Source organism: Salvia hispanica, chromosome 5 (assembly GCF_023119035.1).
Source record: "Salvia hispanica cultivar TCC Black 2014 chromosome 5, UniMelb_Shisp_WGS_1.0, whole genome shotgun sequence".
Taxonomy (NCBI): Eukaryota; Viridiplantae; Streptophyta; class Magnoliopsida; order Lamiales; family Lamiaceae; genus Salvia; species Salvia hispanica.
The window spans coordinates 12627445-12699483 of record NC_062969.1 but is presented as its reverse complement, the minus strand read 5'-3'; the positions used below and the strand labels follow the sequence as shown (position 1 = coordinate 12699483).

Below are 72039 nucleotides of genomic sequence, written 5' to 3'. Positions count from 1 at the left end.
TTCTGATTCTCTAGTTTTTCTTAGATATTCTTTTTAGGGTTCTTACATGTTTAGGTATTAATATAATTTTAATTATTTTATACCATTGTAATAAGTTATATTAATATTTAATATTAATAAATTTAATATATATATATATATTAAAATTAATGTTATAAATTAATAATTAATCAAGAAAATTTTTAATTTATTTTTAAATTATGTATTATACACTTAATAATAATAATAATAATAATATAACCATAATTGTAATAGTATGAGTAATTCATTTTATCATTATGTTACTCCTACTATTATGTTATTATCATATTATTATTAATAAAAAATGTTAAGATAAGTTTGATGTTATAATTTTAACAATACATAATAATATAAAATAAAAAAATATGACCATTTATTTATTATTAGTGTTATTTTGGAATAAGTAATTTTAAAATTGTGAAACGTACTTTGAGTATATTAAACACAAAATTTTCCATTTATACAGAAATCATTTCTTGGTCCCTTATGCATTTAACTTCCAATCCTTCCACGTGATGTTCAAACGTTCTTGCTAGACATGCTCTTTGTGAAAGAATATGTCAGGTTGTCTTATGACACAATATTAACTACTTGAATATCTCCTCCATCCACAATATCCATTATTATACGGTATTTTTTAGGGTTATTATATAAAAAATATTTTGAGTGTTCACGGTGCTTTCATAAAGACTTAAAAGGAATGTATACTGGAAATCCTAAATTCACTTCTCATCCAAAAGGAGATAAAATAACATTACCATAATAGTTTGTTTGATAATTATCATATATGTTAGAACATACATGAAACAAACAAGTCTAAAATTTCTACATTATAGACTAAGTAGCAGAGCATGCTCTCACAGTAGGTAACTCGGTCAGTCCCTTGCAGAAGAAAACATTTTCACAGCCTGAATAAACCTTGATTATCTATCACGAAAGATTACAATTAATGTTCTTCTGAAAATTTTTCTTACCTAAGACAACTAACTAACGATATTGGTGTGTTACAACAATGAACATGATCTTGGAAGTATAAGGACCAATTAAAACAAAAATTCATAAAAAAACTTATCCAAACATAACAATCGATATACAATACCTTTAAATATAATTTTCCTTTACAAAACATTTGTACTAACTCGTACTACATTCTTGATCGAAATTTGTTACACTAGTCCTAATTTATGCTTAACAAAATTGTTTTTTATATTTGAAGGTATCGTTCAGTTATCATGATTAATTAATATATATTATAATTCATTTAAAATTAAATTATGAGATTATTTTAATTGAATAGAATGACTATAACTGATTATCACAAAAATTAATATTCATTTAGAATTAGATTATAAGATTTAATCTTATAAATCAAATATAATACATATTTAATTATAAAATATAATTTATAAACCAAGTATCCCAAAAAGCTTACAGATATTAGATTTAAATTATAGGAGCAAATAGTGTAGCTTTAAGAATTAAAAACAAAAAAACAAAATCATGGCCCGCTAGCAGTCCAACTCCATTTATGTATTCCCCCGATCCTAATTAAATTGAGTTAAAACTTTTAACCACGAAAATTTAAAAATTATGTTGAAAATTAAGAAAATGGAATAAAATAGGAGAGAGATAGAGAGAAGTAGTAAAGGATAAAAAAATGTAAGAGTGGTTGGATATTTTATTTTTTATAAAAAAAGAAAAAAAATGACTCAACATAGTTAGGACAAAGAAAAAAGAATACGACTCAATTTAGTTGAGATGAAGGAAGTATTATATTGATACCAATTTAAACTGGAAACACACTCAAATATTACATCTGTATCATATCATGCTCGAGTTAATCGAATATTAATAGAGCTATTACTAAATGAAAATGTTTTAATGTAATAAGCCTAATCTAATCTAACAAGCCCCATAATTTTTCATAATCACACTAGCTAGTTAATGTTATAAGGATCGTCGACAAATTACAGGGATAAATATGGCTAATTTAACCTGTATAACCTAATCAATATTTTAACTCTCAGACTAATTAATCAACTAACATAAATTGGAACGAGCTAATTAATGGTTTCAAGCAACGAATTTAATTTATTTAATAACAGAATCAACATATATAATCTGCAACACAATCACATGCTTCAAGCTAACTAATTATTTCATGACCTAATTAGCCTACATAGCCTCAAAATTTAACCTTGTTAGTTAACATATTATAGAGCTAATTAACATAAGATGCAAAAACTCACTTAAATCATGGAACACCGGCTACTACTATTTTTTTTATTATGCATTAGAACTTCTTATAAAGATCTTCTTTCCATTAATTAGCATTTCATATACGTCATTAATTTTGAATTTCTTTTTATCAATATAAAAATATTATATATTAATACATTAATATCTTAACTTTGGAGTAATAATCTTAATAATTAATTATTAATTAAAATATATAAAATAAATTTATAAACAATTATAAGTTCAAATTAGATAAGTTAAAACTATACCAAAAATATGATAAATTCAAAATACCCACAACTAAATGGAGTATAGTAAAAATTAAATGGCCAAAAACAAATTGACCCAAAATAGGACGAAGGATGACACGTGCATCAATTTCATACTAACATTATAAACAAGACAGAAGTATAATTTATATAAAAGTGAAATAAAAATATTATCATCCAAATTAAAACAAATACTAGTAATAGATTTGGCCCCGGTTTAAATGATTAGTTTCATTACATTATTCTTCTGATCATAAAAATCAAACACAACCTAGCTAGTTATTGATCTATATATAGCACTTCTAAAATGTTTTGTGCGGGTGTACTCTTAAATAGCAAGTGCAAAAGCTGCTTTAGTTATGTAAGGAACTTGAGTTCCACATTTTTAAGACTTAATTGAGTTTGAGTTTGAGTGTGCGTGAGTTTTAACATATCAAAAAAAGCTCGATATGGTACATGTTTTGTCAATCTTAATTTATACTAGTACTCTTGTAGACATAGTTTTTATATAGTACTGTTATTGACTATTTCGTACGAGTAGTATAATTAACACTCTGTACTTCATAGTCTATTAGCCGATATCACATTCTAATAGTCTACGATCAATCAACAACCCATGCATTATCTATCCATTATCCACAACAAATATTAAAAGGAGAGATTGGGAAGGGATTAGACAAAAAATGAGAGAGACGAAAAACAAGAAAAGATGAAGACTGTTGTTGTTGTGCTCCGCATCCAATTGACGGCAACACAACATCTCTGACGCCAACGTGTTATGTAATTATTTGCTACCCCAAATAAAAAATTCTCGATACGCTAGTGCATATAATAATTGGTTCCGAGTCATGCTAGACCTATGTCTGAGATGCAAAGAATACATCCGCCCATGTAAAATGAGACCTAAGTTCTGGTAAAGGAGACCAAAATAAACTTGCATACATCTCCTCTTTATGTCGAACTGTTAGTTTGATTATCTCACACCTACTCACAACGAGCAATACTCAAAGAAAAGACGATGGTAATTCTGTAATTATTTGTACATTGACGGCATTTATGTGATTGCTTGAACTAAAAGGCCGAGGCGCATTAATTAAAAATATTGACTTTCTAACATATGTGGAGTACAAATTAAAGTGGATGTCATTTTTGTACTAATGGAAATATGGAATAAAATATGTTAAATAGTAAAGGAATAAATGAGTAAAAAACAAAATGCTAATTTGATTAAGATGTATACTATTCTTGCAAAACATTTACAATAAAGATACGTTGACTAAAATTGGAATATATTCTAAATTTATTCGTTTTGGATAGCTAGAATATTGCAGAAGATTGAATGTTAAAATGTAAATAAGTAATTGATAAGGAACTATCTTATTTTGGTATTATTATGGAGAGACCAAGACCAAGCCAAGTGCAGGTGCAGATGCATGTATCTGAGAAAGGTTGGGGAAACAATATAGTAGTACAACACACTCATAATGTTTCTAAGTCCTTTGATTCTTATCCTTACTGGATTTTTTGTACAGTCAAAGAGCACTTCTCCAGTAATCTTTTTGGGGTATTTGCTTTATACTTCTACTACTACTTAATTAATCTCAAATGTCCTAAATTTTCATTTTGGTTTGGTATCTTCAATCTTCTCAATGATTACACAAACTACGAATAATTAGTAGTATGATATTAACCACTACTTAATTAATCTCAAAGTCTACCCAGACTTTGTTTGTGGAATCTCCAGAATACCTAATTATACCAATGAAAGCATATTCCAACGACGGGCGGAAATTCCATTTTTTTCGTGCATGATTTCATTGGACACTGTCCATGAAATTAACTTTAAAAGTTTCAATCGATTTGAACTCAAGTGTTGCACTAGTCGCACAAGGAGAAGTTTTCACCGTCGATTTTGCACGAAGAGCTCTTCTTGTTTGAATTGAATCCTTATATAACTATGTACTACCTTTCATTAATTTCCTCCTATATGCATTTTAGTGCATAGTTTTCACGTTTTATCAAAATAATTTTCTTTCACGAAAACTAACCCCCAAATATGCATATACCTATGTAGTACTAGTAGTATATAGTAAGTGTGATTTTGATAACTAAGTACATGACGAGTTTGACGATCATTGTCGATGCAGAAATGAAAGCACTAAATAATCAAGTAGTACTAGTACTTAATTATATCGTGTGTGTCTTTCTTTTCTTTACTTTTCTTTGCTTTTAGGGTTATCTTTATTGTTGCGCAACTTCTTAGTAAGTAGGTACACTCGTTATGATCAACAACTTTATTTCAATATTGTTCATAGTTATCTGATAGAATTGTGAAAGCAACATTAGCACCATATATCATATATGTGGCCCTTATAAAAATGGCAGTCATTAATGAATTTTTGTGGCCTCTCTCTCTCTCTAGGGCTTGAAAGAAATGGAGGACAGTGAGACATCACTGCAATTGCGGCATGTATATATGGAAATAAAAACTAGTGGGCACTGCTGCAGATAATTACAGAGGGGACTATCCCCATTCACTAACCACAAAAGCCTACTAACCTTTGTATATGCAAATTCATAGCTCAACTACCTAGGGTTTCACTAGTCTATTTTCATTTGTGTCTATTTATCAACAGAAATAAGGAAGGGATTAAGAAGCTCAAATATACACATATGCTACATCAATTGATCTGATGAATCAATATGACAGACACACAGCAATATTGTACACTTACTACTACACTGTCACTGTGTATTAGGTATTCCTACTAGATAGAGGGTTGATCAATGGATGGAGGTTTGTAGAGAGAGAATAGATAGGCAGAAGATGAATTCTCTTTTGGGTGAAAGCGACATGGAGTGGAGTCATTTATTTCCAGTGAATAGGGGGAATGGTGTAGAGGTATAGGGAGGGCCTTGTCTAGTTTTATTCATATAATTGTCCTTTGCCCTACCCCACTTCCAAATTCAAACCGTTTAATTGGCTTTTGCTACCTGCTCTAACCCTAGCCATTCTAGAGAGACATACATCAAAAATACTGCAATAGTTCAATTCAGATTTGTGAACTATTTTGATCTGTTCAGTTTATATCCTATATAGTACTACGAATTTCTTTATTTTTTTTTACTATTCTATGAAATTTTTCTCAAACTTATAAAAATAAACAAAATTAAAATTATAAACTGTTATATAGGAGTATATAAAAAAAATGCTGAGTTCGTGGAGATTATAAGCTATCAAAATAAATCTGAGTGAGACAGCTAGAAAAGGAAAAAATAAGTGGGGGAGAGAAATGTGGGAATTTTGGGGCCGGAAATTCACGTGCTAAGAGCTATCCATCACGTGAAGTCGCACTTGAACTTAATCTCCTGTCTGTTAGGCTGATTCTTTTCTTCTTTTTAGTATAGTTTATACTGTATGTATGTACGTATGAGTGTGTGTTTGCCTCTCACTTTCACCATCCAAAACACGCTAGACTGCCATTTTCGGTAGATAAGAGATGAGACCACTTTTGTATACATTGAATTTCCATTTCTTTTCACTTGCTTCTTATCTATCTTCTGCAAGAACAATTTCAGCCTCACAAAGAGAAAAATATCACATGTACTATTTAGAGTAGGTTAGAGTGAAATCACGCATGAATGCATGACTAAGACCAAGACCAAACGTGGTCCATTAAATTAAAAATGAATGGAGTACACTTTGTTGTTTCCATATATGAGCGTGTTAAGGGATAATTTCTGTTGAGTACAAATCCATTCCACATTGGGAGTCTGAGAGAAGTTGAAAGGTGTATATAAATCATGTCCAACCCCAAATTAGTTTGAGACCTTTTGGGAGTGACCCAAAAATAAATCCGCACGGACTTGACCCAAAACGGACAAAATCAAACGTTTCCGCATATAATTTATGTAGGGAATTTAAATCCTATTATAGTATACCACCGATCTTCAAACCCATTCCCAAACTCGAGATCTGACATTCGTGTGGAAAAATGATAAATACTACTCTCTCCGTCCCTGAGAATTTGTCACTTATTCCTTTTCATTCGTCCCTAAAAATATGTCACCTTTCACTTTTACCATTTTTTGTAGTGGACCCCACATTCCACTGACTCTTCTTACTCACATTTTATTATAAAACTAATATATAAAAATAGGACTCACATCTACTAACTTTTTCAACTCAATTTCTATTACTTTTCTTAAAACCCGTACCAGGTCAAATGGTGCCAAATTATTAGGGACAAAGAGAGTAGTTAAACTGAAAAAAAGTAAATTAAGAGAGAAAATAATGTACTATAAAATAGTATTCTCTATAATATTCTCTCTCTTACGCTACTCTCTCTCCACTTTAACTATTTAATACTATCAAACAATTATAAAAAAAAGTAATGCCTCAAGTAACGTGCGACGGAAAGAGTACTAGATCAAGAAGGAGAAACACAGAAATCTGATTGCAGAGATGTGTGATTTACCGTCCCTGGTATGGAGAGAGACACAATCTGACTTTGGCAGTTAGGGTTTTTGTCATCTCCTCTAATCTTCCATTTCATAGAGTTTTGATAATGGGTTAGGTTAGGGATCGATCCGGAATGGATCACCTCATGCATTGTATACTACTCCTTCCGTCCCAATAAATATGAAACGTTTGCTTTTTGGCACAGGATTTTATGTAGTGCTGTTTTATGAGTTAAAGAAGAGAGAGTAAAGTAAGAGAGAGATAAAAGTAGAGATGAAGTTATTTCTATTTTAAGAAACATTTCATTTTTAATGGAACAACCCAAAAAGGGAAACGTTTCATTTCTAGTGAGACAAATGGAGTAATTACATAATACACCATTAAAAAATTGACAAATGAATCTTATATGGAAAGAAAAGATGTTTCCAATATAACCTCTCCACTTAAGTAAAGAAATTAAACTACACTAAATATCAAAAACGTATTTATTGAAATCAATTTCAGTTAATTATGCTCAATTTTAATAAAAAAAAACAAAGTAATTTCAATCAATTTTATTGTCTTGATATTGTGTTTTTTCTGGAACTCAAACATGATCGTTTGATACAAGCATATTATATGCAAAAGTTATGTTTATAATAAATAAATTATGAACCTTTAAAATTTTGTATCATTAAATATGTTCTTACTTTTTTAGTACTACTATTTCCTTTCTTGTTATTTGAAGTTTTTCCAATAATTTTTTCTTTTTATGATATTTTGATTTTGATTTTTATATTCCTGCTATGTATTTGTACTTATTTCATGATACAATTACTAATATATGGACTAATGTTGCTAATACTAAGTGCGATGTTTTTTAGTATAAAATACATACAAAATTATGAGGAGATAACTTCTGAAAAGAAACAAGATTAGTTATTAAAATATGTTGAGAATTAGTGAAACTAAAAGATGTGTAGAAACGAAGTGCAAGAAAAATTATTTGAAATAACTTTTCTTTCTATAAAATGTGATCCAACATTACTTTTCTATTTATTTATTAAAATTAGGCATAATTAATTGAAATTGATTTGAATATATACATTTTTTATATTTAGTGTAGTTTAAATTTCTTTACTTAACTGGAAAGGTTATATTGGAAACAACTTTTCTTTCTATAAAATAAGATCCACTTGTCAATTTTTAATAATAGTGTATTATGAAATGTAGTATACAATGCATGATGTGATCCCTTCCGGGATCTATAGAGGTTGGACTATGCCTAACCTATTTGACTTTCACTAATTAAATTCAAACTCTTAATTTAATCAAAATCCAATGGAATTTTTTCTTATACCACTGTAGAAGATAATATTGATTTCCGTTCAATACCAAATTACGAGTAGTTCGAGTATACTTTTGAATTAATATATTTCACATGTTTAAGACATATAATCTCTATTAATTAATTCAAGTCTGCCATGATCCATGGAGTGATACTTATTTAACATCTTATTGAGAGTTGTTCAGTTCAAAAATAAAAATTATTTCATCTGTTTTTCATAGTTGAGTCATTTTTTTCGTTTCATAAAGTTTCTTTATAGTTGAGCCGTTTGTATGTGAGATCATAATTAACTCTTTTTTTTTCCTGCTTCATTCTCTCCTTATTACGTTATACTTTCTATATTTTTCTTCATCCATCCTATAAAATGTCATCAGTTCACCTGGCGCAGGTTTTAAGAAATGTAAAAAAAAGTGAGTAAAAAAAGATAGTGGAATATGGGGTCGATTACCAAAAATAGATGTGATAAGTATTGGCGGACAGACCAAAAGGAAAACTAGTGACAAGTAATGACGGACGAAGGGAGTATTAGCTTTCCTACTTTATTCTCTCTACTTTTTTCTGTGTTGCTTTATCTACTTTATTTCTTTCTACTTAACACACTAAACATCCATTTCTTAAATTTTATGTCAAAAAAGTGCCTCAACTACGAAGAAACAAAGGGAATATTAATTTAGGAATAAATATCAATCGGCCGGGTTTCCTCTTGGGGATAATATCAAGCCGGACTCTGACACGATTCAGTACAATACCATACTAGCACACCTGGTTTTAATTAGTACTACCACCCGAATATCAGGTTTTCTAGGTTGCCAAAAACTCGCTCCTATTGATAAGTCAAAGTAGTGTATAATTAACAATGTATGATGAACGTTATATACAATATAAATATCGAGACCCTGTATTTCTATAAATAACAACAAAGACTTGTATCAAATCTAAATCCCTTCAGTGCTATACACACCAATGTTGTTATCTTCCTTAGGTAAGGAAAACTTTCAGTCACGCTGCAACCTTTCTACATAGGTAGAGAAAGTCTATTAAGATTATGAAACTGTTTTATTTCTGTAAGGAGCCGACTAAATAACCTTCTGACTACTGTAATGACATATTTCACAACCTAGTCTATTATGCAGAAGACTTAGACCGCTTTTACTTACATACAGTATTGTTTATAAAATGAATATTTCCTCCGTTCGCGAATAGGAGTCCTGTTTTTTTCATTTTAGTCCGTCCGCGAATAGGAGTCGGTTCATTAGTACTAAAAATGGTAATGAGGTCTCACATTTCATTTAAAACTAATATATACAAGTGGGTCTCATATTCCACTAACTTTTTTCGACCCACTTTTCTTAACATTTTTTAAAACCGTGCTGCCAATAAATGAGACTTTTAATGACGAACGGAGGGAGTATATATTGTAAAGTAAAACACAGTGTGATAAAAATAATTTCCTATTTAGAATAAAAATCGATGTATTGAATTTTACATGTACAAAGCAGTTCAAAAGTTGTTTTACAATATATAAACCCTCATACAAATAATTCATCTTTAGTTCGCAAAATTGTTTATAATCCTATAAGACAGCAATATATATGGGAAAATAACCTATTTAAATCATGAAGTTTAGTCAAAATCTTATTTATCCTATGATCTTTGAAATTGAAATATAAAAATATGAAGTTTCAACTTTTCTTAATTGTCACATAAATGCACAAATTGACGTCCTTTGAAATAACAATATTACAACAAAATAAGAAAATAAAGAAACATTCTCTCCGTCCGTGAATAGGAGCCTCATTTTTCTATTTTAGTCCGTCTACGAATAGGAGTCCTAGTTCATAATTACTATAAACAGTAAAGAGGCCTCATTCCATTAACTCATTCTGCTCACATATCATTTAAAACTAATACAAATGAGACTCATATTTCACTTTCTTTTACTTACTTTTCTTAACATTTCTTAAAATCCATGTCGAAATGAAATGAGACTCCTATTTGCAGGGAGTATGAAAGAAAATAAATACATATTTTAATGAAACACATCGTTTTAAACATCCACTATTTTGCTCATGAACGTGACAATTGAAAAAAATTGAAAATTTATAATTTAATATTCTAACTTTAATGGTAATGGACAAACCAAAATTTGAAAAAACTTCATAGTTTAAATTACTATTAACCCTATCTATATCTTGTAAGAGAGCACCATACAGAGGATTAGGGGCGTATCTAATGATTAAGATCAAAATATTTCCTCATACATACGTTCGCTTCAAAATTAGTCTAGCCTAAAATGATTAAGAAAATTTAACAAATTTTATTCTATCTATGAGGCGCAGGGAAACACGAAGAAATCAACTTGAGTGCCTCAATATTTTTGTTTTGAATTTTATGCATTGAAATCATGTCGTATATTAAATTTTAGGTGAATGTTAAAATATTTTACTATATATGCCTAAAATGGTTAAATTTCGGGCCATTCTCATTATCAATTTCTGATTAACAATATATGTCAGACACTTTCCTTTACAACCTAAATTTAGATTATTTTCTAAACAAATTAAGCACATATAGTGGTGTTTCCAATTTTGTTATTGTGTTTTCACAGTATGTGTGTTTATTTGGTTATCATGGAGTTTAGTACTTTCGCAACTTACATTTCTTGTTGTACAATGTCCCATCTCGAATAAAGGATCATCAGAAATAAATTAAATTTATCAACTTTTGTGAAATTCAAATGAGGCAAATATAAAGATATGAAAAGATATGACAACATATTATAGGTGCAATGGAAGCTCGCAATGGGTGCACACTACCTTGACCTATGGTCGGTGCACCACCGTGCCCTACGGTGGTTGCTCATAGTCGCTATACCAACATGGTCCGTGGATGTGACATGAAACCCTTTATATTCATTCTTTTATTTGCTACATTTTGCTAATATCAGATAGCATTGCGGTGTATCATGATAATAGTGAACGGTGTTATTACCGTATAACTACGTATGAGTATCGTAACCACGAAGACTAGTATTTAGCTTGTAAGTACTGCAATTTAGACCTCTTGCACTATCTAATTATTGCAACATAGACCTCTTGCAACTCAGGACGATGATTTATCTTTCATTGCAATAATGTGTTTTGTCCCCATTGTGTTGTGAATTCAACACCCAAAAAAAAGAAAATGGTATTTTTAATTAATCTAAATTTAAATCTTGTAAGCCTTATATTAAAAATGAAATCTTGCTATCCGACTTACAATAGATTCACCGTTTTGCAACGGGAACTCAATGTTCTTTGAAGAACCGACCTAATTCTTTCCAATAATATTGCAAAATTGAGATGAACACTGTATGAATGTGTGTAAATCAAAAAAATGTACTACTATGATTTACATTTTACATCATTATAGAATACTTGGAAAAAATTGCGGCTTCCCTTTGACAAATATGATTACCTGCATCGTCAAGTTGATGGTATCTCCGTTGCAAATCGGCAGCAAAAAATGCTAGGATTCGGAGAATGAAATTGAAATTGATAGAGAAATTGTGATAGATAGAGAATGAGAGGATGTTCCCTTAGCAATGGAATACGATAGCTAGATTGTGAGTATATATCATTTTGTTGCTAGATTATAGGGATTTCTAAAATTAAATGTAACACATGTTTTGTTTTCTGACTAAAATTACCTTTTCTAATAGAGATCGTAAAACATGGTACGGGTATAGATCAATCTCATCCGTCAGAATCTTAATCCAACAGATAAGATTTAGTGTTATGTTATGCATTTTTGTAGACATGTTAAATTAGCACAAGATAATTAATTAAGATGGGCTTTAAGATAACAATATGCTATTTCACTCTTTTGGGTTGTTAAATAATGCACCATTTTGAACTAATTCATTTTGGTCCTCAACGGGCCGAGATGGGCTTTGATGGCCTAACACGGCCTTATTCTATCTACCAAACAGCCAAATAATTCATATACTAAATCATATATCTTGATCTTATCTAGTCTACCAAACAAGCACTAAGAGCATCCGCAGTGGGGCGGACGATGGGTTAACCATCGTCTGCGCCCGATAGATCGTCTGCGGACGAAGCGCGGACGATGCTCATCGTCCGTCGCATCGTCCGCCACTGTGGCATCGCGGACGATGCGAACGCGTTTTCTTTTCTTTTTTTTGAATTTTTTCCAAATTTTTTTTCTTATTTAAACACCACAATTCCAACCCATTTCACCCACTCCAATTTCACATCTCTTCAATTATTCTCTCTCGTCTCCTCAAAAATGAATCGCGGCGACTATGATTTGAGTACATCAGATGGCTGCAGACGGGCCTTGACTCGAGTCTTGTTCGATGCCGTTAATAGCCGCGGCGGAATGCTTGTCACAAATGCAGCGGGAGCAGGCAGCGGCGGTGGCGCGGGTCCCTCGCCCGATACGACATCAGACGTATGTCCCGCGCGAGCACGGCGTAGCCCACGAACGTATGTTCGCACAGATTATTTTGCTGAGAATCCAAGGTGGGGCCCGAATGTTTTTCATCGCCGTTTTAGAATGAGCCGAGATCTTTTTCCCCGCATTGTGCACACGTTGGAGGGACGTGATGAGTACTTCCAGTATCGGGAAGACGGGATCGGCAGACCCGGACTTATGCCGTTGCAGAAGTGCACGGTTGAGACCCGCCAGTTGGCCTACGGCACAACAACGGATATGTTCGACGAGTACCTTCACGTCGGGGAGACAACTGGCCCCGAATGTCTCAAGACTTTTTGTAAGTTAGTTGTGGAGGCTTTTGGCGACACATATTTGCGACGCCCGACTGCTGATGATTGCCAGAGGCCGATGAGGATGAACGAGACGGTGCACGGCTTCCCCGGGATGCTAGGGAGCATCGACTGTATGCACCGGGCAGGGAAGAACCGCCCGACGGCGTGGAGAGACCAATTTACTAGCGGCTACAAGGGCAGCCACCCTACGATGATCCCGGGAAGCCGTCGCCGACCAACGCCTCGGATCTCGGCATGCCTACTTTGGTGTAGCCGGGTCGAACAACGACATCAACGTCCTCAACTTGTCCACCCTCTTTGCGGATCAGTGCATGGGTCGCGGACCGGCCATCGAGTTCACTGCCAACGGCCGCAGACATCATATGAGGTACTACTTGGCCGATGGCATATACCCAAGGTGACCTATTTTTTTTAAGACGATCAGCTGCCCAATTGGTGAGAGGAGAGTCTTGTTTGCGGCAAAGCAGGAGTCCGCGCGGAAGGATGTGGAGCGGGCTTTTGGGGTGCTCCAATCGCGGTGGGCAATCGTGAAAGGTCCGACGCGTTTCTGGTACAAGGAAGTCATCGCCGACGTCATGTGTGCGTGCATCATCATGCATAACATGATAGTCGAACAAGAAGTTGGACGTGTCACCGATTGGGTGGATGATGAAGCCGGACCTAGCTCCAGCACGGCGACCCCGCCTGTCACTCGAGGATTACCGATGGGCTTCGGTGAGGTTCTACAGCGACAGAGCTCAATGCGCAGCCAACAAGACCATACTCAGCTCATGACCGACATGATTGAAGAAGTTTGGAACCGCAACCGCCGTTGAGAATTAGTAGTTTTTTATTTTGTATTGTAATGTTTTAATTTTAATGAAATGAAGTTTTTTTTCCAAATTTTGAAGTATTTAAATATTCAAATAATAGATAAAATGCTTAGGGCGTCGCTTAGGGCGGGCTATAGTCCGCCCCACTACAGGTAGAATGCGCTGAGGATAAAATGCTGACGTGACGGTGCATAAGGCGTTGCTTAGGGCGGGCTATAGTCCGCCTCATTGTGGATGCTCTAAGGGAATATTTGTTCCCTAATGCACCTATATATACAGGCTTATTGAAGCTTATCCGATATACGAAAGAGAAACCAACCAAATTCCAATAATATTTCGCCAAAAATCAAATGGGTTTAGGAATAATAATTCATTATGTATTTAAGTTGATTTTTTTTAATTATCTTACTACATCTTTTAATGTGAGATGACGACTAACATCTTTTAATGTGACCGAATCCGATTGAGTACATTGTGCTGTGTGTACGAGCCCACACAAGAGTGCGACTCATAAGTTAAGTCATAACCAGATATACTATGGTTATCTTGACACTGGAGAATTTTTGACCTCACATCGGAAATGATGCTTTTGAATGTGCAGAAGTACTATTTAACAAATAAATTAGGAAGTAGTGGGTTAAATCTGAATTAAGATTTAATTAGACAGATATAACGAAGTGTGTCAAACTTATTCATGATGCTACAACTTTTCCGAATATGTCATGCGCTTAATAATTGACCTAATAAACATAAGCACCACCCAAAACTAAGAGAGAGGAAATGAACACCACCAAATTCAAGCAGCTGTCATTCTCAACCAAAAGAAGAATTCTCAATCAAAAGTTGAATGGAGCATAAATATCAATCAACAAAGTATAATAGTATAGTTTACACCATCAAACATCTCTCACCTCTCTTCCATCTCTCTCAATAGTATAAGAAGCAGTCCCATTCATAGCTAGGCGAGATATAGTAAGTAATTAAGTAAAGATGCTCTCCTCCAACAGCAGCAGTTGTTGCAATCACAACCCTAATTACACACCCTTCTCCGAAAATGACATCACCTCCCAAAACCCTAATTTCCTCTTCGGATTAATCCCCAATTCCCCCAATATCTACTTCGACGATTTCCAATTAATCCTCGACCACAACAACTACATAGCCACCACACCGCCCCCGGCGCCCGTCCCGGCCGCGGCCCCGCCTTCTTCGAAGAAGGACAGGCACAGCAAGATCAACACTGCCCGCGGGCCGAGGGACAGGCGGATGCGTCTGTCCCTCGATATCGCGAGGAGATTCTTCGATCTGCAGGACTTGCTGGGCTTCGACAAGGCCAGCAAGACCGTGGACTGGCTGCTGCGCAGCTCCAGCTCGGCCATCCGCGAGCTGGCGAAGGGGTCGACGCTGAGCGAGTCGTGCACGTCGGAGGAGGCGGTGTCGTCGGCGGGGAAGGGGAGGAGGGGGAGGAGGGGGAAGAGTAGGGTGGTGGTGGTGCAGCAGCAGAAGAGGGCGACTGTGGCGAGGGAGTCGAGGAGGAAGGCCAGAGAGAGGGCTAGAGAGAGAACCAGTCAAAAAAGACGGCTGATGAGAGAGAGTGATGTCCGAGTGTACAACTCGGATGAAGCAGGAGGTACAACTCAAGGAGGGGGTTTGGGTTTGAGCCCTTGGAATTCATTTCCTCTAAATGAAACTGATCATGCTGCCTTCTTTCACCAGGTAATATATACTCCTATTTCTTCATTCTTTAATAGTCACTAATATATATGCAAAAACCCCAACACACACTACTTGAGATTTAGGTCTTCCAATTTTTCAATTTTTTAAAATATTCTTTCATTTTTTTACAGTGTTATATGCTTTTGGTTTGACGTTGTACTTATTCCACCTACCAATTAGTGTAGATAATTATTTTTAACAATTTGTTTTAACTTTATTTCATTCAACTAGAAGTAAGTTATGATTCATAATATTACACTAATAGTAAATTTTATATTTATCAAAATAATATTACCAGCACTTAGAAAATTGTTCGATATTCATGTTTCTTAGTATTTTCCAGTGATATAATTATTTGGTATACTGCTTATAATTTAATATCCGATGCATTTATATGTTAAATGTTTATCTAGGCAAATTTTGTTGAATAGCCTTGGATTGTATGTTGTTTTTGTACAATTTTATGCTAATAGCAGTATATTTTCTGAATTATGAAATGAAATCTGGATGTGTTTACATTATTGAAACTATTTTTATAGTTTTATACTTTTATTAACATCAGCATTTTAACTTAATACTTATGTTCTTTTTATCAATAATGAAGTGTATACCATATTTAACACAAAACAAATAATTCATACTGTATGATGGAGTAGTTAATTAATAAAATCAAACAATCATTTTGCTATATTATGAGTCAGATATTATTTATAATTTCAACAATCGGAAAATAAAATTAAAGTGTTAGGTTGTATAGGAAATTTGGTGCAAAAATTGTCCCTTTTTATGAATTTTTGTTGAGATGTAAACACATATTCCCTGGTTTAAAAGGCACATATTGAGTGTTTGCAAGTGTACGTAAAAGGAATATGTGAAGGAACTTGAAAATGAATATCACTTGAATCATTTCACTTTGCTCACAATAATCTAAAGATTGCAGTAAGAAAGAAATAACAAAAAAGTCTAATTGAGATTAAAATAAAGAAATATTTAAAAATCAAATCACCAAAATCAGACCTTTAAAACTAGAGCTTAGGTTAATCACTCTTATTTTTGTTGGATGAGCAGATTGATGAGTTACAGTTCAATGGCAAGCCATGGGAAGACTACAGCTTCAATATGTCTGTCTAAGATCTATGATGTTTTTGGTACCCAAATTGTACATTTGTAGAACATTTTATTTTTTCTTGTGTTGTTGCTTTAATTTAGTCAGAATATAAGACTAGTGGAGAAGATCAATTAAGGATCCGTTGGTGTAATTCTAGATTGTGGAAAGGGCTAGAAATAAATGCAGTGGCTGTAAATAATTTGTGCAAATGTTCCAATTGTTTAGTTTTGGGATTAGAATTGTAATTTATTTTCACTCCCCATAATATAAGTGCTTATTACCAATATGCTGTATTTCTTATTTATTTTCACATTTTTTTTATTTGCAATAACATCCGTACAAAGTAATACACATACGAAGGAGTACGTAGTACCTCAAATATACTACCGACTTCCCATTTAATTTCACTTGCAAAATATACACACACATGACACATACACATTACACACTCCTAGCTTGTTTCTTTTCTGGATAACCATTTATTGTTACTAGTTACTACTATGTAAGTCGCACCCTTTTACAATATTATATTACTCTTCTATATAATTGTGAAAAAAAATAGATCAAGTTCAAGTGAAGTACTATTAGCTAGTAGCCTATTACGTAATTACATTTGCATAAAAAGATACTCTTATAATCGAGTTAGAGATTTACACATTAATCTTTTTTTATAAATAACAATCAACAGTTGTAGGTGTGTTTATTTGTCTATATGTATGTTTACCGATGTAACTTTTATTAGATTAGTCTGAAAAAATTCGATTTGCAAATTTAAATAAATCCTTTTGTTTTAGGGTATTAAACTGAATTATACTGCATCAAATAATTTATACATTCAATATTTATATATAGCGTGTACATAATTAATGAATAATGATACCAAGTTAATCTAATTAGTTTTTTCTTTTCCTTTTTTGTTGATTTTATATTTGACAAATTATCTATATGTATGGAATGGTTAGATTATAGAGTAATAGAAAACTTCAATTTTCATAAAAGCTATGAATCTTGCAGTAAACATAGCAGATAAAGTAAATTGATATCATTTCGGGTATTCTTTAAAGTAAATTAAGGCATTCACAGCAGTGGAAGATAAACATGTCCTATAAATTCATCCATCCTCAATTTTTCCCTTCCATGTCAGTATTTTATCTTCTAGCTTACGGCTATAATTGTGCGCCCTGTAAATTCGCTCATTCCCCATTTTCCATGTCACAACTATTTTTATTTTTATGAATTTTTATGTTATCAAATAAAATAAAATAAAGGCAAAATCAAAACACACTTAATTTTTGGAAAAAAGTTACAACGTAAAAAATATATAGAAAAAAAATTAGTTGAGATCCGACCCCAATCGTCTCTTGACGTTGTCAATCGGCTTTCACAGCCTCGTCCTCGCACATAGAGATGGACCTGATGGTGTCCAACATTGTTCTCTGCATTGACGCAACAACCAAGTTCGAGAGGGTCGGGTCTTCGGACTGAGGCAATTCTCGGCTTTTACCTTTGCCTTCCCCTTTCTCATATGACTGCTTTAACGCCAATGAGACGACTTTGTGTTGGCTCTTGTGTACCAAAAGAGTTCAAGTTGACCATCACCTCCGCCACTGCTGTAGATGCCACTCGTCCTCCAACCCCGCTTGAAATTTGGGTATATCCTTCAAAATGAGTCGGGCGTCCCAGTGCTTGGACGCGGAAAATACCCCGTTTTGCGAGTACGGAAGAGTGTTGAAGGGAAGAAGCGAAGATGATAAGAGGTAAGAATGTTATTTCATATTCAAATGCTTACCATGTTTGAGGTATCGGGAGTAATTTCAGAAATTAGAGCATATGGCTATAAGCTATTAGACTAAGATTCATCTCTTACAACATTTAGCATGTTTTTTTAGGCTAATCCACCACATAGTCTGATGGAATGAATAATTTTTAGCTTGTTTGATCGATAGTCCAATTCTTTGAAATCTCAATCATGTATCTATCCTACCCCCATAGAAAACTCACTCTTACAGAATATCTGTGATTCCATACAATTTTGTAACAAATTGGACAGAGACTGATTAAGAAATTGAATAACTCTGAGTAATCTTTTCTGTCTTTCTTTGACAATTTAACTAAGCAAGCAACCATTATATGTATTGAACTGCATTACTTATAATAATTGCATTTTAGTGTACTGAAGAATTTTTATTGTCACCAGGTGAAGCTTCAATGCCAGTTTGCAATGTCAGTTCGTGTTGATCTTGGGCTTATGATGACTAAATTCTTACACCATATCTAGCTTTGATAGTTGTTGCTTTCTGCAAATAAAAATCTAGCAGTAGTCATGTTGGCTGTTTTGACTTGCTACTCTTTTTTCCAATGGTATTTGTAAATCAGTCTGGTTCCTTTATGCCATTCACCATGAAATGAAACACGAAACTGAATATTGTCAATCCTTTGGCTCCCCACCATGGCTCTAGTATTAAAAAAACAAAAACACATAAAACAGAAGAAAGAAAGATCGATGAAAATGTTGAAAAGAAAGTGAAAGAAAGAATTGAGCACAAGATAATAAAATAACATTTTTTAATGAATTAAATAAATAGAATAAAGTAGAGAAAAATAAAGTACTCCGTCCAAATAACCATTTCTTGGACGGAACATGATTTTAGCAACTTTATTTTGTGTTGTTAAGTGGAGAGAGTAAAGTAAGAGAGAGGGAATAAAGTAGAGATTAAGGGGTTTCCATTTTAAGCAATGAGTCATCTTGATTGGGACAAACCAAAAAGGAAAGTGAGTCATCTTCAATGGGATGGAGGGATAAAGTTTTTGATTTTTTAATAGGACTAATTATAGATTTATATATAAAAATGGGGGTGCACTAGGGTGCCACTATAGTTAAAATAACATCATACCACCAATATCCACCCTTAGATCTGGAAATCCAACGCTCAAGATTTAATTTCGTGAACAGAATTGAGATTGCTTTCTAGTGTATATCGAATTGCTGTCGGGGGCATTTTAGTCATTTCAAACAGATTCAAATTAGGGTTACCCCCAAAAATACCGTCATTCTCCAAATTCGCCTCTCTCTCTCCCCGACTCTCCAAAATCTCCGATTCTCCAAAATCTCATCCCGCCGCCTCCGCCTCTGCCTCTAAATCCCACCGCCTCCGCCTCTACACCGTGTAACTTCAATTTCCAGCCACGACTACACCTTGAATCGCGCGATTTAGGACTAATTTCTGGAATTCCGAACGCCTAGAACAAGTAAACGGTGAAAACAGTTCACAAGGTATGTTAATTGGATTCCGTTTAGGGTTGAACGAAATAGGTTTCCAGAATGTTACTTTGTTGCGAATGCAGATTTATGTCTTGTTTATTGTTTGGATTTGAGGTTTTAGTCTGTTTTTGGTTATTTTTGAAATTTTATAGCTATTTGCTCCATGTATGAGGGTTTTTTGACACATTGTGACGGACTATTGTGATTTTTTGTCTATTGGATTAAGTATTGTTGTACTCGAAGTGAATTGCTAATTTGGTGATTTGCTTAGTTGGTGATTTGCTTGTATTAATGTATAAAAGGGGTTATGTTACTACATGATTCATTTTGTGGATAATTTGGATGTTGCTTGAATTGGTGACAATATTTGATTGATATTATTGGTTTAATGCAGTGTAAAGACACATTAAAATGACAAGAAAAAGAACAAGGTCAGAGGTAGATGAAGAAGAATATAGAAGAGATACAACTGAAGATGAAAATATGAATGAGGAGGAACTAGAAGCTGAAACAAGCACAGGAATAAACACAAATGAAGAACTAAAAGGACCTGGAGGAGAAGGTATTATGATAAATCTTGCAGTATTACCTGTTATATATTGCAGTGAGTCATTTATAATAATGCAGTCTTGTTTGTTATATATTGCATTGGTCAATTTAGAATAATGCGTCATCATCTTGCAGTTTTGCATGTTAATTGTGGGGATATTTAAATATATATTTACTGGAAGTGTAAAAGTGATATTTTATGTTTGTCAGAGGTATCATTTAATCTATTTAGAATAGATAACAGTGTTCAAAATCTAAGCATTACTGTATAGATTAAATGAACTTTTGCTAATTTTGAATTCTGTTTCAAGTGATATTAGTTATAGCAATTATTGATAATTCATACCTAAATCATGACATGATTAGATACTTATCATTCTACTAGTTAAAATGAGGGACCAACAAATAAGATAATTTATGTCATATTGTTGTGTTGCTTGTTATACATTGTAGTGCAGCATTTAAAATAATGCAGTCTTGTTTGTTATAGATTGCAGTGCACCATTTAGGATAATGCATCATCTTGCTGTTTTGCATGCTATATTGTTGTATTGAATGTTATATATTGTTGTATTGCTTGTTATACATTGCAGTGCAGCATTTAGAATAATGCATCATCATCTTGCAGTATTGCTTGTTCTATATTGCAGTCCATCATTTATAATAATGTAGTATTGAAATAATTTTTTTATTGGTGGTTTTGGTAAGATTAAATAAGGGTGTGAATGTCCTGCTATTCAGATTAAAGCCAAAACTATTTGGAAATACCATGGAGTATTTAAATGGAAAGCAAAAAAGGGATATAATTGACTTGGGGTTCGGGGCAGTTCTGAATTTCAAGTTAAATCACATACCTCCAAAACTGGGGTTCTGGGTTGCATCATACTTCAATCCCATTACTTGTGGGTTACCTATAAGAGGGCCGGGGACAGAAAGCAGGATGTGCATCTGACGCTTGGTCTTCCTAAAGGACTACATCGTATTGAACGGAAACTCAGGAAGCATGATTTGTCGTGGATGGAAGTCGTTGCCAAGTCTCTTAAAAAACCAAGAAAAAATATATATGTTGATGACATTGCCATCCTTATGTTGAATGAGGTAGATGGTGGTGACCAATTCAAGAGACTCATCTTGGTACTCATGGAATACTGTTTTATAGAGACCCCAGCAGATGAACCTGTTATCCCAAAGATCCTACATATCTTGGATGATATGTCAATCATCCATGACTACAATTGGTGTGAATACGTCATCAATGTTCTCTTAGATGTGCATAACAGATGGCTGAACTCTTCTAGCAGATACTACACTGGTCCAATCGTTTTCCTTGTGGTAAGTGTAACTTTCTTATAATTTTTTTTAAAAAAATGCATATACTAAAGTTTTTTTTGCTTCTGTATGTCAGGGATGTTATGTGGACAGGATGATAGTAGGAAGACGAACAGTTGAACGACGTTTCCCATCAATTAACATGTGGGAGTTGGAGGCGTTAAAAGCAAGAGAATCCCTAGAGATCAATGCTGGTGGATTTGGGCTGGGTTACTATGATGACCGGATGCCACAACAACTTGTTGATGATGACAAAGCATTAATCTGATAGCAAGAACAACAAATCTTAGATGAGTTGAATGATATGGCTGGTCCTTCAACTTCAGCAGAAATAAAGCAGCAACACAACGAGGAAAGAGAAGCAAGAAAATTTACTGCTGATATCTATCGTGCTGGAAATCTTTTGGCTGATGGAATATTCAATTTTGTTGCTACGTTACATGCACCACCGGAGCACGTACGTGAAATGCATAGTTTTAAGGTAGCATCTGCAGCGGGGTTGATAATGCTGACTAATGGAAAGAGAGAGAAGAGACGGATGAAAACAAAAGATCAAGTTGAAACACTTGCACAAAATTTGGATGACGAGGATCTGCAGAATCCTGACTGGCTGGCAGCAATCGAAAAAATGATGAGTGCTCTAGATAAAAAAAATTGAATTGAAAAATTATATGCCTAATTGGAATCTGTTTGATGATGATGACAGTCAAGTAAGTTTTTATTATTGATAACTGCTGGGGTTTGGTGCCCCTTGCACAGCGGAAGACTTGTACAAAACAAATAAATCAGACACGGATCTATTTGACCGATTATGCGATTAATCAATTCACATGTTAAACAGATAATTGCATGTTAGAACACAAATAATTCATGCTTAGAAAATATAAATCCTAAACATGAATACTACGGTTTAGAGTTACCGATTTGATTCTCCAAAGAATCGTCGATTGCTCGCGCCTTCTCCACGTGATGATCTTCAATACTAGACCACGGATCTTCTCTCTGGTTCCCGAACTGTATCTCGATATCAGGGTGGGCTGATCTTATCAAAATACTAGGACTCGAATAAAGAAGACAGAAGAAATCCTTCTCCAATTAGGAGAGAAATTCGAACTCCTCTAGGTAGAGGGGGACGAAAATTATGAGTAATGATAATCATGATTTCTGTCTCCTTTATTCTCCTATTTATATTAAGTTTCTTTTGGGCCCAGACAGGGGATCTATGGAAGGTTTTGAATATGGGCTCGCCCAATTAGCTTTTTACTAATTAAATTGAACCCACAATTTAATACAAGCTTATATTGAAATATTACGAGCAGCCACTACAGAAGTAATATTGAACTCTCCCCATCCAAATCCGAAATTACAAGTAATTCGGGTTTCCACTTTGTTTATTATTTATTTCTCGCGCTTAAGATATAAATGTCCATTAATTAATTAATGTTTGCTATGGACTTAATTAATTAATATCTTATTAATTTCAAGAGTGGACTTAGCAAGAAACATTTATTTATTATTCATAGAGTAATAAAACTCCAACTGGCCAGTTTTCCGAATAATAAAACCTTGTTCGAGCTCCTCTTGAAGACATTATCAAACGAGACTCACCTCGCGCACGTTTCAACATAATAGCAATCCTAGCACCGCTAAATATTAATCACCACTACCCAATATATCGGGATTATTGGGTTGCGAAAAACCCGCACCATTTGATAAGTCAAAGTAGTACATAATCAATACCGTATGCTCAATGCTAACATATGTAGATTAAGAAATAGTATTTTATCAAGACCTAGTCTTTCAGTAGATAGCATAAAGACACGTCTTGCTGTTAGATCCGTTCAGTGCTATACCACACCAATGTCATCTTATTTCAGTAAGGCTTAGAAATATGCGGACTGACATTGCAACCTTTCACGATAGGTAGCCAAAGCCTATCTAGGTTGTGAAATTCTTCTTTTTCTTTTGCAAAGCATTGCATAGATCTGACCGTGTTACCTTAAAGTGGACAACGCCCACAACCGGTCTACTAAGCAAAAGACTTAGACTTTGTTTACTTCTTATGCATTTAAATGTTTTTAAAACATCTTATAAATGCACAAGCAAACACAATGTAATAATAATAGTGATTCTATTCGTGCGAGACTGCTCGAATAATACTGAATCGGGTTAAAAGTGGATTGTAGAGTTTTACGTATACAAACAAGATTCTATTCGCGTGAAACTTGCTCGAAACATGCTTTTAGTATACCAAACCTAACAATAACAATATGTGGTTTATTTATATTGTATTTGAAATTTCACTACACTTTTGCAATTGGAGATTGTTCGTAATGGTGGTTTTATGGATATGCAGAATGTGCAAGCGCAAGGTGGCCAGTCGAGGAGTGAGAAATCACCTGCTGCAGATCAAAGTCGTGGAAAGGAGAAGATGGGTGATGCAACTGAAGTAAGAAAGGAGCCTTCACAGCTACGTGCTCATCGAGCCCAGCTGCAGCTACTGCAATGAATGAGCCTTCAAAGGATAAAAATGATAGTACATCAGCTCCTGCAGAGGTATGATATACATTGCATAACACAGTTTGAATTTTTGCAGATTACTATATTATATATTTCACATTATAATGCATTTGTGTTTGTGGCTATTGTAGAATGTCTGTCAAGAACCTTCGAAGCCTCCACAAGGAGTGAAACCTGCAGCTTCAAAGGACACGCAAAAGGCTAGTGCTGCATCGAATATGAATGATCCTTCCAAAGAAAATGAGGAACAGGTATATAATGCATCTTGCCAAATTATACTATGCATTCTTAAGTTTAATAATTGTAATATTGTTTGTTGTAATTTCCAACAGGGACAAAAAAAATCTCCACCCGTGACAAGTCAAAACATAAAGTAAGTGATGCAATCAAATCTCCTTATGCTGTGCGTGCAGTTACGATGTCAAACAAACTGACGGGGGATGAGAGAGAACTGTATTTTTGGATGATGAGTACTGAAATCAATGCCACGTATATTTCGTAAGAAATTATTTTTAATACCAAGTGTTTATTCAATAATTGTACAGAATGATAACATCCTACATTTTGTAACAGGGAGCTGATTGTATTCAACATCAACAACTTCAAAATTACTCATGCTCAACTAATGTCAATGCTGCCATATGCAAGGATCCATGTTGCAGTCATAGATGGGTGGAGTTGTTACTTAAATTTGAATGAGAATTTCAAGTCCCGTACATCACCCAACAGATTGTTTCTGTCTACTTTCCCCTCTGTATGTCTCAAACACTTAATGCATATTAGACTTTTCATATGGTTGTCCTAATTCTTATTTTCTTTGGCTGCAGAATGGTACAGTTGTGGACCTAAAGACTGATTGGAGCAATGATCAGACAAAGACAAAGGAGGTCTTTCATGAAAGAATCATTGATGAGCTCAAGTATATCCAAAACTTCAAATGGGAAAATTACAGTCTGGTAATAAACTATCAATACATTGAACTACAATATGTTTCTTAGTGGAATGCAATTAAATATGCTCATTGTTATGCACCGGGTTTTTTTCCCTATATATGCAAACGACCACTACTATGTGGTTTGTTTTGATTTCTTGAAAGCAACAATCTGCGTGATAGATAATGTTAGATCAGAAGAAACTGATGTTGGGGCTAGATATGGCGACCAAGTCTATAGGCTGGTAAGCAAGCAATGCTATATATGTTATTCTGCAATATACAGTATATAAATATGCAAATCTCATCAGCTTGACAATTCTTATTTTATAAATTGCAGATATATTTCTTTGTCTACACTCTGGAGACATGTGGTTATGCTAGCTACGGTCGCATGCTCCAAAAAGGAAATGTGAAGATTCTAGAAATGAAATGGAGTGCTAAAGAAGATACTACAGATTGTGGCCTGTATGCAATGCGCCATATGGAGACTTATATGGGCATGAAGGTCACTGACTGGAAGTGTGATCTGACAAACAAACAATCAAAGCCTCTGCAGCTTCTTCGAGCCAAATATTGTACAACAATGCTATATAACAAGAACAATAGGGCCTTCAGGTGTGTCAAGATTGCCTCACATCTGTATACGGAGGCAAAAAAGACGAGACCTATTGATGTGGAGAATATGGTAGCAGAGTACAAGAACAAACCATCTTGGCGTGCCTCACAATGACAATAGGGTGTATGGCTGCTGCAATGATGAATGAATGTTTGAATGACTGTTGCAATGAAGTCTTGGATGTTTGAATGAACTTGTGCTGAAACATTTGATTTTACAGTTTTCTTTTGGGGTAGACAATGTAACTGAATTAATTTGATTTGACTTTTTATCCATAATTGTTTTGATGGCAGTTACTTATAATATGTTTGCATGCTTAATGGCAGTTACTTATAATATGCTAGCACTTGAAAGCTAATTATGCTTTGGTTGTAGAGAATATTGACTTTCAGGTTGTGTACCACCTAGCTATAGTTTCGTTCCATTAAACTACATCAGAAAGAAAAATTGTAACAATAATATGTAAACTGCAACATTGTTGTCGTAACACATCAACATTCATTGAATAAGACTGCAATATAGTATTGTAAAAATTTGGAATTAAAAAAGATTGCAGTTGGACTATTTACTAAAATGAAAGGCAACTTGGAAACAATAGTTTAAAATTAATATTTAATCCTACTGTCTTGTGAAATTAATGAAGTAATAGAAAGAAGCAAATAGTGTGTCTGCACTCGTTTCATTAGACTGCAATATATCTACACTAATACTGCAATATCTTCTGTATAAGACTGCAACCTGATAATGTAAATATGAACTAACAATTTTATTTTCCTTTTTGTCGACCACAGTTCCTAGAGTCATGGTGACCAAATTCTCCACATTTTTTACATTGACGCAATGGTTTGCTGTTTAACTTTATAGCCTTTTCCTTCGCGGACACCAAACGGCTTTTAGAATCACTTTTTGAACCTTTGGTGGACACAACTGATGGTGGCTGTACTCTAACCACAACTGGCTTTTCAGCAAAATAGAAATCTTTAACTGGCTTATCCTTGTCTGCTGAAGATGGTTCATGGATTCTTGTCATAAGACTCTTCCCAAGCTCATCAATTCCAGCTGAAAACAAATCAATGATGGCACTATCACCATCAAATTTTTTCATGTAACTGAAAAATATGTCAGCAACTTTATTCTTTGACAGCTAGTTTGGATCTGATAGAATTTCAGGATCTCCCAAACTTCGAGCTGGTCCACGAATAACATCAGCTAAGGCAGTCTTCAACCACCTCACATGGAAGTACTTATCAGGTATAACATTCAAAAACCTGTTCTTGAAAATCAAAAATATATGACTACAAAGAAATCACTCTCTCCCAAACAATTTGCAAGAACAGGAATACGAATCCTCACTGGTTGTGTAGGTGATAACCCAAGATTTACTATACTTGTCCTTTATTGTGGAGATCTCTAACAGATCATCTTTCAACAAACCATCAGTGCTACAATGGTGCAATGCGTCCACTATCTCACGTTGCACTCTCTTGAACATGTGATCAGTGTACTTTGTCACAACATGTTTTTCCAATACCAACTGACTGGAGAATGGTGGTATAATTGTTGAATCCATATAATCTAACTTCGAGCTAGAATTTCTTTGTGCAGCCAATGCATGATCAAAATTCATGATGAACTCAACTAGATTGGAGCGACGTCTTGTGAATGTTTTATAGAAGCTATTCTCAGACTCGAAAATAGACGTCGTCCTAATAAGAGACCCCATGGGAAAGTCTCTAAAATAGACAAGGACCCACATCTCTCTATTGTCAAACATTGTTACAAACCACTCGACATGAAGAAGCTCATAACGCTCCATTATCCCCATCCATGAATCTTCAAACTCTTCCGGCTCTAGTACCTCAGACCACACACAAGCACTGATCTCTTTTTTCAACTCTTCAGTTTCTAGAGATCTCCTTGGAATTTTGTCGGTAAGTTTAAGCATAATGTGCCATATGCACCATCTATGCTTTGTATCCACCAAAACATCACGAATAGCAGCTCTCATACCTCTATCTTGGTCAGTAACAATCATCTTAGGAGCTTGATCCACGGATTCCACAAAATGCTTGAAGAGCCATGAATAAGATTCTGTGGTCTCATTGGATAAGAGTGCAGCTCCAAATGTGACTGGCTTTCCATGGTTGTCCTTGCCCGTGAAGGGATAGAATATCATGCAATACCTGTTTCATACATATAAACGGTAGACTGCAATATTAGAGTCCTAAACTGCAATATAATACACAATAGACTGCAAATATTAGAGTCCTAATCTACAAAGTTATCCAAACAGAAACCTAACACATAGAATGCATAATTTATATATAAATGAACAAGGCATTACCTATTGGTATTGTATGTGGAGTCGAAGGAGACAACATCACAATACAGTTGATAATTCCGCTTAGATATTGCATCACACCAGAAAAGCGATTTCAACTCATTTGAACTCCCAACCTGATAATGATATGTGAAATCAGGTTATGCCTTCTTTTTCCTCGCCATTTCATCTAACAACATTTGTGCATCAGAACCTTCGACATAAATTTTTAGACCTTGGACATAATTCCTAAGTTCTGCCACTGTGATTCCCACAGTGTCTAGCCTCCCAAGAACTCATTCAAGAATTTGAATGTCATGGTGGGTCCAATATTGGCTTTCGTGCAGTCCCATATGAATCGCTTGTGTACTTCACCCAACCTACGGTTAATATGCATGTAACGTCTAAAAGGAAGTTCAATCATACTATGATTGTGAACTTCCACAAATTCTTGAACAACATAACCCACAAATCCAACCTCAGATACATACTTGAGTGATATTCGCGCCCTACATTCACACCTTTTGGATGTGCATCTACATTTGGTTATAAAACCCTCTTGTGCATGCATCTGGTCCATTTCAATCCCCACCTTCAATCCCTCTCTGTTACAAACAAGGTATTGCCACGTAACAACATCTCTAGTAGATTTTGATTCCACGTTTACGCACATCGAAACCAGTTTCACGCCCATAACCTTCATAAAAGGCAATGCCCTCATCTAATGAATGTAATTTCTTACCAACATAAGGACGGAGTTCGTCGGGGCATGCTGACACACATGCAACTGGTTCAAATGATAAAACATGAGGGAAATTAGTTAAGATACAATTGACTGCAATTAACAATTAGGTGAACAGCGATATGATACACATAAAATAGCAATTATTGCATACGAAAATCTGACAGCAATATGACAACAATTACTAAAACTACTAAACAGAATCAGAATGAGCAAACTACACAATTAGTACTATACAATCAGAATATAACAAAACATAACTAGGCAATCAAAATATAACAAAACACAATCAGAAATAGCAATTAGAACAAACTATGCAACAATATAACAAAACATCAAGATGTAACATGTAACACAACAAGACGTAACACGTAAAACAACAAGATGTGACACGTAAAACAACAAATCATACAATACAGAATCAGAAACAGAGCAATATTCCACCAAAACTTTCCCTACAATCAAAATCACAAAATACTCTTCAATCTGACAAAATTGGCAAACAATCCATCACTAAATATGACAATAATCCATAGTGCGACAGACAACACATGAAAAATTGATCGAGAATTGAGGTAATGACGAAATCCACCTGCTGGAAAAACATCCAGATCAAAATCGATAATTGATTCACTCATATTTGAACGAATTTGTAATGAATTGCAGAGAGAGCAGAAAATCGATTGCACAGTGATATGATTGCAAAGAAATAGCTGAAAATTCTAGAGGAATCAAATTGAGATGGATCGCACAGTTCGTGTGAGTTTGGGTGATTGAATAGGTCAAATCGAGATGAACTCAAATTGGATTGAAGCCCATTGCGTGAAATCGAGACTCAAAATCGAGTTTGCTGGGTAATTTGCAGAAGATACCTTGAATTGGCGTGAATTGAGAATGGTGGTAAGGAAAGTGGCATGAAGCGTGAATTGTTTCTGTAGAAGATGAAAAAGAGATTTCCTAATTTGCCCTTTAGCATTATAATTTGATTAAATAAAAATAAAATGAGCTGCCAACCATCCAATTTTTAAATCCTAAGACTGAAATTGGTGGTATGGTATCATATTAAAAGGGCTTGTCATGCACGTCCCTATAAAAATGTATGTATACGCCCTTTCGCCCTTGATTTGGTCATATGAATATTCTAATGCAGCTAATTACATATTTTAAATACTTTATTACTACCTCTATCCCTGAAAATTTGATACATATTACCATTTCAGTCCGTCCCTGAAAATTTGATACACTTCACTTTTACCATTTTTGGTAGTGGACCCCATATTCCACTAACTCATTCCTACTCACATTTTACTATAAAACTAATACTTTAAAAGTAGGACCCACATCCCACCAACTTTTTCTACTCACTTTCCATTACATTTCTTAAAACCCATGTCGGGTCAAAGTGTAGCAAATTTTGAGGGACGGAGGTAGTAATATGCAATTAATGAATGCATTATAAATTCATATAAAATCGTTATAAAGAAGACAATCGTAGAAAGCGAAAGGATATATTCACACGTTTAGCCAATTCTCAATCCTTCCTGGTCCCACCTACCGCCATACTCATCTCACTTTCATCTTTCCCGTCAAAGCTAAAACCCATTTCTCAATCCTTCCACCATTCCCCTCTCTACTAATCATTCAACTACCTTCGCCGATAACGAACCTATCAAACAACTCCGAATTCTTCACCAACCACTCTCGCTTAAACATGTGGATTTTTGAGGTGTTGACGACATAATTTAGTGCCCAAATTTCATGTCTCTTGGTTATCGTTTCCATCCTTTCTCAACAGTAAGTTGCTAACCCTTCCCAATTCGTAATCAATATGCTTTTACACATGCTTTTAATGGCTCAATTATTGATCAGCGGCGATTATAGTTCAGTGCCGTTAACCAGTTTTAACGGATTTCTAATTGTTAATCTGTTTTGGCTGTTTTGATTTTTTTGATTAACCTAGTTGGCGCTAATCTGAAAATAAGCAGGTGTAGAAATGGCTATGGTGAACAAAACCCGAAATATGTTGGAGGGTTTAGTGAAAGAAGGGTCATTTAAGTGGCTGACTAAAAGGCAAAGTGCCTTCGATGAAGACATTGAGGATATGGAGCGGTCTCCAACGGCTGGGAAAAATTGGCTCCCTGAGCTCTCCCTTACGGCAAATGTTGTCGTCCGCAGATGCTCCAAGTTAGTTCTTTGCTCTGTTTGCTGATTATTCCCCTTTTTAAGAGGGTGTTTACTTTTGAGGATTGACCTAGATGGATAAAAATAGTAGTATAGGTTACTCTGGTATCTACTAAGATGGATTGAAACTTGATATATTTTAACATTTGAGCTAAATTATGTGTCTTATCAATCATGATAAGTAAATACCCTCCTAATTGTACCTAAAGTTTCTGAATGTATCTGTCAGTTCTGATTGTTGATGAGTATATGGTTGCATTCTAGTATTGGTGCCACAAAAGGGTGGTGGGAGTGGATTATTTGGGTAAGTGCAGGATTGTTGTGTAACATCTTAAAGGGACACATGAGAGGATCAAATTTCAACATAATATCAGCTATACATTACTGCAGAATAGATGTTGCACCTTGCATTAGCATGTCACGAAAGAAACCATTATCCAGAAAAGGCAGCCCCCATATAGGTTTTAGGCAAAGTGCTCCAATGGCCAAAGGTACCTATTGTTAATTGTTTCAAATGTTTCAACTAGGCATCTGGATTTCCTGAATAAAGGATATTTATGATCTAAACAATACACTTGAACCAGTTGCTTAGTTTTTATTCTAATTTCAGTGAAAAGTTTACAATGTAGGATGCTTACTAAGTACATTTGTTTTTAATGTTTACTTTGGAATTTTCCATTGAATTTTTGTGACTTTGGAGCAGTTTCTGAGTGTTGATTTATACTGAAATGTGTAATTATATTAGTGTGCCCTCATAACCACAGTTTTTGTTTCTTTCTGTATTCAAGGAGAACATACACGTTTTTTCTGAGCTTATATGATGCTCCAACTGATAGACCCTAATAGAGTTTAAATGCTCCCCTTTACCTTTAAATTTGAATTGCTATAGTCTGCACTCTGTATAGTACTATTTCTAATTTTCTTTAGACCCCTTATAATTAAATATTTAAATGAGAAAAATGAACATTTGCTTTTCCGCGTGCTTGCTGTTATGCCTTCAATACTTATTAGCTTTATGCAAAATGATGCAGAATCCTTGGCCTTTCTTTGAGCCAACTTCGAGAAAACTTCAATGCAGAGGTTTCAGATTTTTTAAAGCATCAGTCAAGCTTTGCAAGGAACTTTTTGGAATACTGTTGCTTCTTGGCTCTTGCTTGGTCAATACATGTAAATGGTTATTTGGACGACAAGAAATTTCGACGTCTCACATTTGATATGATGGTTGCTTGGGAGTTTCCTGAGGCTTCCAGTGAACCATATCTGCATGTACGTTTTTTACTGTTTGTGTAGCACTGTAGCAGGATCACCTCTCATGTGAAGATTGATTACTATCTGACTCAGACTCTTAGTTCTATATACCCCATTAAACTAAATTCTAAGGGAAAGATTGGGCTTCATTCAGTACAATAAAATTAGTTATCACACCATATCCTTCAACTTGTAATGTATTGTATGGCCGTTATTTTATAACAGGCAGATGATGATGTCACAGTTGGGGTTGAGGCTTTTTCTAGGATTGCTCCAGCAGTTCCCGTTGTTGCTGATGTGGTTGTAAGTGATAAAATTTTTGAGGTGCTTGCCGGTTCGTCTAGTAATCGACTTCGTTTCTCAGTTTATGATAAGTACCTCATTCGGTTAGAAAGGTAATTCCTGCCACTGGCATTCTTCCGTTCAATCTCCTTTTCTACGTGGAAAAATTTCTGCTAAACCTAGATCTGTTTGCTTCTTGCTGGGCTGTACCCTCCGTCCCATTTCATTAGGGCTTACGGTCCGTGCAAGACATACGGATATTGAATAACAAATAGTTTATAATAAAATAGGATAGAGAAGGTAACTTTTGTTTAATAAAGTACCCCAATGGCAAGTGGGCCCAATGACATATGATGTAACTAATGAATTATGTTGGGGTATTTGTTATTCATTGAAATTCTATTTTAGGTAGTAGCGTATGAAATGGGAGGTCCAATTAAGGTAAGATGGCCTGTTGAACAGAGGGAGTTTATATGCATACGAGTGCATGTACCAAGTTAGATATTACAACTTTTGTCAACATAGTTTGCATCCACAAACTATGTGAAGTGGATTTAACATTGTTGGTGGTACGAGTTGTGCTCATCTCTTAGCTTATGATAGTCACCATACTAGGATGAGGGATGAGGCTTTGATGTACATCATTGCTAAATGATTAAATCATTAGTAAGCTTTAGACAAAAAGGATCCTAGGCTATTGGTGAAGGTGTTTAGTTAACAACCTTACTGAAATATAAAACTTACTGTTATCTTTATATGCTCCTGTGGGATTCCATGATGTTGGAGGATCAGGAAATGTTTAAGAGAGTTAGAGTTAATTTTGCTCTACTAGTATTTTAACCGAAGTTGTTTGTTCTGTACTTATATGTTCCAACTATCATTGGTACAAGTTTTTCAGGGCAATAAGAAGGTTGCAGTCCCAATCTGAGTCATCTCTCCTTTCTTCCATACGTGCTGGAAGAAGGGAAAAAATCCTAGAAGTTGATGGAACAGTTACAACTCAGCCTGTTCTTGAGCATGTGGGTACTTCAGCATGGCCTGGTAAGTCATTGTATTTCCTACCTTATGTTGATAAAAATAGCTAGGAAATATGTGTATAATGGGGAACAGAGACATAAATCTATGGAGGTGTGATATTTTTCTTAAATATAGATGGCTATGTAACCTATGTTTGTCATTGCAGGCCGGTTGACTTTGACTGACCATGCTCTATACTTTGAAGCTCTTTTTGTTGTCTCTTATGATAAAGCAAAGTCATACGACCTTGCTGATGATTTGCAGCAAGTTGTTAAACCTGAGCTTACAGGGCCGTGGGGGACCAGGCTTTTTGACAAGGCGGTCTTCTACAAATCAAGTGTGCTGTAAGATTATGTTTCTTATACATATTTTTTCATTATACACCTGCTTTCTTCCTTGCTTTAATGTTCTGGGGAGCATATAGGTTCATTAGGAGTTGTTTTGCAGATCAGAACCTGTTGTAGTGGAGTTTCCAGAGCTTAAAGGTCACACACGTCGTGACTATTGGTTAGCTGTTATTCGTGAGGTTCTCTATGCCCATAGATTTGTGTTGAAGTTCCGGATCAGTGGCCTCGAGCGAGAAGAAGTGCTTCTGAAAGCTATATTTGGAATTATGCGAGTTCAAGCCCTTAAAGAAATGAGTTTCACACAGCCTCTTTGCTTCGATGCTCTTCTTATGTTCAATGTGTGTGATCAGCTTCCACTTGGTGACCTGATTCTTGAAGAACTTGTGAACACATTGGCCAGTGGTAAGATGGATAAAAAGAATGCAGGGACACCTGGAAATGGGGTTTACTCAAGCTCTGCTTTATCTATTGCTTCTAATTTGGGGTTTTCTATTGGGAAAAGCTGGGGATTGGTTAATGGTAGTGGACCAGTGGTTGGCGAAATTACTGTTGGGGAGATGACGCCTTTGGAAAAAGCTGTTAAAGAAGCTAGATGTAGCTATGAGAATGTAGTGCTTGCTCAAGCTACAGTTGATGGAGTTAAAGTTGACGGGATCGACACCAACTTAGCTGTGATGAAGGTATGACATGTTTACTAAGTACATTTCTTGTAATCAAATCCTGTGGGAATTATTATGATTGGCAGAGGCTAGCTCTTTATTGCCCACTGTTTTGATGTCATGTGCTAATGTGATAATAAGGGGTGTTTACTTTGAGTGATGGAATAGATTGATGAAAAATAGGATTGAGTTTTTGAAGGATAAGATGTTCAAACAACCCTCAAAAGCAATCAATCCATCAAAGTGCACAGTGGATTAGTTTTATAAATACACCCTATTGGCAAAGTAAACGCTCCATAATGACCACGACTAAAATTAGGTTGTTATGATTGGATAAAATACTTCAGAGATATTTCCAGGTCTCTCTCCCATTTGATTGGTCTCATTTATCTGAAACACTCATATTCAAAAGTCACTGTTTCTGAAGATTTACGTGAAACTGCAGGAAGTACTTTCTCCCATGACAGAAATTTGGAGTTGGCTTGTTTTCTTGTTCTCCTGGGAAGAACCTTCCAAATCTCTGGCCTTCTGTTTGGTCTTCACCTGTATTATCTGCAAGTGAGTACATTTTTGTGAGACCATGACAGTTCAGATAAAACATGTGCGAAAAAGATGTGTTGCCTCTCCTACAATCTTGCTTGTCTGTTTCTCATGATTCAAACAAAATAACTCATGAACTTTTTCCAAAGTCAACCAACCCCTAATAAGTAATATTTCCACATATCATTTGATTGAGAGTATACTAATAGTTGATTATATTATATTATTATTTCAAATTATTTGTTTAGAGCCCAAGCTTAGCGTGAAAAGAATAGTACTCCCTCCGTCTCACTTTAAGAGTCCCGGTTGAGTTCGACACGGGTATTAAGAAATGTAAAGGAAAGTTGGTGAAAAAATATAGTGGAATGTGGGTCCTACTTTTTTATATTAGTTTTATAATAAAATGTGAGTGGAAAAATGTTAGTGGAATGTGGGGCCTAATACCATTTATGGAGTATTCCAACCGGGACTCCTAAAGTGGGACACCCAAAAATGGTAAACCGGGACTCCTAAAGTGGGAAGGAGGGAGTAGTATTCATTATGTTTTATTTATTGTTCCTAGATATTGCATAAAGATGGGTTAATTCCACAATTTTAGGTGAAGGGATGGTGGATGGTTAAGATATAACATCCCTAAGAGGTTAAATTCTGGCTAATTCTTACCTAAACTCATAATTATAGTAAATTTTGTGTTTCCCTAAAGTCGACCTCAAACTCTGTTTTCAAAAGACATATCAAGACCTAAATTTTAGTTATTGATTTCAGCAAGCTGGATGAGCACCTAAGTCATACAACTTTTAGGTACTAGTGATATATTTAATGTATAACAAAAATGTTCTTATACAGGCTATGCAATGCTTTCCTTACTTCTCCTTGTGAGCTGTACTAGTTTGAAGGTCTTATGTAGCAGAGCTAATTGTTCATCAAGAAGAATGATTTCCTCTATCTTCAGTTAGGGCCAGGTGTCAATTATGTAGATGCTTCTGCCTGTGAAATGATTGACCCTAACTAAGCTCCTGATTGTACATTTACATTGAATAGATGCAAGTAGAAGGATAATCCCTTATTAAGCTAATTCCTACGCTTTGTTTGCAGAGGGTGGATGAGCTATGCTTTGGCAACATTGTTCATCTTTTTTGCAGTATTCATGTTGCTCACACGGTATCTTGGGCAAGGAATGCCTATTGATGAACTGAAGGTAACAGCTCCACCTCCAATGAATACGATGGAACAGCTTCTGGCTGTGCAGAATAGTATTTCCCAAGCTGAAGAGCTAATACAGGATGGAAATATACTTCTATTGAAATGCCGTGCCTTACTACTGTCCATATTCCCACAGGTATTTTGTTTTCTTATCTTTGTTCTCCTGAATTTTGTCATTGAAGACTGGTATTACCAGTCCTATAAGCCAGAGAATCCCTAGAATAATGCTGATCTGCAGCAGACATGCCAGTCAAAAGGGCTAGAGCTTAAGATTCATGTTATATCATGTCAGCCTCAGTCATAGAGATGAAAGCTGAAAGTGATGATTTAAGGTTACTGGTGCTGTTAAAATTAAAAGCTGGAAGTTGTACGTTCCAGATCACTATCATTTAGGTGCTAAATAGAGAGGAAAAAGTTAAATTCCTTGAAAAGTTGGTCTTATTATGTAGAGAAAAAAAACAATAAATTTTCTGGTAAATTTTGTCTGCTTAGCAATGACAAGATTGAACATGGGATGAACTGCAGCCTGTCGTTGTTATCGTATTTATGGCTATATTCTTGAGTTTACATGTTTGAAGAATTCTTCTTTGATTATTTTGTCACGCATTACCTTCTATATATGCAATGTTCAGGCTACTGAGAGAGTTGCTATCGCATTTCTGGTTCTGGCCTTGCTTCTTGCTCTTTTACCTGTTCGATATATTTTCCTGTTGGTTTTCTTGGAGACATTTACGCGATATTCACCGATCAGAAGACCGAGCACGGAAAGATGGATGAGAAGGTTAAGGGATTGGTGGTTTAGCATACCTGCCGCCCCTGTAATTTTGGAACGAGTCAACCAAGATAAGAAAAAAAGGTGACGCAAATATGATCTTTGGCTTACGTGCTTTTCCCAATCATGTGAATGTAAATGTAAATGTAAAAGTGTAACCGCTAATGTTGATAATATATTTATGTACGTGTACAGTCTCTCATTTGAGTGATTATTGTACGTGTATAGTCTCTCCTTTGAGAGTGATTTTATGATTTTATATCGATTTTTAAATTAAGTAGTAGTATTACATAGTTTTAATAATTGTAGAGTTTACAAATTATAGTAGATTTTAAATTTTTTATAGATATGTATAATTTAGGATGGTAATCGAACCTTATACTGCATATATTTTGATGGTGTCATGTTCAAATGCTTATAGCACCCTAATCTAAGGATGGAGTCCCTAATCCAAAATTAAGATCAAATCTCCATCCTTAGATTTTAAAATGAGTGGATGAGATTAAATCTTACGAATCTCAATAAATAGTAGATAAAATATCAACAAAAGGGTAATATCGTCATTATGTTATCATATGATAATTTTCGTGAATGTTTTTTTATATTATAGTGTATTACTAATATCAATAATATGACATAAGAATATCAACACTAGTACAAGAAAATATCAACATATATTTATTGAGATTTTTACATGGTTTCATTGAGATTTTTACATGGTTTTATTGAGGTTTTTTGATGTATTTGTTGATAAAAATCTGGTTATCAACATTTACAAAAACTAAAATAAAAATATTAAATTTCATCATCCGAACGTCGTCGGAACATATGCAATTGAGATCTCGTTGGAATTCTTATAAAATTATCTTTAATTTGATATATTTTTTGCGAAAAAATAATTTAAATCGAGAGAGTTATGTAAATTTAAAATTTTAAGAACATATGCAATTGAGATCTTGTTGGAATTCTTATAAAATTATCTTTAATTTGATATATTTTGCGAAAAAATAGTTTAAATCGAGAAAGTTATGTAAATTTAAAGTTTTAAGATGATTTTAATTAGAGGAAAGTGACATTGATACCCTCTAATTTTATTTATTAATTTTCTTAATTAAAAATATAATTAGGTGATATTATTTCAACCACTAGATCTTCTAATCTAATGGCTAAGATTTAATCTTATTATAGTGTAAAGTTAGTAACACCTAAACAAGATTTTTGTGCAATAAGATAGAAAATCAAATGGTAATGGAATGATTTACTAAGTTATTTAATGAAATATAAATATAAATGCAAATAAATAAGTACTATAGTTCTAGAATGAGATATATCTACGATATAGATTAATATAAATATACCTCATAAGAATATCAATATAGACTTGCACAATATATACTGTACTATATAAACATCAATTCGAACGTGAGTTAACGTATTTTGCACAATCATAATGATACTTATAATTATCTGGATGAAATTGCCTCTTAATTTATTCGGAGGAAAAAAATAAATATGTTCATAAATTTGTCAAAATTGAATTTGAAATTTGTCGAAACATGGAAGTCAAATTGAAATCTAATTCAAAGTTGTTCTTCTGTTCGGTTTTGATTAAAACATTGTAAAAGTTTTGTAATTTTATAATTTTAGTTAGCAAGCACTTCTTACGGTGAGAAAAGATGATGAAATATTGAAAAAAATATAAAATTTTTGTATACCGTTTATTTTGATGTTGGCAGCTTTCCTTCTTTAATTTCGGTGATAAACTTGTTGCTATACTCTTTATTTTACCAGGTCGATGAGCCTTTGTTTTTTTTTTTTTTTTTAAATGTGAAGTATTCAAGTTATAAAGAATAAATATTCATCATAAGCACGGTTCATGTATGGTAACATGCATATCAGATAGCATTATATTATGCATGTATCTTCCATAATATGACCATTGATGAAGAAAAAGAAAATATACTAACTAATTTCGTCGATGCTAGCTCAACATCCGACCCCCAGAAAGCCGCATGAGTTCATGATCAACTCTAACTCAATCTCATCAAAAACTATTAGTCAATTACCCTTAGATCGACCATGAATTTTCTTTTGTGTACATTTTTTGTAAAATTATAATTTAGAAATTTCACTAAATTTATAATAGCTGTATGATTGGGCTACACTTAAAACTAATTCAACACGTGAATAGTATAGGATTGGTTAAAAATGTACACCAATAGAGTTATAGAAATTTTTTTAATTTTAATATAAAAATAATTTCGAGTGCCCTAACATAATTTACAGCATGAAGAGAGAGGGAGAGAGTTACACAAAAAGCAGCAGCCGTCGTCGTCGTCCTCCGCTGCGTAAAGACCGGTCTATGAGCTCTCCGTCGAGGTTAGTTTTTCTCTCTCACCTTTTTGTCAAACTATATCTCCTTTTTTTTCGCCTCAAAATTCGAAACACAAAGCTACACTTTGCTTCTACTTTTTTGTGTTTTAGGAATTAGCGCTCGAACATCAAAATGAAATTAGGGCTCAAATTAGTTGTTATCTGCTGAATGCTTGCTGTTTTTCTTAATCTGCGCATCCATCCATAGGCAGTTCCTTTATCTTTGATAAACCGCCTCCAAAAAAAACTGCAAAATTGGAGTAATAAAAGAATCATGTGTTTTAAGCGCTAAGTTTTATCGATCAGGATTTCCACCAAAGTAGAAGTAAGCATGGCTGATGAAGACGAGTTTATTGGGCAAATGCACCAAAAACTGGTAATCATGAGTCATGACTGGTCCGATAACAGAATCCAACAATTTTGGGGTGAAGCCGGCTGCGATAATGATGATCCAACGCGAACAATTCGCCGGCCTCTCGAGAGACGAGGAGCCACATGTGCACCTTGCTCATTTTTCCAGGCTCTGTGGGACCATAAAGATGGAAGGAGTGCCCGGTGATGCCATCAAGCTCAGGCTCTTTCCCTTTTCTCTCAAAGACGAGGCCAGGAATTGGTTCTACTCATTGGAAACTGGAACCATTTCCACTTGGGACGAAATGGCGTGCGCCTTCCTCGACAAGTACTACCCTTTGGCTAAAGCCTCGAAGCTGTGGGCGGATATTTGGAGGTTCCGACAAATGGAGGACGAGGGACTCTACGAGGCTTGGGAGAGATTCAACGGGATGCTGAGAAAGTGCCCTACTCACGGTCTTGATGAAAGCGACAAAATTACCGCATTTTATTATGGATGCAACTATGATACCAAACAGTGGCTGGATTGTGCGGCGGGTGGATCAGTGATGAAGAAGACTTGTGGAGAAGCCACAAAAGTTATTGAGAACATGGCTGCTAGTTCGTATCGATGATGGTGAACGAACCCCTGCGATAGATGTTGTCATTGTGGACCATCTCAACTCTATTCACCAGTAGTTGCCTAACATGTTATTTGACTTCAGTTAACTCTGTTTCATATCTTAGTTTGTCTTACTTTTGAGATCATGCTTGGACTTTGGTCCTTGAATGTTTTAGCAACACTTTTGTTATGTTATGGTTGAATTATATATTAGAAAGGTGTGTTGGGTGAATGGTTTGATAGGCTTGTGATGGTAAGGACTAATGATAGATTGTTTGTTTTGAAATGAACTACTGTACATGTTTTGATTTGCATGATCAGTTGGAATTGGATTGAAGACTTAAACACTTGACCTCTGTAGACTTGATAAATTAAAAAAAAGGTGTCTTAGGACTTAGGAATTGAGCCCTTTTATTGTCATGAGTTCACAAATTTTATGTATTTCTTCATTAGTGTGCGTAAATGAGCATGTGTGCATTGGATTTTAGGGTGGTTGAAGGCCGTTTTTATTAGGGGTGAGAATACGGATATCGGGTATTGGGTTTACTCGTACTCAACCCGATATCCGCCGGGTATTGGATACCCAATATCCAATTTTATGGGATTGGGTATGGATTTGGGTATTGAAATTTAAGATAAATCGGGTATTGGGTAACCCAAATGGGTATCGGATATTACCCGAATATCCAATTTATTATTTAAAACATTTTTTAAATTAGGTTTAGCCATTTTGGACTTCAAGAGTTGAGCTAATTTATTTACTAATTACAACTTACTAGGTTAACTTTCTCTAAATTTATATAAATAAATCAATCTCTCTTACTCTAGGTCACGGCTTCTCCAAACTCTCAAGTTTTACATATTGCATAACCAACTCATGTGGTTTTTATATTTTAGTTAATTATTTTGACTTTTGAATTATATTATTGGTTGCTTCTACGGTTTAATTAAATGCGTAACATTTATTATTTTACTTACATATTGCATAACCAATCCCCATAATATCATATCCTTTAAAATAAAAATGACCCATTTTTTTTTAGTTTTATACTACCAAATAACATTAAAGAGTCAATTTGAATATTTCTATATTTATATTAATACATAAAATTTGAATTTTTTTGTTAGTTATTAACACATGTAAAGAGTCGGGTATTTGGGTACCCGATAAATTGGATATGGATACCCGGAGTGGATATTGAAGTACCCGAAAATATATCGGGTCGGATTTTGGATAGACATTTATGAGATTTTTGGATTTAGGTAAAGGGGGGTGGGGGGGGGGTATTGGAGTATTCCCACCCCTAGTTTTTATTTGCCCGCCTTAACCAAATTTGTGCCCAAAAACTTGCATTGCATGCAGTCCTATTTCATCCCTTGTGTCTTTTAGAAAGAAGTTCATCCATACCAAAGTAGCATTATAAGTTGGTATGTCCCCCCAATGATTTTTTGACAAATGGAGATGAAACTAAAAGCGTCATTTTGGAGGACATTTATTGAACCACTTTATGGAAAATTACATCATATTTATATATAGAAATTGTCAACTGTGCATTCTGACAATTCAGCATAGTTATATAATAATAATAATAATAATAATAATAATAATAATAATAATAATAATAATATCGTGTGTACTTTTCACTATAATTTCTCATTTACGTTTGATTTAATTAGTCAAATGGAAGTTCATTTGTCATGGAATAGTTTGTAAAACAATCCCTTTTGAAAACGATTGAATCTTGACACATTGATTCAAGATAACAAATTAATAATACTCCTAAATTTGAAATTACTAATACTCGTAGAATACAATCTTACTCAACGCTAATACAATTATACGTTGTTATATGATGGTTTATTCAACATGTCATGGATTTTACAGCAAATAAAATAAATGAAAACACACTCGTTTTTATGCAACATGGGTGAAACAAGAACATTGTTTAGGGAAAAAATAGAATAAAGTAAGAAAAATAGGCACATAATCACATCATCCTTTGCTGCATTGGAGGAGTCACTCCAAATTGCTGCCGCCTTTGCCTTGCCTCATTTCCCGCATGTCCTTAATTATAACAAAATTATAGTATTCATTTTATTTTGGATTATATAAAATGGAACAAAGATAGAGGTTTGAGAAGGGTGTAGTATGTATACCAATAGAAGGGTCGAAGCCTCTGTCTTTGAGCTCTCTATATTCTTGACAGAGGGAGCAGTACTCGCAAAAGCAATGAATGAGGCAATCTGGCGCAGGGGACTCAACCAGCCCAAACTTAGCTCTCAACTTGCTCCGATACCCGCATGATATCAGGCACGGTACTCCTAAGCAGCACGCGAAGCACGAGTACAGTATTCCACTTGTCGCACATGCTACAAATCGTGGTCAAGATCGTTCAATAAGATGGAAAAGGATATGGTGGACTTTTTTTAATACTACTAAAAATATTTACAAATAATCAAATATGCGATTCTATAATTAATATGTGTAGCTTCAAAGCTGAAAACATGAGTATATTCTTACATGTGCTTCCGTTGTCCAAAATTTCAGCGATCTGCCCGAATGTCACGCACGGGAAACATAGGGTTATGATAGCTGCAAAACGATATATAGATTTGCATAGTCAACAAAAAAACAGTTTTGGTATTAGATGACACTACTATGCATATAGGTGTGTGTATATGTTACTGACTAAATAGGAGAACCCATTTGGTCTATAAATCACACATCAGTTGCTCTCACAACCGAAATTGGACATTGAGTCCGTAACATACCGTTTTGGGGATCTTTCATGCAATCGAAAAGATTAGACTTCCACGGCTGATTTTCCTTAGCTACAATTCCCACTTGTACCCCATGGAGAGGAGGAGGATTAAAAGGAGCCGGCGTTGGAATATTTTGATTTGGAGGGAAAGATTCTGGTGTTAGGTCTTGAGGAGGAGGGAAGGCTTGTGCGGCCACCGGCTTCTCATAACCGTTAGTTGTCGGCTTGGTGAATGCAGGAGGAGGTTGGTAGCCGGGAGGCGGTTTGTAAAGGTCTTCTTCAGGTGGCGGAGGAGGAGTGCCGGTGGTGCGCCCCATTTTGTAAATTTTTGATTTAGAGAATGAATTATTGATGGATATAAATGATATGATTATGTAACTCTTCTTATATAAGTGGGAAGGTATGGCCGGTTCATTCCTTCAATGAATGACAGTAATGATAGACATTAATATATGAAGATATATGTACAAATAACTTAGGAAACGAGTTAAATATACTTGCAAAAACAATGTGAGGAGCACAACTATAGTCTTGGTGAGATTTGAATTTAAAATATTTGACCTAATCCTCTCAGAGGCATAAAACATAGCTTCGCATTCCTTGCGCTTCACTAACGTGGTTGCCATTTTATGCATTTCAAAGTTCTTGTGTTTGTTACCTATTATAAAAATGATTTAATTTGAATCTTGAGAAATTTATTAGTTGTAGTCTTGTAGACTTGTACTAGAACATAAAGAATAACAAAAAAAGTAGTTTAACTTTAAAACTCGAGCATAAATTGATACTAACTTTTTTAATTCAATTTTTCTCTTGTACTACTAGTAGTTACTATAATTCAATTCCACGGTTCCACTATCAATCCGATCAAGCGAAAAAAAAAAAAAAAAAAAAAAAAAAAAAAAAAAAAAAAACATTGGAGTAATTATTTAATGGAACAAACGTCATTTTAAGCCTCATCAGATGATGTCATTTATGTAACCGAACATTTTTCAAACATAGGCTTTTTTTTACCTCTGCCTCAATTTTGATTTCTTTGAAATTAGGATTAGGGGTGAAAGTTCGGGTACCCGCGGGTACCCAAACCCGAAAGTTCGGGTACCCGAACCCGAAATCTCAAAAATATCATACCCAATACCCGACCCGTATGTGAATTTGGGTACCCTAATACCCGATGTGGGTACCCGAACCCAACTAATCGGGTACCCATAAACCCGGAATTGTTATATTTAAAATTTATTCTTTTATATAAATTAAATTGTGATGAGAATAGAAATTATTAAAAATCACACAATACTTATACTATTTATTGACTATAATTCTATATTATATAAAATAGACCTTAGACAAATAAACACTACTTAATTTTAAAATAATTTTTTTTTTTGGTATAAATTGAAACATAAAAGGGATTATAAAAGAGATTAAAATAACTTTTTAAGACATTAAATGAACATGTAAATAAAATGGAGAAAGCATAACTAATTAATTATATATTTTCAAAAGATAACAAGTAAGAACATAAATAATGCAACATGAACCGAACACGAATGTAAAGAAGAGAGCAAACGGCAAAAAGAGAGCAGCAGCAGCGGCGTGAAGGAAACTTGAAAAAGTGAGGCATACGAAAAATTTATAATCTACATGTGATTAAATAAAGTTACCCTAGATTTACCTTGCGGGCCATAGGCCCTATACTAATAAAAATATTTATCACAAATACATAATTAATCGGGTTTAATCAGGTATTAGTCGGGTACCCTAATACGGGTTTCGGGTACCCTAAACCCGAAAATCCTAACATTAACTACCCAAACCTGTACCCGAACCCATTATTTTGGGTTTCGGGTACCCATAACCCGTCGGTATTGGGACTGGGTCGGAAATACTCGAAACCCGCGGATTAAATTTTCAAGCCTAATTAGGATGAGAGGGAGAATTAAAAAATTGAAATTCCGTGATTTGTTATTCAAATTTTGAAATATATGGGGCCAATCATAATTGATTCCTATCCTACGGTTATTGTTTTATTGGTCTTGGACCAAGCTAAGGTATTTAACTTATTAGTGTGTTAAGTTTAGGATTGTGTTTTTAAAATATTTGTATAGCAAAACATGGTCATATAATTGAACATGTAGAGAGAGAAGAATATATGGGAGTTGACTTGATGCATTGCTGGATAACCTGAAACAGCTGTTGATGAAGGTGGAGGGAACAACGAGGGTGAAGAACCAAATTGCAGGTCATTTTTCTTCTCTCTTCTCTCAAATATATGATATATGATATATCTATGCGTTCTCCTTAATATAATTATTGCATCTGATTTTCCCGATAAAGTTTGAAATAGTTGACATAATTTAGTTATTACTAGTATATGTGATTTTGCCGATTGAACTAATTGAGATCTAGAGACTAGAGTTTGAAATAGTTATTGGTTGTTTGGTCCAATTAAAACAAACTAAACTGATTAGTTGGAGTTAGGCTAGCCCAATATTGTAAAATGGAACTTTTCATCTATTTTTAATATTTCTTTTATTTTAAATTTTATATTAATTAATTACTGTAAATTTGGATTTAGCCTATTCTGTATTCAATTTAATTATAATTTATATATAATTGCTGAATGATTTTAAAAGTACATTTAATGCTATATTAAGATTTATTAAACAAATATGCATATTTATATTTGTCCAATTAAAATTATAGGAGTGTTTGAGAAAAATAATTTGGAGGGGAATTTGAAAAATATAAATGGAGTCTTGTCTAAATCGGGCTTGGGCCTGGAATAGGCATACTGAACTTCTGGTAAGCATGTATAATGTTTATATTGATGGGTGGATCGGCCAATCTACTTGCAAACTCACAGTGCAATTGTGAGTATTAATGAAAAATTAGTAAAATAGAAAAGACTACAAAAAATGATTAAAGTGTATTTAGTATAAAATGGATATTATCTCATCGGAAAGAAAAATTTGCTAAAAATAGAAGTGGATTAATTTTATAGGATAGACATGAAAAAAAAGAGCCTAATTTCATAATTTTATAGGATGAGGGGTATATATTATTAGGAAATTAAACGTAAGTCAATTTGTTTTCGTTTAATGTGGTTATTATCTGATTTTCATTTCAGTTTGACGAGAAGTGTTATTGCTACTCCACATCCTTTCAAAATAACAACTATTTTCATTTTGTTCGCCCCTTAAAATTAAACACTTTTATTTTAAGATATTTTTTTTCACTAACAATACTTCAGTTATTTTTACTTTCTATATTTCTCATAGTTTAGCAATTACGCTTTAAAACTTGTATCATTTAAAACTTGTAGCAATTTCTCATAGTACATCATATAAAAGCTACCCTTAAAAACTCATTTCCTTCAATAACACTTTAAATAATTGAGTAAAGACTAAATTGACTCATGATTTTTTAGGCAATTTATAAAATGAAAATAATATCAATAATAATTTTAAATAAAACTAAATATGGAATAAAAAATAGTACTAATGTAGAAAGACAACATTAGCAAGAAATATTTTGCATGATCCTGCAAGTTTCATTAAAAATTTACAACCATAAATATTGCGTTAGCCTTTGATTTCATCTCCACATCACAGACGACTGCAACCGCTATCACCACACCACACATCGTTTGAGTTGAGAGATGGCTTATGCTGCAGTCCTTTCTCTTAAGCAAAAGCTACACTCCCTCCTTAACCAAACTGAGCTTCCACTCCCGACATCTACATTAAACGGTGAATTCATTACAACGACCGCGGTGGCAGCATGAGGTTGGAGGAGCTAATCCGAGATGAAGCACATAACTTGATGATACTTTGGAATTAATTGATCACCGAAATCTCTTTCTTGAAATAGAGGAGGTGGAATCGTTTATCACCACGCTGAAGAAGCTGGAATTGGAATATGTTAAAGAAGTAGACAACACCTCTTCATTGTCTACTGCTGCTGCTTCAACTACTGATTTTAGCTCTAAGATGGTTGGATTGTGTGATGAATTTGCAAAGATCAAAACAGAGGTGCTTTCCCGCATGAGGCCGGATGATTTTGGCGTTTTCTCGCTTGTTGGGGCAGGCGGCGGGACAGGAAGGACGGTTGCTGACAGGAATGTTTCCGATGATTTGTGTGCTGAGGCTTTTGAGTGCGGTGGGTGGGCGAGCGTTGGCCCGTATAATGGAAACAAGGACATCCTCTTGAGCATTGTTGCTCAAGTACATCCTGATGTATACGAATTACTTGTTGCAGAAGGCGAAGACGAGATAGCAGAATGTCTGCACACATCCTTGATGGGCCGTAGATATATGATTGTGCTTGATGATATATGCAGTGTGGAGGTTTGGGAGTGTTTATTTATGAAATGGCCTCGTTGTTGCGTGTGGACTACTGTTGGATAGTCATTCGCACATCAATATTGCTTGGCTCGAACCCTGATGACTTTCCGCAACTTGAGGAAGCTGGAATGAAGATTGCTGAGAATTGTCGATGCCTTCGCCTCGTGCTTGCCAAGGTTGTACTGTTCTTACTGAAAGTTGAGAAGACGCCGCCCGGAGGTGTGGAATAAGCTTGCTGCAGATTCACAAAACTCCCTGTTCATGGTTGATGATGAGTTATTGGAGGTATAATCCTACTATAATTTGTTATATTACCTACATGGAAACATGTATTCTTCTCGATGTATTCTTATTTTTGCCAGATTTCTAAATTCAAAGAAGACTTATGCAATTTGGACGACGAACACTTCGTCCTTGGATTGTTGCAAATGACCACATTACCGTTACTGACTCAAAAATTGAAGTCTCAGATGACTGATTCCCAAAATGGAAATTATGACGTTCTTCGGAATGGCTGGTATTGGCAAGACTCACCTCATCAAAGAGTTATTGAAGAGCAATCTCCATTGCATCGCTTCGACCATTGTGTGTGGATTACTTTAGGCCCAAAATATCAGTCAGAAGATATATTGGTCGATAATCTTGCATAAATATATCCCGAGTTTAGTAAAATGGATATTAAAGCAGACGAGAAATTAACTCAAGATTTGTGCAGACGGTTATCTCCTAAGCAATGCCTCATCGTTTTGGAAGATGTATGGTACAAAGAGCCCTGGCTTCTCTTTCTAAAGATGTTTCAATACATAAAGGGTAGAACCTTGGTGACAACTAGGCTAGCAGAGGTGGCAGAACTTGGCAAGATTCACAAAATGCAGCATGTTTCAACCTTTGTATCGCTGAGGAGTCTCTAGAACCAGATGCACCCCTGGAGAGATGCGAGATTTTGCCGCACAATGTTTATCAGAGCTTGTAGACAGAAGCCTTGTTATGGCTTGTAAGGAGGGCTCTAATTTCGGATCAAGACTTTCCGCCTCCATTCTGTGTTTTGGAATCTATGCTATGCAACAGTGAAGCTGCGAAGAGCAAGGTGTTCCATGCACTGCTGATATTGATTCAGATGGCATGAAAAATCCGCGCAGATTGTGCATTCGCAATAGTATGCTATTGGGCTTAAGAGAAATCCAAGACTCAATTCATGCCCTTTCAACTACTCGTTCTCTGTTATGCGTTGGTCCACAACATCAATAGCATGTTCCAATATGTTTAGCTACAAAGCTGCTAAGGGTACTCAACGCTCTTCCTATCCGTTTGTATGAGTTCCCAATTGAAGCAACAGATGTTTTAACTACGGATTGATATCCATGCTTCAGAAGTATTTTAACTACGGACTAACGGCGGAGAATTGATATTTAATCATTTATCCATAGATATAAAATATTTTAACTCTGGCTAAAAATAACAGAGGCAGTGTAAAGTCTGTAATATATTGGACCAATTTTAATGAAAATATTCAGACTAAAATTCGTAAGTTTAGGGAATAATTTTAAATAATTGGAAAAATATCTTATTTCAATTATGGATTAACTACAAAATATTAAATATTTTTAAATCAGTAGGAAAAAGTATTTTAATATGACAAAAATCATACTATTATATTCCATCCTTAATCCGTCATTAATTAAAGTTGTTTGTTTAAGGACGTAGGATAAAATATGTTCGCTGTTAATTTTATAATCTGATCTAGCGATTTGTTGTAAGAGTATCTGTCATTTTGGATCTAAAAACAACTCACAACAATCAAGATCCTCTTTTCTGTTCTATGTTTCATTATTTCATGTTTCCTAACCATTTAATTATGTGCTGCAAATATATCATAAGAATCACGAGGAAAAAATGGGATATTATTTTTAGTGATTCCCACCTTCTCATGAGAAAGGGGAAAATATTGCTGTCCCATCAAATTCTGAATAAATATAAACACTCTCTATATATATACTATCATGAATATTTGGAGTGGGGAGAGGGTTGGATGAATTATTTTTCATGTCTCTAAAAAATATCATTACTAGAAAACATAGTAGTATATGAGTGAAAATTACAGCTAGTTGTCACTATTTTTCCAAATAAAAGAGAATGCAATCGCAAAGTATAGCGTTTTCGCTACCCACGTATAGGGGTGGGAATACGGATATCGGGTATTGGATTTACCCATACCCGATCCGATATCCGCCGGATTTGGATACCCAATATCCAATTTTATGGGATTGGGTATTGAAATATAAAATAAATCGGGTATTGGATAACCCGAATATCAAATTTATTATTTAAAGCATATTTTAAATTAGGTTTAGCCATTTTGCATTAAATATAATCTTATACTTTAAAATAAAAGTGATCCATTTTTTTTAGTTTTATACTACAAAATAAATGAAACATTAAAGATATTAGTCAATTTAGATATTCCTATATTTTTATTAATATATAAAATTTATTTTTTTTATTAATTATTAATACATGTAAAGTGTCGGGTATTTGGATACCCGATAAGTCGGATATGGATACCTGGGGCGGGTATTGGAGTACCCGAAAATATATCGGGGCGGGTTTTGGATAGACATTTTAATAATTTTCGGGTTTGGATACCCGGTTTTTTCGGATCGGATATCCACGGATACCCGTATTCCCACCCCTACCCACGTAGATGCTCTTGATAAAAAAAATTCTAATCCTATAAAATTAAAACATGCTCTTAAAAGGAAAATTTTTTAATAACTTGTGTCAACATATAAACCTGATCATGTTATGAAAAACGAGATTAATCAAAATTTAAATACTAACCTTCAATTTATATGGAGAGAGTCATCAATTTGATTAAACCTTGAATCATTCCATGATGACCGGATATCATGTTCAAGAGTTTGTACCTCTATCCTCCAATTCTTCTCTTTCATTTTCTTTGCCCAAACCTCAGATAAAGGGTGGCTTTCAACTACTTCAATCTTTCGAACACAAACAGGCAAATAAGATGGAAGTTCTTCCAAATTGTAGCAGTGTTTAAAGATTAAGAACTCCAATTTCTGGATGCAAGGCATTTTGATATCCCAACTCACCAAATCAACATCTTCCATTGAAAGAAATTTGAGTTGGGGGAAATCATGCCAATCTATCTCCCAAATTGGTCCTAGAAAAGCATAGCATCTCAGTTTGAGCACTTCAAGATTTGGTAGTTTGCTGATTACCTTCATGTACTCCCAAAGATATCCTAGCCCACTCAAACTCAACTTTTTAAGGCTAGATGGAAGCATAGAACTAGGAATAAGCGGGGCAACATCTTCTAACCCGAGATCCGGATTCACAACGACACATTTAAGTGATTCCAATTTACTAAGATGATGTATATGATCTAAGTAATTTAAGGAATCACTATTGTCATCTGGTGCCAATTCAACTTGAATTCCAAGCTTTTTAAGATTAGGCATTTTTTTGAGAACCCTCATTGTACAACTATGGACACTCACACCCAAGAGTGAACACAAGTTTGGTAAAAGGGACTCCTCACAATCTGGATTAGGTAGCTTGTGACCTGAAACATGAAGATGTTTCAACTCCTTCATATTCCACATTTCATTAGGCAAATACGAAGAATTGCTCAGGGATTTTATACTCAAGTATTGTCTCACTCTCAAGTATTGTAGATTCCAAAGTATGGATACGGAAGGTGGGAGGTTTCCATCACAAGTGAGGGCAAGGTACCTTAGTTGAACCAATGTGACTACTTCAATCGGAAATTCGTAGAAACGGATTACAAGAGCTTCTAGAACCTTCAAATTTCTTGACTTGAAACATAATGGAACTGGATATTGATGAAGTGGACCGGTACATAGCAAAGTACGTATAGTTGAGAAGGCCGACATTGAATCATCTACGATTCCCAATAAAATGCTATTTGGAATACATAATCTGCGTTGGCTCTTCATACTATCTTCCATTGAATTGATATCACAAATTTTCAAGACATGGAAAAATTTGCTCTCAATTGCCCTACTGCGTGATAGATGCCAAAATACTGGATGAAGATCACAAGTCTTGTTATGGTCCAAATCAGATCCCTTCTTGACCATAACAGTAGTAGAATCAACAAGCTCCTTGAAGCATCTTGCAGCAAAATCCTCAAAAGTTTGAGATGAATTTGGTTCAAGAAATCCCTCAGCAAACCATAAATTAATGAGCTTAGAGGTAGGGATGTCAAACTTTTTGGGAAAACCCCCCATGTAGAGAAAGCATGCTTTCAAGTGTTGAGGTAAAGCTTCATAACTCGGAAGCAATGAGTTTGATATTTTCATTTCTGCATCCCTAATAACCGGTACTTTTCCAGATGCTACCATGCTCCATTCCTCTAAGGTTTTCTCAAGTCCGGATAGCTTATCCGCGACTGAGAGAATTAGGAGAGGAAGGCCTTCACAACTCTCAGCAATCTTCCTTCCCATAGGTTCAAGTCGAATAGGGCAAATCTCATCACCAAACACCTTGTCGCGAAGAAGATCCCAACTTTCGTCTTTATTTAGGAAACGCATTTTCCTGGACCTATCCAATGGTCCAAACTTTGCAACCTTGATTAGCCTAGTCGTAACGACAAGTTCACCCCTGATGTTTGGGAGCAAGTTTTTCAAGATATGCACTGGAGCTTGGCTCCATAGATCATCTAGCACAATGAGGCATTTCTTAGTGCACAAATCCAAAGCTAATGTTGTATCATCCTTTAAATTTTGTCTATCAATTGAAGGATATAATTGAGCTAAAATATCCACAAGGATTTCTTCGGATTTATATTTTGGGCCCATATTGACCCAAGCACAATGACGGAAGAGAGGCATAATTGAGGGGTCTGCAATAAGTTTTTTGACAAGAGTAGTCTTGCCAACTCCAGCCATTCCATAAATTGTCATAATTCCCATTTTCGGAAATGTTCTGTCTGGATAAAGAATCTCCTTAGTTTTCTCTATAAGTATGGAGACGTCAAACAAATTTTTTGCCCATACTTGATCGTCCTCTCCTAGATATTTTTGTACTTCATATGCCTGCCCAATAAAATGAACAAGGAAAAATTCATACTATTATACATAAAATCAAAATTAACAATAGAAAAAATGAACAAGAAAGTACTACTACCTTCGTCTCGTCTCATAATAGATTCACACTTAGGTTGAGATAACCCGAGATTTTATGAGATGTTTTTGTGTATTAAGTTGATAGAGAAAATATATTTTTATATATTGATGTGAGAGAAAAAAGTTTCCAAAACAAAAAAATGTGACATCTTTTATGGGACATACTTTTTACAACTTTATGACGTCTCCTAAAACTTATATTTAGAAGAAAAATAGAGTATTACTCCCTGTGTCTACCAATAATCGTCCCATTTTGCTATTTTTGAACATCCACCAATAAATGTTCCATTTGTTGTTTTACTACTTTTGGTAATAGACCCCACATTCTACTAACTTTATTTCACTGACATTTTACTACTTCGTCTATCTCCCATTATGTGTCTCAAATTTCCATTTTGGTATGTCCCTTATTAATTGCCCCACTTGACTTTTACTACCACTACAACAAGAAAATGTTAACAATATTTTCTAATGCAATTAAAGATGCTAATTTATGTTTCTAAATATACCATCAACGCTTCAAAAAACATCTTTATTGTTGGTGTCTCAACTAAAATTAGAGAACACAAATGGAAGTGTCCTAAAAAACAAAAGATTAAGTTAATTTGTCCCTAATTTAGTGACGCTTTTTTATGCGTCCTAAATTCTTATTTTTTTAAAAATTTCAACACAAGTAATTGTGTCTCAATTTTGTATCCTTAAAATACTTAAGTTTTTTTAGTGTGCTTTTGGTTATGGACCTCATATTCCACTAACTCATCTCTCTCATATTATATAACTGCATAAAAATAATATACTATAAAAGTAGGACTCACATACAACTGTGACTTTTTCAATTCATTTTTCTTTATATTTCTTAAAATTCATGTCCCGTCAAACTTGGACTTGTATTGGTGGACAGAGGGGAGTATAATTCAAAAGTTAACTACGTTTCACTTGTGAATGAGTAGGAAGAAATAAGGGGATGACTACACTTTATATATTAAAATATCAGTTTTGTTAAGATGACCAACTAGCCACGGCATAAAACTAAAATATATTGTCATTTTAGCTTAATGTAACGTTTCTTCTTAATTCATGTGACTTGGTTTTAGTTGACAACTAAGAAGTTTCGTTGTTTTGAATTATAGGGAAAACAGGGCTAATTCAAAGCTTGGTGATAGCGATGGTAAACTAAAATTAATTCACGACTTACTTAGAAGTTTTATGATTGTGAATAATTAATAAGCAAAAATAAAGAGGTGCGTGATTAAGAAGCATTTGGTTAGATCACACGCTAATATAAATGTTACTAGTAATAAAATGTTAAGCAACTTAAATTCTTTTTTGGGATCTGGATTTTCATTGAACGTAACTACATATTTATACCATGAGTCAAGCAACCTGACTGATATGTACAATCTACTAGAAATGGTTACAAATGTGACATGACATTAACAACTTAATAACATCGCAAATTTAACACTCATCAGCAAATAAAACATTCTCCTTTTCCCTCGAGAATTATCAACAAATAATTCAAGCATTAGCATATTATTGTAGATGCTAAATCTGCTTTTCTAACTATACTGACATGTTAGCTTTAGTTTGTTGGAATTTTAACCTAGGCTATGAAATGAACAGCGGTAATTTGCATGTTAGTACTAGCTACATAAGTCAGGAAAACCAAAATTCGTCATAATCTTAATACTAATAAGTTATTAACCACAAAATATAATTGAGATATGTATGTATGCATACATAAAACTATAGTTTAGGGAGATGTGTAATAGTATTTGTACCTCAGATAGTTCATCATCCATGGTATAAACGCGATCATGTTGAGCCTCAGCTAACCTGCTCCAGTTCTCCACCCCTTTCTTCATTTTCCTCAAAATCAGCATAATTCTGGCCACCACCAGTTTAAGACATCCACAGTTTCTAGCAATCTTCCTCCCTATTTCCTCAAACTCCGGTGGCGCAATACCGTCCTCGAAAAAACACAACCGTATGAAAGGCCAGATGAAGTCTTCATCTATGGTCGGCGGCATAAGAAGCACAAAGCTCTCGTCGAATTCCGCTACTTCACTTAATCCCGTCGTCAGCAGCACCACGCTTCCGTTGTTCTGCTCTGGCAACGATCCTCTCAGCTTGATCAGAATATCCGTGTCGCGAACGTCGTCCAACGCAACCATGTACCTTCGTCCTTCCAAAATAGTGTACACATATTCCCCCAATTTCTCCTCTCCTTGGGAGCTCAGGAGTAATTCGTGATCATCCACTTCATTGATTTGAGAAATGATGTTTAAGAGGAGTTGTTTGAGGTCATATGTTGAGCCTATCCTCACCCAGGCGCTGCAGTCGAATGAACCTTGTATGTCATCATAGACGCCCCAGGCAAGAAGGGATCGCCCGGTGCCTGGTTTGCCGAAGAAGGAGAAGAAACCGAAGTCGTCTGGCCTTATCACTCTCATCACATGATCTTTCAAATCGCTGTAGTGATCGGATAATCCAACCATCTCAACATTACAATCAATCGTCTGTTGTGATGCATCATCATTTTCATCACAAGAAGGATTGTCGAGATGTTGATTGTAGTCTTCCTTCATCTTCTTCGCTGCTTCCGCAAAGGAGTTGAACTCGTGCGATACTTCCTTCAAGTCTAGCTCCAGAGGAAAGGAAATGGGGGCCTCTTCTTCATCGAGATCTGATACAAACTGTGATTCGAGGGAATCTTCTAAGTTGTGTATGGCGTCTCTGATTTTTTCTTCCAACGCTCTCAATCCGTTGCTGCGGAGGAATTCGTCTGATTTTTTGAGGGTTTCTTGCAAGGATGTGAGGTGATTGTGTGCAATATCTAGGATTTCTCGACTCGAAGAATCAATGGAAACGTTGGAAGAACATAGGAGTCTTTTTATTGTTTGTTTGAGAGAAGTCGCAGCAGCATAAGCCATTGTTTGTTTTACTTTCTTCTACGTTTGAATGTTAATTTGTGTGATGTTTTTTGGATGTTAAGATACTGTATATTTCAACGTAGCAGGTTTACGGATAAGTTGCGACTTAGTCCTCGGTGTAAAATGCATTAAATTAATGAACATTTTTTACTAGTTAAAAATTCATAATTTATTGGATAGATAGTCCATATTTTTATATCCTACACTCTCATTTGCATGCATTCATTTTGTTTTCTTTTCTTTAAATTCAATTTTGGATGTTTAAATTGAATTAATTATGCGTTTATATCAAGAGTCTATTGCACCAAATTAGGACAAATAATTAGTTTTTCAGATTTTGTTGTCCTTTTTATCATATAAAAATTGATTATTAAATTGATAAATAAAATTAAGATAGGTAATTAAGTTTATCAAATTTTAAATAGTTTTCAAATAAATACTCATTCCGTTCACAAAAATTGGTCTCATGCTTAATTAATTACATTTTGGTTTGTCCACCAAAATTTGTTATAATGGAAAGTTTCTCCTATTATATTAGTATCAATTATTTATCTCTCTTACTTTGTCCACATTTCTTCATTTTCTCTCCTATTTAACCCACTTTATCCTTTTCTCTCTTATACTACCAATTTTGCATTTAACGTGTGTCGTCCACCAATTAGATTATTTTTTTAGTGGACGGACAAGATATTAAATACTTACGATTTATTAAATTATAATATATTTATTTTTTATTAAAATGCTCAATTTAGGCATAAGACATAAATAGTAGAACATTGTCATGCCTAGTTTAGGTCATTTGTAATTTGTCAACAAATTTTGACAGTAATCACATAGGGATTGTAATACGTTGGTAAACGGTTTCTCTTTTTTAGTGTGATGCATTAACTAATTGATGGTTGTCTCAAAAGGAACACCAAATAGTTGCCCTTCTGTCTATAATAATAATGACTAATACAAATATCATCATTTTGGCACCAAAATCAAAAAATAAAACTAATTGAGGGGAAAAATATTATTCCTTCCGTCCCCGATTAAGAGTCACACTTTTTCATTTCAGTTCGTCCCCAATTAAGAGTCACACTTCATTTAGACCATAAATAGTACTGGAAACAAGACTGAACGGAGAAGTAATCAAGAAACCCTAGTTTCTGTGAAAATGAAATTATAATTATCAAAAATCAACTGCGGCCCAAAATAAAAATAACGCTATTTATAAGCGGCTAAAAACCCTAGAAGTTCAAAAGGAAATAAAATAAAAAATAGAAAATTAAAAATAAACCTGAAAAAAACAATAAATTACAGTTTCGCCCCTTAAACGATATCAGATGACCAAATCGTGTTTCGCATGTACCGTGCGAATTTCAAATCATTCTGACACCGCATGTTTTTACCCGATTTCTATGTTGAAACTTCATCAATACTCTCCTAAGTCCTTTACAGTAATATAAAAGTGACAAGTGCACTTGCGGATCAACATGTTACATGTAGCTGTACCCCCAAAACGTAAACAATAATACTACTCCCTCCGTCCCACAAAAGATGTCACATTTTCCTTTTTAGTTTGTCCCACAAAAGATGTCACGTTTCCTTTTTTGAAAAAGTTCTCTCTCACATGAATATAAAAATTATATTTTCTCTCTCCATTTAACACACAAAACAAAACCTTCTAAAATCTCGTGCTGTTCCACAAGTGTGATATCTTTTGTGGGACGAAGAGAGTATTATATATTATTCAATTAGTGACATCCAAAGGCAGTGGCCGAGTGGCAGAATGCCCGCCTCTCACATTGCGACACGGCAAGTTCGACCATCCGAAAGAGCGTTTCAGATACTTCATACCTCTTTGAATTCTTTGGATTATTTATTTATTTATCTCTTGTAACCTTTTCTATAACGTTTTTTTAATTTTCTACTACTATTGTATTTAAAAGTACCCTTTCCACTTTGATTGAATTATTTGTTTATCTTTTATTATTACTAATGTCTTTAAAATATATAATGTGCCTTTAGCTTTTTCTTATCAAACATATTTAAAATTCTACTAATAAATTTAATTTTTATCTTTTATCCTCCGTCCGCCATTAGGAGTCTCATTTCTTGGCGGCATGGGTTTTAAGAAATGTTAAGAAAAGTGGGTGGAAAAAAGTTAATGGAATAGGGGTCTCACTTGTATATATTAGTTTTAAATGAAATGTGAGTGAAATGAGTTGGTGGAATGTGGGACCCTATTACCATTTATGGTTAAAGTGAACTGAGACTCTCATTCGCGGACGGACTAAAATGGAAAAAAGGTCATAGGGAAAATGGAAAAACGGTCATAGGGACTCTAAGAAATGTTAAGAAAAGTTGGTGGAAAAACGGTCGCGGACCCTATCTCCGTATCCCTTTGGTCAGAGGGAAATTTTTCATCCTCCTTGCTTGTCATAGGAGGCACACTCTCATCATCCTTCATCATGGGGACCTCATAGCCCCGTCCTGACCTCAGAGTAATTTGACTGATGTTTGCCTGTCAGGTGGTTTCACCGAAGCTGGTATCCTTCCCTCGTGTCCCCTCATCTCGTTTAACGAAGTTGCTAATTGAGACATTTGCTTGGCCAACATATCCATGGCAGACTTTTGCTCCTGTTGTGCATCTTGAATTTTATGTACCACATCATTGTTGGCCTGCATGTTGTTCTGCATATGTTGTTGAGAGCTACCATATCATCCAGATGTTAGGTTTGGTATACTGAAAAGCATGTTTCGAGCAAGTTTCGCTCGAATAGAATCTTGCTTGTATACGTAAAACTCTATAATCCACTTTTAACCCGATTTAGTATTATTCAAGCAGTTTCGCACGAATAGAATAAGTATATTATTACATTGTGTTTGCTTGTGCATTTGTAAGATGTTTTACCAACATTTAAATGCATAAGAAGTAAACAAAGCCTAAGTCTTTTGCTTAGTAGACCGGTTGTGGGCGTCGTCCACTTTAAGGTAACTACAATCGGTTCTATGCAATGCTTTGCAAAAGAGAAAGAAGAATTTCACAACCTAGATAGGCTTTGGCTACGTATCGTGAAAGGTTGCAATGTCAGTCCGATTATTTCTAAGGTTTTCTGAAATAAGATGACGTTGGTGTGGTATAGCACTGAATGGATCTAATAATGGAACTGGCAGCGGAAGCGGTGTGGCATGGATTAACATAATTTAACAATTATTAATCACGCCAATAAATCACATAATAATCAGATCTATTTAGCAGATTATTTAGACAAAATCTATTCGTGTAATTCTTACATGTATCATGCTCATAACTTGAATTAATCATGCTTTAAGAATATTGAAACCTAAAACATGCTTTTCTACGGAGCAGAAAAATACCTTATTAATTCTCCAAAAAATTGAAGATGGCTAGCTGCTTCTCCACGTGACGCTTTGAATACTAGACCACAAATCTTCTCTCTAGTTCCCGAACTGTACTCCAATATCAGTGTGGGCTGATCTCACCAGAATACTAGCACTTAAATAAAGAAGACAGAAGAAATCATTTTGGGAATAGGAGTAAATTTTGAAATCCTCTTCAGTTAGAGGGATTCGAAAATTTCGAATTTTTCAAGTATTAAAATTGTTATTTCTGTCTCCTTTATTCTCCTATTTATATTAAGTTCCTTTTGGGCCCAGACAGGGATCTATGGAAGGTTTTGGATATGAGCTCATCCAATTTACTTTTTACTAATTAAATTGAACCCACAATTTAATATAAGTCATAATTGGAATATTACGAGCAGCCACTACAGTAAGTAATATTGAACTCTCCCCATCCAAATCCGAAATTATAAGTAATCCGGGTTTCCGTTTAACTTTCATTTCCCGCGCTTAAGATAAAAATGTCCATTAATTAATTAATATCTGCTATGGACTTAATTAATTAACTTCTTATTAATTCCAAGAGTGGACTTAGCATGAAATGCTTATTTATTATTCATAGAGTAATCAAACTTCAACTAGCTAGGTTCCGAATAATAAAACCTTGTTTCGCGCTCCTCTTGAGGACATTATCAAACGAGACTCAGCTCGCGCACGATTCAATATAATAGCAATCCTAGCACCGCTAGATATTGATCACCACTACCCAATATATCAGGATCATTGGGTTACGAAAAACCCGCACCATTTGATCTAGTATACAAACTCTAACATCTAACAACAAGACGTGTCTTTATGCTATCTACTGAAAGACTAGGTCTTGATAAATAACTATTTCTTAATCTACATACGTTAGCATTGAGCATAGGTATTGATTATGCACTACTTTGACTTATCAAATGGTGCGGGTTTTTCGCAACCCAATAATCCTGATATATTGGGTAGTGGTGATTAATGTCTAGCGGTGCTGGGATTGCTAGTATGTTGAATTACGCGCGAGGTGAGTCTCGTTTGATAATGTCCTCAAGAGGAGCTCGAACAAGGTTTTATTATTCGTAAAACTGGCCAGTTGGAATTTAATTATTCCATGAATAATAAATAAGTGTTTCTTGCTAAGTCCACTCTTGGAATTAATAAGATGTTAATTAATTAAGTCCATAGCAGACATTAATTAATTAATTAATTAAGTGACATTTATATCTTAAGCGCAGGAAATAAATAATAAACAAAATAGAAACCCGGATTACTTGTAATTTCGGATTTGGATGGGGAGTGCAATATTACTTCTGTAGTGGTCGCTCGTAATATTCCAACTAAAAGCTTATATTAAATTGGGGTTTAGTTTAATTAGTAAAAAGCTAATTGGAGGAGCCCATATCCAAAACCTTCCATAGATTCCTGACTGGGCCCAATATGAACTTAATATAAATAGGAGAATAAATGAGACATAAAACACACAATTTATTAGAGGAAATTTTCGTCCCCCTCTCTAATTAGTAGAGGAGCTCGAAAATTCTTTAGCTCTCCTCCGTGAGGAATTTCTGTCTTCTTTTTATTCGAGCCCTAGTATTTTGATAAGATCAGCCCACCCTGATATCGAGATACAGTTCGGGAACCAGTCAGAAGATCCGTGGTCTAGTATTGAAGATCATCGTGTAGAAGGCGCAAGCAATCATTGATTCTTTGGAGAATCAAAATCGGTAATCCTAAACCGTAGAAATCATGTTTAGGATTTATATGTTCTAAGCATGAATTATTTGCGTTCTAGCATGCAATTATCTGTTTAACATGTGAATTGATTAATCGCATAATCGGTCAAATAGATCCGTGTCTGATTTATTTGTTTTGTACAAGTCTTCCGCTGTGCAAGGGGCACCAAAACCCCAGCACCAGATTCCTCTGAGGCTTATAGTTCGGCTGATTGGAACTTGACCCTTGATTATGGCTCGGTCCACTCCCCTGATTTGGGCGATAGTTTCCTTGACCTCCCTGATTGTTGCTGAACTGAATCTCTGACCCTTGATTCCCTTGGTAGGTCTGCTGGAAATTCTGATTGTTCCCCATGGCATTCCTCTGGGGTGGTGGCACATAAGAATTCCTTTGGTTACTCTGGTTCCTATTGCTCCAATTGGGCTGATCCCCTTGATTGCGGTAACCCCAGTTATTTGGCCCTTCCTGATTCTTCCCTGACCAGTTCGAGTTGTGTTGTGGTCCTTCTTGACTACGGTTAGGCCAATTCTGCTGGGCTTCTGCTGGACCTGGGTACTGTAGTTGAAGCTGTTGGTTCCCATCAGCCCACCTGAAACAGGGGTTGTCTCTCCATGGGGCCTCTTTGATCTTCCACTGATTCCAGCTCGTATTCTGATTATTCTGATTCCAATTCCCCACCGTATTCACCTGGGTTTGGAATTCTCCATCGGGTGGTGGACCATAATAGGGCTGGAGTTGATTTTCCTCCTGACCTGGCGATTTTTCCTTTTCCTGCGAGGCAAGGGAATTTTTCTTTTCAATAGCACTTAGAAGTGCTTTCTCCAGTCGGTCTATTCTGTCTCCAACCTCTTCTCCTTCTTGTTCCTTCACTGCATTAGTTGAACTTCTCCTCATGATTACACGTGGGTTGTCATACGCCTTCTTTGCGTCGATCAGCCTTCCCAAAATTTCACGTGCTTCACTTGCCTTATTTTTAGTAAAATTCCCCCCGCTCGAGAAATTCATTAAGTCCTTAGACTCAGGATTAGCTCCTTCATAGAACAAGTAAAATGTCTCAGCCTCCATCATCCTATGATTAGGACAAGCGTCGAGCAGTCCTTTAAACCGAGACCAATATTGGCTCAAGGACTCATCGTAGTCTTGCTTACATTCCTGAATCTCCTTTTTTAGGGCGTTTGTTTTGTTTGACGGGAAGAAGTATTCCAGGAACTCCAGTTTGAAATCCTTCCAGGGGTTGATCGAGTCGGGTGGAAGCCTCAATAGCCATGTGTTGGCCTCCCCTTTTAAGGCAAATGGGACTGCACGCAAGCAGTAGTCCTCTTCGGTGGCATCATTGGGCATTTTCTGGATTCTGCACAGCTTACTAAACTCGTTTAGAAATTCATATGGACATTCATTCCTCCTTCCCGAAAATGTAGGTAAGACGCCTAACACGTTCGTCTTAATATCGATAGACCTCTATCGTTGATTCGAGACTATGGCATGGGCGAGCTCACCATCTGGATGCGCGGTGAGTGAACCGATCTCCGGATCAGAGTCCACTAGGTTTGCCATATCTACGACTGCCTCCTTTCCTCTGCTTCGGAGTGCTCTGTTTTCTGAAGACGACTTCGGGTCCTTTCTTCCTGACGAATCCACTCTTCCTCACTCTCTGACTCGAACGGAAATGGATCTACTGTTGTAAACTCCGATCTGGTGGTGACTGTGGATGTTGATTCCTTGATCTGCCACCTGACTTGAGTGTTTCTTGACCCAGATGGGTTACTCCAGATTCCAAACCGTGAGTCTCTGCTCATAAACTGTCGTGAGAAACAAATAAAAGACAATTAAAACTATATACACCAAATCTCTAAACACGTAAACAAACTACGCCATCCATCCCCGGCAACGGCGCCATTTGAAAGAGAGAGACTGAGAGTGTGTGTTGCTGTGTAAATTTGAACTTCCCAGATCCAGAGAATCCACTAGACACTGGGTCTAGGAACTCAGAGAATCCTCGAGTTACCTGTCGTTGGGCACACAATCACTTCCTGCCCCTTTCAAAACCCTCAACACGCTATGCTAAAAGATTAGTACAGGGAAGCAGGGATCGAATCCACAGAGACGGATGTGTAAGTAAACATGCTAAAAGACCTGGAAACTATTTTTGGCTGCTGCCACGCGATTTTCGGGGTTGAGATTTAGTTTCTAGACTTGGGAAATGAAATGCTCTATCCTAACAGCTAGACCTAGGCAAGGATAACAGAACATGCATAATGATAACCGGACGTGCTTGAATTGACTACTAGACCTGGTAAACGGCTTCCTAAACTAACCTAGACAGAGGGAAAACAGAACGTGGGGACCATTTCCCAAAACATCATGGTACGACAGAAAAGCTGCAGATTAACTAACTAAAGATTTAACTAACAACGACATCATCTTCTTTAAACTTTAATCACGAAGTGCAGAAGGAAAAACAGAGCAAAGCAAAGATCGGAATAAAGCAAACTAAACTGAACCGATTAATGCGATCAACTACCGAAACTCAAGCAGATCTACTATTACTAGAGGAAGTAAACAAGAAAACGGAATTTAAACATCACAACCATGCAAACGTGAACAGATCCAAACACTGGATCCTTCATCCACTCCGGATCCAAGCCATCCACAACAAACCAATACAAATTCCATCTTCGATCTCACAGATTTAACCAAATTCGGCCGATCAACTACAAATCTCCGCGCAATTTAAACTCCAAACTCAGATCAATCACCAATAAGCATCAAAAGTAAACAGAAAATGCAACTATAACGTAAAACGAAACCAAAGCAACAGATTCCATAGCAAGTAGTGCAATATCCAACAGAAACTTAGTAAAATACGACCGAGCTTCGAACAGCGAAGGCTCGGGAAATCCAGAAACATAAACAGAAAATAGGTAAAGAGATTGTATCTTCGCCTCCCGTGGAGACGGTGTTACACAATGACCGATAAATTTCTGAACAGTAAACCCCTAGATGATTCCCCTAAAGTGTGTGTAGAGAATGAGAAAGGCTGAGCTAAGAGCTGATGGTGAAAAAAACGTCCTCCTTCATGCTGGGTGCGTGCTCTTATTTATAAGGGATGTAGCTTCTAGACTCTTCCTTGTGCTTCCCATTTTGCCCTCTTTTCGAATGCTCCTTCGTCTGGTAAACTCCTCATCTTTTCTGCTCACTTTCTCTGCCAACTTCCTTCTCCAGGTGATCCTCTCCTTCTTCCTGGATCTGGCAATTTCTCTACATACCTGGCTTATAAAACTTTGTTAGGCCCAGGAAATCACAGAATTTATCCTCATAACCATGAAATTAGCCTTATTAAATATCTTTAATTGATATACGTTGTGTAAAAAATTAATTTAAATTGAGATAGTTATAATAATTTAAAGTTTTGAAATACTTTTAAAAAGTTGTTATAACTAACCTTTCGCCAATTGATATTAATTGACATTTTTTTTCATTATATTAATACTCATAGCCAAATAATCGTGTACCTTGATTTATTAATCCAATGTCATTTAGTTTAATTAGTAATTTAAAGATTGAGTTAGCAATATAAAATACTCCTATAAAAGTAAGTAAAGATGAAAAAATCAAGCTATTTCTCTTTATTTTTTTCCTATCTCCTGGTCTCACTGCTCATCAGCTAGTATTTTTTATGATACTAATATTTTTATATATTTCTTATGTATGTTGTTTAATATATTCATATTTCTATATAGTACTTATTAATTTGAACTTACCCCCCTAAATTCCACGGTAAGCACAAAAAAAATCACTAGACGAAAGGAGTAACTTTTTAATGCATGGAACAACCTCATTTTAAGCCTCTCATCAGTCCATCCATCAGATGACACCATTTATATAACCCAACAGTTTTTAAACGTAGGCTTTTTTTGTCCTCCACATCAATTTTCTTTTCACTGAAATTAGAATGAGAGGGACAATTAAGAAAATCGAAATTCCATGATTTGTTATTCCAATTTTTTAAATATATAGGGCCACCAGCCATTCACAATTGATTCCTACGGTTATCGTTAAAAAACTCCACGCCATCTTTTTTGTGCTTTTGATGAAGGTGGAACAACGAGGGTGAAGAACCAGCTTGCAGGTCACTTTTCATATCTATTCTCTCAAATATATCTATGCGTTCTCCTTAATTTAGTTACCTCATGTGGTTTTGCCGATTGAATCTAGAGTTTGAAATAGTTGACATAATTTAGATATTACATGTGATTTTGCCGATTTAACTGTAAACAATTGAGATCTAGAGTATGGAAATATATGACTATTGGTTGACTCTATGAATTATAATACTAATATACTATCATGAATATTTGGAGTGGAAAGAGTAGGGTTTGGCCGAATTATTTTTCATGTCTCTAAAATATGGAGTGCGGGCTAGTTTTCACTATTTTTCCAAAAATAGAGAATGCAATCGCAAAGTATATATAGCATTTCAGCTATTTGCTCTTAATTAAGAGATGTAAATTTATCTTTAAAGATGTTAGGGTGAGCCCCGAAGGAATTATAGCTCAAATATTTAACTCGGCAAAGGGGGTAGAAGAGGCTCGATTTATGAACAGCGTGGGAATGAGAGTCAACCGTGTGCCTACTGATGCACTAGAGCAGGGACGGAACTAGAAACTTATAAACAATGGCGGATCCAGAACATGAAATCCGTGGGGTCGAATATAATACTCCATCTGTCCCATAAAAGTTGAGTCACTTCATTTTTTACACTCGTTTTGAAAAAATCGTAATAAATAGTTAGAATGGATAAATAGTAACGTAGATAAGAGTCTTCTCTACATTATTTTCAAATTTACTTTGCTATTTACCCACTTTAACTATTTATTACGATTTTTTCAAAACGAGTGCACAGAATGAAGTGACTCAACTTTTATTGGACAGATGGAATAAATAATAATAATAATAATAATAATAATAAATATAGTACTTTATAAATAATTATTTTAAATTAAATATCATTATTTTAAGTAGTCATTCAATATTTTTATATACAATTGCAATTCAAAATTCTTTTAACACCAAATATTTAGTACGTAATAGTTTTTAAAAATGATTAAATAAAAATGACTTGCAGTTGATGAAACGAAAATTATAAAAATAATTAGGCTTAGTTTATTCACAAAATGAGTCTACCTATTTAATTAATTGCTACTACAACAAATAAGAATAAAATAGGCCAAAAATATCAATCATTTAACCTAACTAATATGGGAACCATCATCGTCTTTTTCATCTGCCTACATCAGACTCCTCTATATCTCTGCAACCCCTCCTCTATGTTTATCTATTCCCCCCGTCCCGTTTAAGATAACACGTTTTCCTTTTTAGTTTGTCCCAACTAAGATGACACATTTCCTTTTTTGATACCTTTCTCTCTCCAATTAATACACTCGAACCACTTTTTTCTCACTCCTATTAAAATATTCATCTTTCTTTATCTCTACTTTAATACTTACACCCACCTTCTCTCTCTCCAATTAAACACTTTAACCAATAACTCCTAAAATCTCGTGCCGGCTAAACAATGTGTCATCTTAGCCGGGACGGAGGGAGTAGTATTGTTCCTCGGCTTCTGGAGTTGAAGCTGTCGTGGGGTCGGAGGCGGAACTGCACTGTGTCAAAGGTCGAAGATGATGTTTCGCGGCAGCACTCGGTGGACCTTCGGGCGGGGTAGGCCGACCCCACCTAGATCCGCCGCTGCTTATACAAGCCGATGCTGAAATTTATAATAAAAATAATAATATTAATAATATAATTATTTAATTTTATATGTAATGAGATTACAATTATTTATAAGACATTAGAGTTAATTATAATAAAAAAGTTAATAAATCTTTTCTCTCAAACATAAATCACAAATTATAACCCAAATTCCTAATTACTCCTTCAGTCCGTGAATAACTTTCTCATTTCTTTTCGGCACGAATTTTAAGAAATAGATTATGAAAAGTAGATGTAAGGAGGAGGAAGGAAAAAAAAAATAGATGTAAGAAAGTCACTTGTAGTTTGAAATGATATATGAATGGAATGAGTTAGTGGAATGTGGAGTCTCTTGCCATTTATGGTTATTATGAAATGGGACTAGGGATTGACCAAAATAAAATAAAAAAGACTCAAATTCCAATATCAATAAACTAAATTATAATTCACACGCCACTATCACAATTATATTGAATAAATAAATACTGTTCTAGAGTATAAATTTATTGTTCTTAAATAATGGGTTGCGTAATGTTTTGAAAAATTAAATTAGCCATCTAATTAATTGAAAAATCAACACTGTAAGTTCTTAAATTTCAATATTGATATTTAATAGAAGAATATTTATATAGTAACTAGTTTTAAAATCTGTGCTATGAACAAGATAAAAGATTTTTAAACAATGAAGATAAATTAACTTAAAATAAAGAATATAGATTAAATAAGAATAAAAATATATTCAACAAATTAAAATAAGTATTTGTATTATAAACAACATATTAAAGATATTTGTACTTCTCTCAACCCACTATCTATGATTGTATACTATTTTAATAGTATTTGATATAAGCGTAGCAATATAAAATAAAAGAAATAACAAAAGAGGAGATGTATGGATGAAATAGAATAAGACATACAGATAAAGAAAAATTTAATATATTAAACTAATATATTACTTATTGTATATTATTATACACAACAACAATTAATGTTATGCAATATTGTTCTTTGTTTGATAATGATGTTGAATTCAAATGTAGCTAACATTAAACAAAGAACAATATTGCATAACATTAACTGTGAAAAATATTGCGATAACATTAATTGTTGTTGTGCATTATATACTTAGTTTAAAACTATGTTTGTAAATATTTATGGTTTTCTAGACTTAATCTATTAAATTGTTTTAAAAATGATATCGATGTATATAATCTTAAGCAAATTGTTCTAAATTAATGGTTATCATGCAGAGATAATTAAAAGAAGCTTAGCATTAAAAATTGCAGATGAAAAGAAATACTACTACTAAGTATTATTATGCATATTTAAAATACAAAAATGGGTAAAAAAAAAAATAATTAATGGAGTGCAGCAACTAATGGTTTTGGGAATAGAAACATATATCATGATATATATGGGAAAGGTAAAATAATTTTCGTAGCATATTAACTTTGCTTGCAATTATTTATGGTTAAGGTTCACGATACAATGTATTGGTAAAAAAATGTCTGGATTAATAGCTGCAAATATTTAAATTCTTGGAGTAATAGGATATAATTAGGGCTGGGGAATCCCCAAATACCGAAAAAATGATATATCGCTCGTATCGTATTGAAAAATATCGAAAAATTATCGAATTTTCGATATATCGTAATTTTCGATACGATACGATATCGTATCGTAAGTTTTCGATACGATAACGATATGAATTTCCTTATATCGCGATATATCGTTTTATATCGAAAATACGATATATATCGAAAATTTTCGATATATCGATATTTTCGATATATATCGATATTTTATTTTCGATATATATCGAAATTTTTGATATATATCGATATTTAACGATATATCGAATTTCGGTACGATATATCGAAATATCGATACGATAACGATATGAAATTTTTTTATATCGAAAGTTCGATATATCGAAACTTTCGATACGATAACGATATGAAATTCTTTCATATCGATATTTTCGATACGATACACGATACAACGTTTTCGATACGATATATCGTATCGACCCACCCCTGGATATAACAGCCTTTTACATAGCAGCCGTTTTATTTGGGGAAGAAAAAACTGTTTTTGGGAAATGGAAAGATTTATATTCTATTTGTAACAGTATGATAAAACTGCCTTTTTGGCATGTAAACAATGAGAAAAATTTCCCTAATCTAGGCATACCACATGAAAATGTGATGTGGTATGCCCCACCAATATTATTTTGTCAAATGGAAAAATATAGCATACATGGTCAAATGATAAAAATGGCATAATATATTGTTTTAAGGAAATTTTTACCATTCCCCATATATTGATTATATACAACCATACACACCCAATGTATATACGCAAGCTCCATCTTTTTTACTTTTAGTCAAGTAAATACGTTTGTTTTTTACTATTTTTATAGTTATTAGATTATATCATTTTTTAAGTTGAGTGAACTGCATAAATGGTATCTGATTTTTCACTTTCGCACGTAAATGATACCTGATCTTTATTTTATATCGTTTTTGGTACTTATAAATCACATTTTTGATACCTGATGCAATTTTCTTCCCAAAATGCCCTTTAAATAAATATATTTTCCCATTTATGTCATAGAGGGTATTTTGGGCATACATAAAATTAGTGCCAAAAGTGATATTATAATATCTTCTCTCATTCTCTTAATTCTTTATACTATTATTATTATTCAATATTAATATTATAATTTTAATATTATAAATTAATAATTAATTCATTTTTATTACCATTCAAATATACTTAAATATAATTATATTTAATTATTATTGTTATAATACTAAAAAGTGATAGTAATTAAAAATTTATTATATAAATTATGAATCACATAATATTATGTAATAATAACAATTATTATTATTATTATTATTATTATTATTATTATTTTATATTAAATTTGTAACTAATCTATATAGCCTTAATAAAAATTTAAAATTGTGAATTGTATCCATAATTATATAAAAAGTTGAATATTTTTAGTTAGGTGTTTCAACCTTAAAATGAGTATAAAATAATTTAATAAAAAATATTCAATTGATTTAATTACTTTAAATAATTAATTTAATTAGGTATTTTATATTTATATTATGAATGCAATTAGATGTATGTACAAAACACTAAAAAGAAAGAAGAAAAAAGAAAAAAGGAAGGAAGAAGAAACATAAACTAAGGAGAAAAAGAAAAAAATAGGAAGATAAAATACTAAAAAGAAAGAAGAAAATGAAGAAAAAATAAAGAAGAAGAAATTAAAGAAGAAAAAAAGAAATGAGAAAGGAAGAAAAAATAATCACATATTTGGTACTATTTAATTGAAATTTCCAAAAGTATCCTCTATGAAAAAAAAATCACATATTTGGTACCTAGGGTTATTTTTGTCACTGGATACCAAAAACGATATAAAGTAAAGATCAGGTACCATTTACGTGCGAAAGTGAAAGATCAAGTACCGTTTATGTAGTTCACTCTTTTAAGTTTCGTATTCATTATTTTATAATTGTATTTTATAGTTAAGTAGTTATAATAGACTACATAATTATGTCTATTAAAGTTTTATGTTCTTAATTTTATAGTTGATGTTAAACAATATAATCTCATTTTAATTGCATAAAGTATGATTATAATCCTTAATTGAATACAGTAATATAGTAGTATTTTAATTTCTTGAAATTCATATTGAATTTTATACTACTGCATATTTTGTTAATTGTATAAAATCCATCAGATCATCTTATTATTATCTTAATTAGTGATATTTTAACATAACACATAATCATTATATAGTTAATGTGTAGTGATAAAATAAAAAAGAACATTAAAATAGTAAATCTATCGTGTACAATGTTAACAAATTTTAAATCATGTATACATCAATAAAAATGAAAAATAATTCCATTAAGTAAATAAATTGAATTTATGTATATATCTCAATATAAAAGAGAATCAATCTAAACTAATAAATTGGTGGTGCAACATGATAATACCATTCATTTTAGTATACACGGTAAAATGAAAATGCATATTATTTGGATAGTTTCCATAATAAATGAGAATGCATATTATTTGGGATAGTTTCCACAATAAATGAGAATGCATTTTTCTTTTCAAAATTTTTATGTTTCCAGCTAGAAATAGAGGCCTTATATATTTCCATTTGGCAAAATAATATTGGTGTGACATACACATCATATTGCCATGTGGTATACCTAGACTAGGGAATTTTTTCTCGTAAACAATATGCTGAAAAATAAGGGTGAGAAAAAACCGAAAACCGAATATTCGAACTGAATCAAACTGAAATTTTGAAATTCGGTTCGGTTTAAAAAATACAAAAATTTTGGTTTTTCGGTTCGGTTCGCGCGGAAAAAAAAACCGAAAAACTGAATTATATTTTAAATATAACATTATATATATTTATTCTATTTATTTAATATATTACTCCCTTCGTCCTAGATTTATAGTCACATTTAGTTATGGCACGGGTTTTAAGGAATTGGTGGAGTGTATAATTCATGAAGTGAGATGGTGGAGTGTGTAATAAATGAAGTGAGATGGTGAAGTGTGTAATAAATGAAGTGAGATGATGAAATATGTAATAAATAAAGTAAGTTGGTTGAAGGTGGGTCCCTTTATGACTTTTTGGTTTTTTATTTTTGATTTGGTTTATTTTTGTGTTGATAATGGCATTTGGGTGTAATTTTAGTGAATAATGGGGTAAAATTTTATGTCCAAATATAGAAAATTCTAAATGTGACTATAAATGTGGGACGGACTTTTATGGCAAAATGTGACTATAAAACTGGGACGGAGGGAGTATATCATATATATAATATATATTCTTTTAATATATTTTATATAATATGTATTATATATATTCTATTAATTTTATATTATATAATTATATTCTATTAGTATATAAATTAAATTAAATTATATATATATAAATATATACTCCCTCCGTTTCTCCATAGTTGAGGCAAATAAATAGATAAAAAAGTAAAAGAGAGGAAAAGGTAGAGAGAATAATGTATAAAGTGAATAAAGTAGAGAGAATAAAGTAAGAGAGAGTAAAAAGATACCAAATATGGAAACGACTCAACTATGAAGAAACTTTCCGAAATGGAAAAATGACTCAACTATGAAGAAATGGAGGGAGTACTATTTTTTTCGGTTTTTCGGTTTTTCGATTTTCGGTTTTTCAATTTTTCGATTCAGTTCAGTTCGGTTTCTGAAGATCGATTTTCGGTTTTTCAATTTTTCGATTCGGTTCAGTTCGGTTTAGATTTTGAACTAAATTCGATTTTTCGGTTTTCGCAAAAAACCGAACCAAAACCCGA

General features: G+C 34.3%; 7 protein-coding genes and 1 long non-coding RNA gene across 10 annotated transcripts; 5 read left to right on the top strand and 3 right to left on the bottom strand.

Moving 5' to 3' along the window:
• Positions 1–12607: 12607 nt before the first annotated feature.
• On the top strand, positions 12608–13925 carry LOC125189446. The gene is made up of 3 exons (XM_048086723.1): positions 12608–13220; positions 13363–13477; positions 13535–13925. The coding sequence occupies exons 1-3, from the start codon at positions 12608–12610 to the stop codon at positions 13923–13925; spliced, it is 1119 nt and encodes a 372-aa protein (XP_047942680.1).
• A 900-nt stretch (positions 13926–14825) lies between these two features.
• On the top strand, positions 14826–17030 carry LOC125186072 (transcription factor CYCLOIDEA-like). The gene is made up of 2 exons (XM_048082387.1): positions 14826–15638; positions 16707–17030. The coding sequence occupies exons 1-2, from the start codon at positions 14913–14915 to the stop codon at positions 16767–16769; spliced, it is 789 nt and encodes a 262-aa protein (XP_047938344.1). The 5' UTR covers positions 14826–14912; the 3' UTR covers positions 16770–17030.
• A 10070-nt stretch (positions 17031–27100) lies between these two features.
• On the bottom strand, positions 27101–28520 carry LOC125189445 (protein FAR1-RELATED SEQUENCE 5-like). Its single transcript, XM_048086722.1, has 4 exons — positions 28512–28520; positions 28301–28413; positions 27345–28139; positions 27101–27224 (listed from the first exon to the last, which is right to left on the bottom strand). The coding sequence occupies exons 1-4, from the start codon at positions 28518–28520 to the stop codon at positions 27101–27103; spliced, it is 1041 nt and encodes a 346-aa protein (XP_047942679.1).
• A 2041-nt stretch (positions 28521–30561) lies between these two features.
• On the top strand, positions 30562–37553 carry LOC125189104. 2 transcript variants are annotated; one of them, XM_048086306.1, is made up of 10 exons: positions 30562–30812; positions 31001–31202; positions 32231–32465; positions 32673–32842; positions 33628–33770; positions 33913–34090; positions 34194–34773; positions 35198–35310; positions 36388–36631; positions 37128–37553. In XM_048086306.1, the coding sequence occupies exons 2-10, from the start codon at positions 31012–31014 to the stop codon at positions 37353–37355; spliced, it is 2082 nt and encodes a 693-aa protein (XP_047942263.1). In that variant the 5' UTR covers positions 30562–30812; positions 31001–31011; the 3' UTR covers positions 37356–37553. The 2 variants fall into 2 exon arrangements, with proteins under 2 accessions (XP_047942263.1, XP_047942262.1); XM_048086305.1 differs by having other exon boundaries at positions 30563–30812; positions 31004–31202.
• Positions 37554–39535: 1982 nt separating this feature from the next.
• Positions 39536–40728, top strand: LOC125186609. Its single transcript, XM_048083009.1, has 3 exons — positions 39536–39646; positions 39947–40171; positions 40202–40728. Exons 2-3 carry the CDS (start codon positions 40030–40032, stop codon positions 40603–40605), a joined length of 546 nt encoding a protein of 181 aa, XP_047938966.1. The 5' UTR covers positions 39536–39646; positions 39947–40029; the 3' UTR covers positions 40606–40728.
• Positions 40729–42409: 1681 nt separating this feature from the next.
• On the bottom strand, positions 42410–43707 carry LOC125191279 (protein PLANT CADMIUM RESISTANCE 7-like). Its single transcript, XM_048088793.1, has 4 exons — positions 43365–43707; positions 43114–43185; positions 42750–42962; positions 42410–42657 (listed from the first exon to the last, which is right to left on the bottom strand). Exons 1-4 carry the CDS (start codon positions 43669–43671, stop codon positions 42581–42583), a joined length of 669 nt encoding a protein of 222 aa, XP_047944750.1. The 5' UTR covers positions 43672–43707; the 3' UTR covers positions 42410–42580.
• Positions 43708–45482: 1775 nt separating this feature from the next.
• LOC125187436 lies at positions 45483–49045 on the top strand. Its single transcript, XR_007170612.1, has 2 exons — positions 45483–45593; positions 46966–49045. It is a non-coding gene; the product is annotated as an uncharacterized LOC125187436 (long non-coding RNA).
• On the bottom strand, positions 47835–55817 carry LOC125187435 (disease resistance protein RPP13-like). 2 transcript variants are annotated; one of them, XM_048084030.1, is made up of 3 exons: positions 54647–55817; positions 50536–52775; positions 47835–47952 (listed from the first exon to the last, which is right to left on the bottom strand). In XM_048084030.1, the coding sequence occupies exons 1-2, from the start codon at positions 55796–55798 to the stop codon at positions 50538–50540; spliced, it is 3390 nt and encodes a 1129-aa protein (XP_047939987.1). In that variant the 5' UTR covers positions 55799–55817; the 3' UTR covers positions 47835–47952; positions 50536–50537. The 2 variants fall into 2 exon arrangements, with proteins under 2 accessions (XP_047939987.1, XP_047939986.1); XM_048084029.1 differs by lacking the exon at positions 47835–47952 and having other exon boundaries at positions 50447–52775.
• Between the last annotated feature and the right edge of the window lie 16222 nt (positions 55818–72039).

Coding starts and splice junctions, on each gene's coding strand:
- LOC125189446 (XM_048086723.1), top strand. CDS start 12,608: ATGAATCGCGGCGACTATGATTTGAGTACATCAGATGGCTGCAGACGG. Junction 13,221..13,362: donor GATGCTAGGGAGCATCGACT/GTATGCACCGGG, acceptor ACTTTGGTGTAG/CCGGGTCGAACAACGACATC. Junction 13,478..13,534: donor GGCCGCAGACATCATATGAG/GTACTACTTGGC, acceptor TAAGACGATCAG/CTGCCCAATTGGTGAGAGGA.
- LOC125186072 (XM_048082387.1), top strand. CDS start 14,913: ATGCTCTCCTCCAACAGCAGCAGTTGTTGCAATCACAACCCTAATTAC. Junction 15,639..16,706: donor ATGCTGCCTTCTTTCACCAG/GTAATATATACT, acceptor TTGGATGAGCAG/ATTGATGAGTTACAGTTCAA.
- LOC125189445 (XM_048086722.1), bottom strand. Junction 28,140..28,300: donor TCCACATACAATACCAATAG/GTAATGCCTTGT, acceptor TGTATGAAACAG/GTATTGCATGATATTCTATC. Junction 27,225..27,344: donor ATCTCCACAATAAAGGACAA/GTATAGTAAATC, acceptor TTTCAAGAACAG/GTTTTTGAATGTTATACCTG.
- LOC125189104 (XM_048086306.1), top strand. CDS start 31,012: ATGGCTATGGTGAACAAAACCCGAAATATGTTGGAGGGTTTAGTGAAA. Junction 32,466..32,672: donor CCAGTGAACCATATCTGCAT/GTACGTTTTTTA, acceptor ATTTTATAACAG/GCAGATGATGATGTCACAGT. Junction 35,311..36,387: donor TTCACCTGTATTATCTGCAA/GTGAGTACATTT, acceptor CTTTGTTTGCAG/AGGGTGGATGAGCTATGCTT.
- LOC125186609 (XM_048083009.1), top strand. CDS start 40,030: ATGACTGGTCCGATAACAGAATCCAACAATTTTGGGGTGAAGCCGGCT. Junction 40,172..40,201: donor TTTTTCCAGGCTCTGTGGGA/CCATAAAGATGG, acceptor TGCCCGGTGATG/CCATCAAGCTCAGGCTCTTT.
- LOC125191279 (XM_048088793.1), bottom strand. CDS start 43,671: ATGGGGCGCACCACCGGCACTCCTCCTCCGCCACCTGAAGAAGACCTT. Junction 42,963..43,113: donor TTTGGACAACGGAAGCACAT/GTAAGAATATAC, acceptor CACGATTTGTAG/CATGTGCGACAAGTGGAATA. Junction 42,658..42,749: donor AGGCTTCGACCCTTCTATTG/GTATACATACTA, acceptor GTTATAATTAAG/GACATGCGGGAAATGAGGCA.
- LOC125187435 (XM_048084030.1), bottom strand. CDS start 55,798: ATGGCTTATGCTGCTGCGACTTCTCTCAAACAAACAATAAAAAGACTC. Junction 52,776..54,646: donor TGGATGATGAACTATCTGAG/GTACAAATACTA, acceptor TTTATTGGGCAG/GCATATGAAGTACAAAAATA.